General features: G+C 37.7%; 6 protein-coding genes and 1 long non-coding RNA gene across 9 annotated transcripts; 3 read left to right on the top strand and 4 right to left on the bottom strand.

Moving 5' to 3' along the window:
* Positions 1-12,421: 12,421 nt before the first annotated feature.
* On the bottom strand, positions 12,422-13,706 carry LOC137957037 (probable carboxylesterase 17). The gene has a single exon (XM_068804737.1). It carries the CDS (start codon positions 13,638-13,640, stop codon positions 12,621-12,623), a length of 1,020 nt encoding a protein of 339 aa, XP_068660838.1. The 5' UTR covers positions 13,641-13,706; the 3' UTR covers positions 12,422-12,620.
* Positions 13,707-16,490: 2,784 nt separating this feature from the next.
* On the top strand, positions 16,491-18,742 carry LOC137955058 (pentatricopeptide repeat-containing protein At4g19220, mitochondrial-like). Its single transcript, XM_068801931.1, has 4 exons — positions 16,491-16,648; positions 17,409-17,829; positions 18,103-18,184; positions 18,294-18,742. Exons 1-4 carry the CDS (start codon positions 16,491-16,493, stop codon positions 18,740-18,742), a joined length of 1,110 nt encoding a protein of 369 aa, XP_068658032.1.
* A 1,576-nt stretch (positions 18,743-20,318) lies between these two features.
* On the bottom strand, positions 20,319-29,086 carry LOC137955704 (dihydrolipoyllysine-residue acetyltransferase component 4 of pyruvate dehydrogenase complex, chloroplastic). The gene is made up of 6 exons (XM_068802782.1): positions 27,890-29,086; positions 27,419-27,610; positions 27,247-27,334; positions 27,087-27,157; positions 26,911-26,994; positions 20,319-20,685 (listed from the first exon to the last, which is right to left on the bottom strand). Exons 1-6 carry the CDS (start codon positions 28,811-28,813, stop codon positions 20,581-20,583), a joined length of 1,464 nt encoding a protein of 487 aa, XP_068658883.1. The 5' UTR covers positions 28,814-29,086; the 3' UTR covers positions 20,319-20,580.
* An 8,712-nt stretch (positions 29,087-37,798) lies between these two features.
* Positions 37,799-44,104, top strand: LOC137957245 (uncharacterized). Of its 2 annotated transcripts, XR_011113325.1 has the most exons (4): positions 37,799-37,977; positions 38,456-38,603; positions 39,778-39,906; positions 44,008-44,104. It is a non-coding gene; the product is annotated as an uncharacterized lncRNA (long non-coding RNA). The 2 variants fall into 2 exon arrangements; XR_011113324.1 differs by lacking the exon at positions 44,008-44,104 and having other exon boundaries at positions 39,778-40,208.
* LOC137956132 (pentatricopeptide repeat-containing protein At4g19220, mitochondrial-like) lies at positions 41,329-43,929 on the bottom strand. The gene has a single exon (XM_068803483.1). The coding sequence runs from the start codon at positions 43,927-43,929 to the stop codon at positions 41,329-41,331; it is 2,601 nt and encodes an 866-aa protein (XP_068659584.1).
* A 2,541-nt stretch (positions 44,105-46,645) lies between the features above and the next one.
* On the top strand, positions 46,646-47,885 carry LOC137957195 (probable carboxylesterase 17). The gene is given in 2 exon segments (XM_068804931.1): positions 46,646-46,973; positions 46,975-47,885. Coding segments are annotated over 2 exon segments (1,026 nt in total). The 5' UTR covers positions 46,646-46,716; the 3' UTR covers positions 47,744-47,885.
* Positions 47,886-59,890: 12,005 nt separating this feature from the next.
* On the bottom strand, positions 59,891-65,060 carry LOC137956477 (pentatricopeptide repeat-containing protein At1g09820). 2 transcript variants are annotated; one of them, XM_068803998.1, is made up of 2 exons: positions 63,003-65,060; positions 59,891-60,170 (listed from the first exon to the last, which is right to left on the bottom strand). In XM_068803998.1, exon 1 carries the CDS (start codon positions 65,007-65,009, stop codon positions 63,162-63,164), a length of 1,848 nt encoding a protein of 615 aa, XP_068660099.1. In that variant the 5' UTR covers positions 65,010-65,060; the 3' UTR covers positions 59,891-60,170; positions 63,003-63,161. The 2 variants fall into 2 exon arrangements, with proteins under 2 accessions (XP_068660099.1, XP_068660098.1); XM_068803997.1 differs by lacking the exon at positions 59,891-60,170 and adding an exon at positions 62,408-62,487.
* Positions 65,061-71,712: the final 6,652 nt, after the last annotated feature.

The following is a 71,712-nucleotide window of genomic DNA, read 5'->3' as shown; positions in this document are numbered from 1 at the left end:
GGGATGTTGAAGATCTTCAAGAATTATTCATCAAAGTTATCTTTACTAGACGATTTCATGTATTATGAGGAAAACCAGAAGATTAGCCAAGATGAGAAGTTGCGGCTGCTTAAGGGCTATGAGTCATCTTTTTTTCTTCCCTCTTTTGTGCCTCTACCCAATGTGACCAATTGTCAGCCCTTGAAAGCAAATGAAAACCTTCTTAATCAGAAGGAGAACTGCTTGGAAACGTTGGTAGTAGGTAGTGATCAAGCTATACCAAAGACAAAATGTGTAGGATTCTTCGTTAAATAGTAAAGGCATGGTAAAAAAGGTGGTTGAAGAGAATAAGGATACAACTTAAGTCACACAAAAAAAAGAGTTTGCTCTCCCTTGATTCATCTGAAGGGAGTCTTACCATATGTGGGCTTGTCTCAATGGGACCTATTGTTGATGTTGTTGCCATCAGATCAAGACCTGCTAGAGTGAATGGGTTCAATAACAACACTATTTTGGCAATATGGACTATACTTTTTGATCTCAGATCTGCCAGGCTTGAAAAGTAGATCTTCTTGACAAATGAGTTACTCTTTGTCGAGTTCATAAAAATTCTGGTGACGTTACCTTTTTTGGCATAAAATGTATTGGAAGCTTTCATGTGGTTCCTATGGTTGTGATGTTACTGATGGTGTAATGACAAATTGTGGCTGTTAAGCTTCTTATGCTTTGTAGATCTGATAGTTCATGGCTATGGAAATTGTTAGTGACAAGAGTTTACTGGGGAGAAAAGAGACCTGGACTAGTAATCGAGATATGTATACGTTCTGAATAGTTTCTGTTTTTGTTTCAAATATGTGCTTCTTACTCTTGCGTTTGCCTCTGGGTCAACATTAAGCGCCTTTGCCAACACCACCATATTCCTATACTTTCTCTCCCACAGGCTGGGGAGCAAAAGTATTCAAAGCCCCAACTTGGATGAAAGAAGAAAACACATGCATTTCTCTCCAAATAATAAACCACTTTCAAACCAGATAGATAAGAGGTAAGTGAAGACAATGACTCTCAAAAAACCCTGCTTGTAGAGTAGACGCTAAAAAGAAGGATGGGTGATAGATAAAATCAAATCCAATGCTAGGACTTCTAAAAATAACTTGAATAGGCTGGGGTGCCACTTGCAGCATCCTAAACACCTTTGAAGTAAGAAAAGCTTACCCATATCAAAGGGTAGTAAACAAGTCATGAGGATATAATAAAGTCACCCATATAAAATGAGAATATCAACTTAAGGAACTCAACTAAAAGGGATAGGCACACTCAACTCCAGAACATGAGACAATTTCTCAAGATTTTTTTTTGAAAGAAGATGTATAAAATTTTGAACTATAGATGAATACTAAGCCAGTCGAACAAAAGGAGTTCCATAAAAAAAAAGAGTTTGATTTTTGGCAAATAAAGGAGAGTAAACTTCACAATATGAGATGTCATGAGAGATAAACAAAACATATAATCAAATATTAGAAAACTTATGGTAAGGCAAAGAGCTTTACAAGAACCATTAACACATACCAGGAATAAATCACTGAAAGTTGACCAAGATCTTGGAAATAAGGACTTGAAAGGACTATGATGTGCTGCAAACGAAAAACTGACAATTGCTTCTGATTTTCAATCTTCAATTCTTCCCCTTGGATACTTTTGACCACAATATGTTGATTCCTTCATGATAGGTTTTGTCACCTACCTCATGCTTATTACTTCTCCTTTTATTCTCCCCGTCAAGCTTGGAGGTAGCAGAAGTTATCCTAGCTTGAACATAAAAGAACAATAGCAATCATCTCCTCTATCATCTCAAGGTGTCCCAAGAATAAGTAGTAAAGCGGACCAAACTCTTGGTAAATAGTAGAAAATATGGGTGATAAATAAAGAAAAGTATTTGAAACCAATGCAATAGATTTCAAACTCAAAAGTTAATGCCCGCCACTCAAAGGACGATGGTAGTAGTAGAAAACCCACTTAAGGGCAGTATTTAAAAGGTCAAAAAGGACTAAAATATCACCCGTATATAGCAAAAAAATAGGAACCAACCTAAGAAGCTCAACAAGGGATTGGTCTGAAAAGTTAAGAGAGAGTCCAAAGTAAAAAGAGATAGTAGGAGAAAGGTAGACAAAATAATAAATTTATTGGGATGAAAGGCAGATATAACTACAAAGTAATAGAATTAGAAGAAGACCAATAAAAAACAAAGGTTATAAAGGGTGATCGATCAAACCCTTTTAAAGAATGATCGATCAGACGAAGGGCAACAAAAACAATTTATATGTATCATTAGGGTTGGCTTTGAACCGAGCCGGCTCGGTTCGGCTCGGTACCTACTCGGTTCGATTCGTTATCTATCGAGCTCGAGCACCGAAATCGGCTCGTTTACCTTAACGAGTCGAGCTTGACCGAAGCTAGGTTCGGTTCGTCGGCTCGCAAGCCGGCTCGAAGTGAGTCGGATCGATAACGGGATTGCGAGCGAGCGGGGGAGCGGGAGCGGGAACGAGAGCGAGGGGGGGGAAATTTTTTCCTCCCCCCTCGTCACCGCCGACCCCTCCCATCTGTTGTTGTCGTCGCCTCTACTGCCGTCGCAGCTGCTCGTCGGCCGCCTCTGTGGCCGTCCGTTCGATTTCTTCCTCTCCTCGTCATCACCTCTGTTTTCGTCGCCGCCGCTTCCGTCACCGCCACTTCAGTCGCCGACGCCTCCGTCGTGGCCGTCATCCCCGATGATAGGTCCTCCCCGGCGCCGTAGCCCCCTTCCCTCCGTGTCGTCTCGGCGGAAAACCAGAACAGGGGAGAAATAATCTCCCCCCTCCCTCGCGAGAAGATGATCTCGCACGTGTGAGATCATAAAATAAAAAAATAAAAAAAACTTTTTCCTCTAGAAAAAATTTAAAATAAATTTTATAGAAATAATTTTCTATAAACTATTAGTGTCTCATATTTTTTTAAACATTTTTATAATAGAAATTTTTTATTAAAAATCATATAATTTTCTAAGTAAGATTTTTCGTACCAAGATGGTGTAGAAAACTGTATAGAAAATTTTTGAATAAGTATTTAACAGTTGATGCTGTAATACTTTTAGCATGAAGCAATTTTCATTGCAATTTTGTGTTTGATATTTTATTTAATTAAAATTTTATCGATAAGTATAATAATATATTAGATTGATTATTAATTTTTATTTATTTCCCTAGAAGAGACAATAAAAGGTCCATTTAACTTTCCTAAGAAAATTTAAAAATATTTCCTGTAATTTTCTAATAAGTCACTAATAGTAATAAGATTTTATTTAAAGGTTTTTTTGGGAATATGTATCATAGGAAAAATATTTTTAGTTTTTCCTAGAATATAAATTTTTATCTAGGGGAACTAAGAAGGCCATAATAAATTATGGCCAGATTAAAAAATTACAAAACAAGCTAGACAACAATTGGAGTAAAAAAGATTAATATTGGTGCATTTTAATCCATTATTGAAATTCAATCCTGAACCTCCCCTATCATTATATTTTTTAAAAATGTATGTATAATTTTATATATAATTTATTCAAAGCCACCGCTAGAGATCATAAACAAGGGAAAAAAAAACTTTTTGTCCCTTCCTCATGGCTCTTAAATAAATTGAAAAGATATTTTAGTAGAAATACGTTTCTAGAGACTATTAGTGGTTTTTTCAATAAATGTTGAAAAAACATTTTTAATAGAAACATAGGGACCATTAGTGCCTCATGTTTTTTCAAAATATTTTTCTAATTATAAATTCTTTTTAAAAAATCATATAATTTTCTACGTAAGATTTTCTTGCCAAGATGGATTAGAAAACCATATAGAAAAAATTTGAATAAGTATTTGACAGTTGATGATATAATACTTTGAGCATGAGGCAATTTTCATAGCAATTTTGTGTTTGACATTTGATGTGATTAAAAATTTATCGATAAGTATAATAATATATTATATTAATTATTAATTTTTATTTATTTCCTTAGATAAGGCAATAAGAGGTCCATTTAACTTTCCTAAGAAAAATTTAAAATATTTCTTGTAATTTTCTAGTAAGTCTATAATAGTAATAGGATTTTATTTAAAGGATTTATAGTTGTTATTTGGGTGATTGTAAATTGATAGTGATATTTTATTTAATTTTGTTGTGTTTGATTATTGTTGGTTGTCCAAGTCAATTCACAAAAATTACTCTAATACCATACTGAATTTATAAAGAAGAAATTAATTCATTGATTGTTGTATATTGAGTTCACTGGGTTATATTTAGAATAAAAAGAATTCATAGAATCAAAGTTGAATTAAACTACTATTGTCCCAGTTATACAACCAATATAACTCTTAAAGATAAATCTTAGAATAATTAAACAACTCTTAACAAAGTAGAAATATGAAAGTAATAAACTCTTTTCTATGAGAGTTATGTAAGACTTTTTCATATTTATTCTTCAACAGGGATGGGTACTGATAATAGCTTTGAACTTTTAAGTCTTGTAATCTTTAGAATATTACGTTTCGATTGTTTACTATATGGACTTCAAAATGGCCTTCAGAGGCCTTGTAAGTCTTTAGTTTGTTCCTATGTTTGTAAAGATACTTAGTGAACATATTCTAGTGCATGGTTATTGAGTAAACGGGTAGATTAAATGATGTTTATTTAAGCTTTCTTCAGATTAAGTTGATATTTTCTTTCTTACTCTTGCTTTGCAGCACAAAGGAGTGACTTAAATTACAAAATACTCTATTTATTAGAGTAATGGATAGAGTATAAAGTAACATTTTGTCCATATTTGTTCTATCTAATATATTATTTAACCCTTATTTCATGTTCCTATTTAAACGGATGGGTTGGATAATAGAATGCTTAATTGGGTAAAATTACTAGCTATAGCGTTTGCTAGATTTCATAAGCTCAAACTGAACATTTTGCATATCTATCGGTAGCCATTGTTAAGAAAATGCTTCTATTTTGGAACATTGAGCTTTCTTCTTATTTCAGCAATGTTTGTCTCATTTCAAATAAGAAGGATTGTTACAGGCACAAACAACTTCCCCAAAGGTGTCTCACACTTTCAAATCATTAAATCACAATTCAAAGCTCATTCTCACTGCTTAAATTTCAAATTTCTGATTGTCTTAGCTCTAAATCTTGTTGCACTTGATTCTTAAATAATCTTGCATTGTCCAATAATAAATCCTTGTAGCCATTAACCTGTAAGTGTGGTAACACAAATCTGTATTTGTGGATTAACAGTTTGAGTTCAAGCTTGTTATGTCTCACAAGGACAAACCTGTTGATATCATTAATTCATTTTTATGGTTTTGATGAAGTAAACTACTTAAAAACTAATATATGTCTTGGGGAATTTTTTAATATAAAAAAATTATATTATTTTTTTTTTTAAAATATTTCATTGACTTAATGTAATTTGAATACGTTGAAACTCTATTTATAATAAAGGAAACAAGTAGATTCTAATTATAATTAAATTATCCTTATCTCAGTTACATCCATAGTTAAACACTAAAAGATAAGTCTTATAACATTTGAACAATTGGACATAAATAGAAGACTAACATAACTAAAACATTTTTAACTAAGGTTTTTTGTGAGATAATTTCATAAAATATTCAACCATATTAGTTTCGACTTTGTGAGACCTTTTACCGTGAGAATAAATTATTTTTTTAATAACATAAGATATATTTTAACATTAAACTCACTAATTTAATATAGTAATAAATAAATAAATATACTAATTTATCAATAACATAATATATATTTTTATGTATTATTAATTAATAATATATTACCACAAAATGTAAACCCATTGGTTTAATTAATTATACCAATGGGATCATTAAATAAATTAATGATTACAATTTATTATAAACTAATATACTAATTATGTGTGACTAGAATAAATTATAAATTTTTTTTTTAAAAATTAAAAAATACTAGAAGCAAATATAATATTGAATATAATAAATATATTATTTTATTAATAAACTGGGATAAAATATTAATAACACACACACACGCACACACACACACACAATTTACAACATAAAAGCTAACGTTTATGCCCTGGAATATAACAACGACTTCGTGCATTTAATATTTAATATTAGTTTAGTACATACGAACGATAACATACATGTTAAAAAGCAATAAGATACAACCATCAATGATTATTCTACATACTAGTCGCTATGACATTTCAAAATTGTATGACTCTTGTGGATTCTAATGCACGTCGCCTCCGCAAGTTTATTGATAGGTTGTCTTCATCCACAAGATCATTGCTATTATTGCTATCCTCATTTATACCTGCTAATTGGACCTCATCACCTCCTCCACCAAGCTCATCAGCCGAATTATCATCTTCCAATTCAAACACATTATTGTAATCCTCTCTACATATATAATTATGTAATATGCAACAAGTTATTATAATTTTTATCTGGATCTTATAAGAAAACGAAGGAGCGCCTTTCAACATTTGAAATCAAGCGTTTAAAGCACCAAAAGTTCGTTCAATAGAATTCCTCAAAGATGAGTGCCTTCAGTTGAATAACTATTTATCATTTCTAGGAAGGTTGTCTCCAAATTCTTGCAGATGATAATAAGTTCCTCGATATGGAGCCAAAAATCCTTGCATATTTGCATAACCAACATCGACTAGATAATATTTACTTATAATACAAAATATATTCAACCTAAAATAATTGAAGATAATAATAGTTAAAAAGAGATTGAATAAAAAATATTATTTACCTTCAAGTACAAAAAGTCTATCTTCCTGAGTCAATGCGTTCTTCAGTACACGGGAATCAGCTGCTGATCCCTCCCATCCAGCAATTACATAAGTGAATTGCATGTTAAATGTACATACTACCATCACGTTTTGTGATAGATAACCCTTTTTGTTCCAGAACCTTTGTTGTTCTTCAAGTGGGGTGTTTACTTTGATATGAGTTCCATCAATAGCCCAATACAATCCTAATTATAAAATTTCAATTAATACAAAGTAACTTTGTATATTAATCTAAAATTGTTCATTAGAGGCCAAATGATGTTACCTTAAAATACGAATAAAACATTGGATTGTTTAAAACTTTCGAGTGAGTGCGTTCTGAAGACCGTTTGATGTAATTAGATTGAAGTTTGACAATAGTATTCAACACCTTATTGAAATACCTACTTATGGTCTAGTTTGATCTATCAAACATCTCTACTATAACACTATACGATTGTTGTTGATCAACGGTTAGGGGAAATATGTAATTTGTTCTTCCACTGATGGTCTTTGTGGGTGATATAAATCCTTTACTATAAAGTATCTTTGCTAATTTATGAAACACAATTTGATTCATCCTGTAAACTTTTCAAAATTTAACAAGTGATTTCTCTGATGCCTTTTGCAAAAATCGGACCACCAATCCCACGAGGACGTAGTGCACGTCTATTCCTGTGGCTGAGATAGTATCTTCCCATGATGTACAACATACATGTGAATGCTATCATACTTACAATCCTTTCTTTGTCTTTCTTAATATCCACGAAAACCTGCAAATACAATCACCACAAGCACAATGACGACTACAAAAATAATTCATGTTCCTTCCTAAAAGTCATAAACACAAAAACATACCTTTATCTTCAATCATAACCTATCTTCAATCACACCTTTACACAACCATTTCCAATCACACATCCACAATATTCATCCACACAATAAGAACACAACAATCATGAAAACCCAAACCATAACCATAATAACATTCATAATCTATCAATGATAAGTCCTACAATGTCATAATTAAAAAAACATCAATAAAAAGTAAAACACTCATCTCAAAATAGATAGTGTACTTAAAACTCATTACTACATTTCTTCATTAAAAAAATCTTGAAGTCACTCGAGCCGCTCTTCCACTGTTCGCTTAGTAAACATGTCCCTTTTAATTTTCGTATCCAACCATCAAGGAGCGTGAAACTTCAAATTTTTTGACAAGTCCGGGATTTCCTTGAGGGCTTCAAACCAATTATCTCCGACTTTACCATCTTTAGTTTTGATAGCATCACGCAATACCGCAAAAAATTCCTTCATTGTATCAAGGAACATGAAAGTGTCATCAGTGGACATTTTTGGTCTCTTTCTACGACGACTTAAAGTTGACGATTTACCACTTCGAGACTAATCAGGTGCTGACTCTTTCCCGCTAAATAATGGTGATGGAGTATCTCTATCGACATCCTCGAGCCTGTCCAAGGGTGAATTTTCTTCTCATGCTGGACATCATTGCACACGTCTACGCTAGTTTGACTTAGTGTCCCCATCGCTATTGAGTTTCCCACTACCAAAGCCAATTTGTCATAAAGGGGGTAGCCTTGTTGTCTATATTTTTCAGCATCTTTATGCTCCTACAAGAATAAAACATCATTTAGATGACTGGGAATAGGGTTCTAGTAATGTGGATAACATACAAAATATTTTACAGTACATCATAATTTACTGACCTTGATATTGTCTTGCCATATAAAATAACATGTAATAACTTGGTGTGTGGTTGCATCCCAGCCAAACCCACTAGTGTTGAGACAATTCGTTACTGTTTGGTAACTTTTCTTCCATGATCTTGTTCGATTCTTGAGCTGCTCAACAATTTTTTTATTAGCTGCGTCTTTATTGAACCTATCGACACAATCCAAATACACCTCATGCTTCGTGTTCCCCATATTGACCTGTTCAACCAAGAGATCAAGCATTTTGCTGTCATCCTCGAAGGTCCAAATGTCATATGATCGAGGAGTTTGTTGTTTTCTTCCAACCATTTATAATCTAAATCCGACATGGACTTCATGCACAATTTTTTTATCAGCCAACCATTACCCGTCATAATAACTAGGGACACACATAAACACAAAAAAAAAAAAAAAAATACCATGTGTTGGATATTTATAACACCCAAATCTCCTCACCACATGGCAAGATCATTCCATAGCACTTCAAAAATATTCAACAACATTCTAAAATATTTCAAAATTAATCAAACTAATTCCGTTGCAAATGACTTGAACCATGCAAAAACACACCCATCAAGTCCAAATTCACCGAATACCCCTGGTAGAGCCCCATATGACTTCGCAGTCACTACGAACCGTACATCGTCAGTGATGGGGGTCGGGTTTCGTTGGCTAATAGACGTCCATGTAGGCGACTCAACCTTTTTTGAACTGGACTAAACACCCAAACCCTAAACCCTATCACCCCAAACTCTAAACCCTAATTGAGAACCCTAACAAATTAAAAAGAACCAAAAACCCTAAACCCTATCACCCTTAAATCGAGAACCCTATTTTTTTAAAAAACCTTAAACCCTAATTCAGACCTGAAGGCTAAACCGTAGACCTTAAAAACCCTAAACCCTAAACCCTATTACCCCAAAAACTGAAAACCCAATTTCATTTAAAAAAAAAAACCCTCTTGGACAACTTTTTTTTTAACTAACCATTACCCGTCATAGTAACTAGGGACACACATAAACACACACACACAAAAAAAAACCATGTGGTGGATATTTATAACACCCAAATCTCCTCACCACATGTCAAGATCATTCCATAACACTTCAAAAATATTCAACAACATTATAAAACATTTCAAAATTAATCAAACTAATTGCATTGCAGCTAACTAGAACAATGCAAAAACACACTCATCAAGTCCAAATTCACCGAATACCCTTGGTAGAGCCCCATATTACTTCACAGTCACTACGAACCATGCATCGTCGGTGATGGGGGTCAGGTTTCGTTGGCTAATGGATGCCCGTGTAGGCGACTTAGCCTTGTTTGAACTGGTCTAAACACCCCAAACCATAAACCCTAACTGAAAACCCTAAAAAATTAAAATAAACCCTAAACCCTAGACCTTAAACCCCCTAAAAACTCCAAACCCTAAACACTAAACCCTTAAAAGCCTATCACCCAAAAAATTGAGAACCCTAATTTTTTTGAAAAAAACCCTAAACCCTAATTCCAGACCTAAAGGCTAAACCCTAGACCTTAAAAACCCTAAAAGCCCCAAACCCTAACTCTAATCCCGAAATTAAACCCTATCAAGATGAAATTGAACTCTGAAAGCCCAAAACCCTAACTCTAATCCCGAAATTAATCCCTATCAAGACGAAATTGAACCCTAAATCCCATAATTAGGCCACAATCAATACAAATTACGCACATAAATTAAAATTAAATAAAATATAACACTAAATCATTTGAAATTAGGGTTTCGGCTTACCTTCTAAGAAGGGAGAGGGAGGCCGAGAGTGAGAAGAGAGGGAGGCCGAGATAGAGAAGAGAAAGGGAGACGAGAGAGGGAGAAGGAAGAGGGAGGCCGAGAGAGACAGGGAGAGGAGATGCGTAGACGAGAAGAAAGGAGAGGGGAGAGGAGATGCGAAGGGAGTGCGAAGACGAGAGGAAGAAGAGGGCGAAGACGAGAGGAAGAAATGAGGGGGCGAAAAAATTCGTCGGGAGAGGAAGGCCGAGGGAGAGGGAGAATGGAAGGGAAATGAGGGAATTCATTAAGATGACTCGCAAAATAGGTATGAAACTTAATTTTCCCATTTTTGCCTGAGAACATTACCTGACATGGTTCAAATGAAGTGGAAATCATTCAAAACTAACAGCCTAATCTAATGAACGGAGCAATGCGGGAGTAATTCAAGTACACTTCATTTTGGACTAACCCCCCCTTACCTAGACCAACAAAAGGGATTTTCATCTTCCAATCAGTTTATCCAAGCTAATAGATCGAATTTACATTGCAAAAATTGCTTGCTTTACAAGTATAGTTCAAGTTTGCCTCCTTAATAGCCTGATATTGCAAGAACAGCAATGAAATTGATTAGATCTAGTCTTAGGCAATTCTACCAAGATAAACAAGAAGAACAGTCGAAATGTTTTTGGACTTAAAAGCCATTAGTGGACCAATAGAAGGCATTAGTCAGCTAACAACAATCCAGAACTGAGTTAATTGAAACTTAGAATTGTGAGTAGTCGACCAACAAGGGCTTCTTTGGTTAACTCCGTGAAACTGCAACTGAAATCTCTGGGTCCTCAACTAAAAAATCATTTGACGATTAGTCCAAAGTTACACTACCATATCAAGGCCTGGAGGAAGCTCAATGAGTGGAGGAGAAAAGAAGGCTCACGCCTGAACTCCTCTCCACCAATCAAACATGGTTTTATTGGTTTAATCGATGGCATTTGTCACAGCACATGAAACAGTTCGACAGAGTCTAAAAACTCGGCCCTACCTGTCCTCCCCTCTTGGTCTAATTCAACTCCAAGGACCTCTTTTCTCTGCTTCTATAATTTTGTCCGTGAAGACGGCTCCTCCCTGTTTTAGGCCTAGAATTATTTGATGTTGCTGGAGTTCCCTAGACCAATTCTGTATTCCCCATTGCAAACATGGGGGGTCTCTACGTGCCCCTTCCGATGCATCAGAATGCACGGACCTTTATCAAGTAAGAAACTGTTGTGGGAGCATTTCTTCAAACAGTTGGCTATAAGTGGGCAGCTGGGCTTCAGTATCTTCGTTTTCTACTCTCAGATGAACCCTTTGAAGATGGAGTGCAGGATTTTTAGTGCTCGACATCACAAGCTTGGCAGCAGAAAAAAGATGAACTGGTGAAGCTTTCCACTATCTGTAAAGGACGGGAGTATTATTTGCGAGTTTGAATATAATTTGGTGCCCCTGAGTCCATCACCGTGACTGATGAACCTTGCCGATCACGTTAATGGATTCTCTCAAGCATACCCATAAATTAAAGAAAAAGAAATCTTTATTTCTGTTTCCAAAGCCCTCCAAACAAGTTTTGTGACTCTCCAGATTCAAACTCAAATCCATGCAGACTTATTCATGATATATGTGCTCCTCTAATTATAAATCAGAAAGAAAGTTGGATTCGATATTGAAAAACATCTCCCATTACCTTTGACATTTGAGGAACCTATATATTGGAGCATTTTTTTTTTTTTTGGAAATAGGGACCACCTTGAATAATGCACTTTTCCCTATCTCAATCACTTACAGCTTCACATGGGTTCTTCTTGTCACTTCTTGACTTGTTCTCAAGGCTCCTTACCAAGGTCTGCATAGACGGCTACTAGTGGATTATGACCTACTTGCATTATAGAGGAGACGGATTGAAAAGTGAAGACACTTGTCTGGCTTTAATTACCTATAACTCATGCTTCCATAGATGTATTAGTAAATGTATTCTAATTGGTGTCTATGTCAATGAATATACCAGACATGAGCTATTCTGGATTCCTCTTGTTCTTGCCATTCCACTGCTTTTTAAACCAAGTAAAATTACCCTTGATGTTGTATGAAAAACCTCATAGAAAGGAAATTAAACAAGAACGAGTTACAGATCACAGAAGGACTGAATTTGGGTATCTTCTAATGAATTCACCAAATCTGCAGAATAATGTAAGAAAATGGTGATATCTTACATTTTAGTGACATGACATGTTTTTTCAAAGAGATCACCTAAAAAGAGGAGGAATCGTTTAAAGATTTATCAGCTGATGAAGGCCTTGATATGTGCTATCATTTCATGAGTACGAGTTTGGGAGTTGGGACAGTTATGGAGAATCTGGAAGGCGTGACCTACTCCTGTGTAAACGATCTGTTCCACGCTCTTCCCTGCGCTCTTCATGGCAGCACAAAACTCCAAGTTCCGGTCCTTCAATATGTCAAGATCCGAGATGCAGACCATCGTGGGCGGCAGACTCAGATTTTCCAGGTTAGGGGCTCCTTTGGACAGAGGGTTGCACCAGGAGTGATCCCGATTTGCCCCTGGGGGGAGGGCCAACCTCCAGTAGGCGTCCGATGCTCGGAGGCTGAGGGCGGAGCTCGCAGGCTGCACCATGTTCCTCTCAGACGCGGTTCGAGCCTCCCCAGCAAAGAATGGCTGTATAAGAACAACCCCTTTTACGCTCACCGGTTCGAGTGCTGTCGACAATCGGAGGCGAGTGGCCACATTGTACGCTAAACAAGCGCCGGCGCTGTCGCCACCAACAAACACCTTCGAAAAGTTGCACCGGGCGGACCACCAGCTCTGCTCTTCGCTGTTGCTGACAGCTTGCTGGCGCACCCATTTGACCGCAGATATGCCATCCTCAAACGCGGCCGGAAGGCAGTGTTCCGGTGCTAGGCGGTACTTCACGGACATGATCATACACACGGCTGCAGAAGCTAACTTGGCGAGGAACTCGTGGTAGCTTCTCCATGCAGCGGAGCCGACACAAAATCCTCCTCCATGGAAGTAAACAAGCAAGGGTAGCTTGGTTTGGCATTTGGGGACATAAAACCTCGCCCATACGCCATTGAAATCGTCCACGGTAACGTCCTTGCAGGTCACATCCGGCACGGTGGAAAAGGTTGCGGACACATTCTGGACGATGGGTGATCGTTCTACATGCCCATCTTTATAAACTCTAATGAGCCCTTCAATCTCCTCGACCACCGGGCCATGCTGACCATGGCCGTTCCCAACATAGGAACTAAACCTTGAGTCTCTCAGAGAAATGGCACCCATTCTTCTCCTTCTCAAATAACGGCTAAGACTAGGACTCCACCCTAAAGGCTATTAGAGAGATATAAACTATTCTTTAGAATTGGTTGTGCCAATGGCTCGGAGATAGGTCTCCTTATATAGCACAAATGAGGATAAGGCCTGGCCGAAAGTTCAAGAGGAAGAAGAAGTGTCCCTTCAATTTCTAAAAAAGTGGGCAAGAGGAACTGAACCGCAGGCCCAAATGTATAGGGATGCCAGTGGCGGGTCCTCCATCTCTATTTGACTTTTCTCCACTTCCTAATTCACGTCACCCGGCCTTAATGTGAGCTGTATCATCTCTCATGAGTGGGTTGGTTGTGGTTTTTCCACAAATGGATGCAAGCCTTTTCTTCACTCTCTTTCTCTTTCTCTTTCCCTCTGGTAGAAGCGAAGGTGAACCGCCGATGTCACCTCCTACTTTTTCTGAGCCGATTAATTAAATGGAGATATAACAATGGCGGGATATAGATAATGCTTCAGTGTGTCAAAGTCAGCAAATTATTTAATCAGAAGACCCTTTCGTAGTTGCTACTGGAACCAGCAATTTTTTGTCATTTGTTGAACAGAGGAACCAGTAAAGATATCATTGCATTTGAGAAATTTCCAAGCTGCTACTGGAAGCAAAGACGCAGTGGAGGGGGACAAAGAAGAAGTAGCTCGAACAGAAAGCAAGCGTGAATGCTTTTCAATAGATTAAGATAGAGCTTGATGATTTATCGGTTACACACCCATTTTCATTTTCAAGCTCTGAATTAATCTCCTTTGATTAGCTCCAGCATTGTCTCGACGGATCAAAAAACATCTTTTCCGGCTTCTGGAAAACTGTTTTTTACTGTTCCAGATTGTTTCTCTTTGAGGGAATTAAACGCTCTCAGATTCACAGTTCTGATGTTCAGATGGTACCGGACTTGGGGGACTTTCTGGTATTCTACTTTTCAATCCAATGTGCTCTTTTGCCTCACCTTTTTCTCCAGAATAAAGGCGGGTTGAGTAGTACACGAGCAGAATGTTTATAAACGCACACATCGTCTTCCCCCTCAAAAAAGTCTTCACAAGTACACATGGGTAGACATCTTTATTCCTGTAAAACATTCGCTCTTTTTATTCTCTCCTTTTTGACCAACCCTCTTGCTTGCAGCTTCTGAGACTATCTCAATTCGTCCGACCTGAAGATATTGGTTCATTTCTTTCTTTCTTTTGAAAGTAAATTGATCTCAATGTTTTACCTTCTTGTGAATCTTGTCTTTTGGCTTCTACCACTCAAGGAGGGACAATAACAAAGGTCAAAAGAATGGGGAAGCTTCAGTTTTCTTTGATGGTTTCAGGAATCCAAGAAATCTTTTTCTCCTCGACGAATAAGTAAAGAAGAACAAAATACAAATGATTCAACTGAAAATAGAAGAAACAATTCAGAAGATGTGATAAGATGGGGAAATGGTCAAGGAATGAAAGACTTGTGACTTGAGAGTGATCAATGGAAAAGCGTAAAGACGACGAAATCAAAGTCGATTGAGATGCGATATGATTTTCTGCAATCTTTGATAAAATTTCAGTCACTATCGATCAAATGCTAGGACGGTTGGGGCTTCCATAAATCGGAATCCAGAGGCACCACGACAAGCTCAATGTTCGTCAGGGGTCAGCTTCAATTTGCAGACTTGCAGTCTTGACTGAAGATGACCCGGTATCTTGACCCAGCTGCGAATATCTTCTCAAGATTGTATTCATGTGAGGCACAAGAATATTTTGCAAAATCTGAATTAGTCGGACGCAAAAATGCTCTTCCTTTCTGAGCTGAGATTCTTGTGGTAGAGAAGTCGACGAACAAGCACACTGAAAACCATATTCGGAGAATTTGTATCTGCTTTCGTCCTTTCTTTTTTCTTTTCCAAATCTTCTCGGAAACCTTTTCATCAAGTCCAGCCGACTTCAATCCATTAGATTTACCCATTTAATTTAATACTGTGGATTCATGAAGCCCAGAAGGGGGGTTTGTAGAATTGCCTTCAATAAACATCTGCTAGCAGAAATGGATATAAATATTTTCCTACGGGCTTTAAAATTCTCTTTCAATCCCTGGTTGGAAGTCCCGTGACATGGTTCTAATTTCAAACTTTGAACTAGAAAACCACTCAAAAAACCTGACAAACGCCACCAACTCAGACACAGAAAACCTGACTCAAGTTCACTTCTGGCTAAAAAATAAAGAGACGCATCAGCTGACCTTAGCCTTATTTACTGAAGAAAGTTATCAGGAGTAGGCAAATTTTTCAGCGTCCAGCGACCAGCCCTTCCACCTGAGGGATCTGCCAGGAACAAGAAATGCACTCACAGCCGGTGGGATTTTCTGCTCCTGCTTTGTCAATTACAGGATCAATTAACATTTCCAGACTGAAATTGCTGAGCCCTTAACTGAAAGCCTTAACATCTTCAACCTGCAACCTGGTCTTTCAGAAAAACACAATGAGAGAAACAATTTAGTCAAACCAAAAACCAAGCACATACAGGATACTCGACAAAATGCTGCAAAGGGATCTATCATCTCTCCTAAAGTACCTAGGGAGTGCCCTTAATTACCACAAAGAATACTGCACAAAACTTGACTTAAACTTTGTTGGCTCCTTTCATTGTTTAGCCTTGAAAACCGGAGATCTTGCCAATGTCTCAACATCTACCTCTTTTGTCACCTTGTATGCCAGAAGAGGTTATTTGGATTCTTCATGATCTCTCTTTCATGGCATCTCTAACAAAGATGTCATAGCATGAAATGCAATGATGAGTGCATGCCTTCATAATAAATGCTTCATTAGTGCATTAAGATTATTTGGATACATGCTGACAGATATGGACTTCGATTCTACCACTCTACTCATTGTTATATCTGCACTGTCTAATTTGAAAAAGTTACAGCAAGGCAGGGTTTTGCATGGAATAACCTTAAAATGGGAGCTGAACTCAAATCGTTTCCTTGGTAATGCACTATTAGACATGTAGGCAAGGTGTGGAGAGTTGAATTGTGCTGAGCTTATGTTTGCAAAGATGGAATTTAGAGACTCGACTTCTTGGAATTCAATGATTGGTGGGTATCCTGAGAAATCATTAAGTTGTTTTACCAAGATGCACTTCTTGGGTATCCATCCTGATAGCACTAGTCTTTGTAGTGCCATCTCTGCATGTTCTTGTCTAGGAGAACTGTCTTGGTGCATCTATTCATGGGCTAGGGATAAAGCTAGGGTATGATGAAACAAGCAATCTTTCAGTCACCACCGCCCTGATTTCGTTCTACTCAAAATGTGACTTCATGGATGCAGCAGAAAAGCTATTTACAGGGCTCACACACAGTGATGTGATTTCATGGAACTCAATGATTGATGGGCTAGCAGAGCAAGGAATAGCCACAGAAGCCTTCGATTTTTTTGCATAAAATGCAATTAAACTGGACTCAGCCAGATTCAGTTACAGTGCTAGCCTTACTACAACTATGCACAAAGTATGGTTTGTTACGTGAAGGAAAAACCGTTCATGGATTTGCAGTACGTAGAGAGTTACGGTTCGATTTGCCAGTAACTAACAGCCTTTTGGACATGTACATGAATTGTTATGGTTTAAGATTTGCTTACCATCTGTTTACATCCATGGACCACAGAGATTTTATCTCATGGAATACAATGATTGGCGGATACTCGTATAATGGGGAGTCAAAAGAAGCTAAAATGTTGTTTCAAGAATTGCTTCAGGTCCACAATGCAGGTTGTCTACTGTTTTAGTCATTCTCCCTTCATGCAACTCTGAAAAAGACGTCCAGTTTGGAGAATCTACTCATTGTTGGATTGTCAAATCTGGATTTCTCGAAGATTTTTTGGCTGTTAATGCACTGATGCTGATGTATCTTAACTGTAGAGACGTGAGATCTTCTATCTCATTGTTGGAGACCAACAAGGATATAGCTGATATTGTTTCCTGGAACACGATTATAGTGGGTTCTGTGCAAAATGGTTGTTACATTGAGTCACTGAAAGCTTTCAACAAAATGCAGTCTGATACAGACATCGGTCCAGATTCTATAACACTGGTGAGTGTTATCTCAGCCTCAGGAAATCTTGAACTCAAGTACTATGGAGCCTTTATTCATGGACTTGCTCAGAAAACACTGAGCGAAAATGATATTCAGGTGAAAAATGCATTAATAACTATGTATTGTCGGTGTAGAGACATTAGAATTATTGTTTTATAAGAGTCCCTACAAGAACGTTTGCTCATGGAATTGTATGTTATCTGGTCTGGCACTGAACAAGGATGGTAAACAGGCCATAGAACTCTTCCATCATCTTGAATTTAAACCAAATGAGTTTACGCTCGTTAGTATACTAACTGCTTGCACTAAATTGGGAGCTCTAAGAATGGTCGTGAAATTGATGGTTATGTGGTTCGATATGGTTTTCAGGGGAATAGTTTTATATATTCAGCACTTGTGGATATGTACAGTAAGTGTGGAAGGTTGGAAGCAGCTGTTAAAATATTCAGAAGTTCATTGGACAAATCAGTTGCATCAAATGATTTCTGCATATGGATTTCATGGGTATGGTACAAAAGCAATCAAACTATCTAACTAGATGTGTGATTTAGGAATTGTAGTTACTTCAAGCACCTTCATCGCCCTAATATCAGCTTGTACCCACTCTGGGTTCGTTGATGAAGGTTGGAAACATTATAACTGCTTGGTGAGGAAATTTGGAATTAAGCCCACCATAAAGCACCATGTTTGTATGGTGCACATGCTTGGTCGAGCTGGAAGGCTAGATGAGGCTTATGAGTGTATTAAGAGGATCGCAAATCCACCAGAATCAGGTGTTTGGGGGGCTCTTCTGAGTGCTTGCAAGGATCATGGAGATCTTGAAATGGAAAAATCTGTTGCTGAACATCTAATTGCCTTAGAACCTGAGAATACTGGCTATTATATTTTGCTGGCAAATATGTACTCTGCAGCAGGAAGGTGGAATGATGTAATAGAAGTTAGGAAAGAAATTCAAGATAAGCAGTTGAGGAAGCCACCAGGTTGGAGTTCTATTGACCTTTTGCCCTGAGAATACTGGCTATTACATTTTGCTGGCAAATATGTACTCTCCAGCGGGTCGGGCCAACTCGGACCGAGCCAACCCGGTTCGGTCAACCTGACTCGGCCCACTTATTTTCTGCCTCGGTTATACGTCCTGGTCCCGAGTTCTATACCTATTTCTTCGGCAGTAGGTTTGAATTTCTAGATTCATAATTTTTTCTTTTTCCACCTTTAGTTTTAGTGTGAATCTAGTGTTGAATTTGTAACATAATCATTGGAGGTGTAAGTAAAACAGATTCAAAGGATGGTAGTAGTTGAAGTTGAGCCGATAGATTAGATGGTCTTTGTACTGAGAATGGAAGACACTATGAACTCAGGATGCATCCATGAAGAAATACAACAACCAGAACAAATTAGAAATCAGTCTCCCAGATAGGAAGAGCATTGGTAACTCAGTTCTAATTACCTTAAAAAGAGTTGCCAGATCTTTCATATTCAAGCATGATATGGGCAGCCTTACAACAACTCTGAGAGACCATAGGCTTGGGTTCCTTTTAAAAAATCACATCTTGTTTAATATCTTGCAAATTCATATCTAGTAACTCATATCTTGTTTGACATCAGTATGATTGGATTACATGGACAGAAATGATGGTTTGAGTTACTTTAATTACTTAATTTTATGTTTAATATATTTTTATTGCACTGGAGTCGAGGAAAGATACCACCCACTCTAAACAAGGGCAGTCTTTAGGGCAAGAGGGATGACAAGATGGAGAAGGTGGTTTCATCTGATGCGGAGGTGTGGTCATATGCTGAAAAACTGGGTGCCAGAAGAGATTCTAGAGATGCCCTGAGCGTATCTGGTGTTATATATACATTTGTTTTATTTGCAGTGTTAGCAGCAGTAACCATGAATTTGATCTTGTATAAAAATGAAGTTAATACAGTTTCAAGTGCTGTTCACATCAGCTTTAATGTAGCAGTTTTTACTCTTAGCCTAGTTCTATGTTCATAAAATGTTTCAGATTATCTGTATCCTCCATGAGTTGTATTTTACCTCATTTTGGAAAGAAAAGGCTCCATAGGAATCAAGGATAACTCTGTGTAGCATAGCTTATATACTTGTTCAGTGGTATTCCAGCATTCCTGTTTATCTGTTGCTTCCTTTGGACCTCCATGGTCAAATTAGTCTTATTAGTCCAGATTAAGATTGTTAAAATCAATCTAGTTTTCTTTGTTGGTTTTTCAAGGTGAGTCCAACGCAGCAAAGGCATGTGAAGAAGGATTTTCTGGTCTTGGGGCATGAAAGACTTACTTGAGATTCATCTGGGAGTTGTTCTACCTGAATTTGGGGGTGAGTGTTTGTAACTAGTAAAGCTTGGCTATTTAGGAGCAGCCTTCTCATTTTTGTGACCTTAGTTCATTTGAGAAGAAAGATAGAACTAGGGTAGGTCTAGGGATTATAGAAGGGAAGGCAAGAGCGTTACTTTCAGTAGTAAACTCACCCAACTAGCAAGGCCCCATAAGACCCCAACCCATCATAATTTGGTTTAGGTCAATTCAGTTTAAATGACCCATTGCGGAACAAAATTCATATTACATAACTGGAATGAGCAATATTATAAAATCCATATGGATGATTTACTATTCTGACAAGGTTTACACTACTTTAATTCTAGCCTGAATATGATATAGAGTTGGTTGTTCACGTAATCAAATTCTTGTTACATAAGACCTGAATTATTTGATTCTCAAGGCAGTTTAATTCCTCTGCTGTTGGTACAAAACTTCAAGAATCTAATCCACCAACAAGCTAGCTGGGGCAAAAACAAAACAACACAAAAAATCATACCCAGAGAGCATCTACAATGTCAGATTGTCTGGATTCTCAATTATCTTTGCAAACGTCTGAAGGAAGGCTGCCAAATCAGCACCATAGATAATCCGATGATCGCCGGTAACATTTACCTGATAAAATTGAAGAACACTCAGAAATCAGTGTGAGGCCATCAACTCCAATGGTCTATAACGAGAAAAATAAAAGAAGAAAACAGAAATTCAAGGAATTGATACTAGAAGAAATAACTGGTAGAAACCCATAACCCATCTTGCTCTAAGAAGGATCTACTAAATTCATCAAGTTGCTCCAAAGGATCAAAACTGTGAAAATAACCAACCCTCGCTAAAGATGGAAGGTATAGTAATAGTATTAATGACACATTATCTAACACTGGTGACAATATCAGCAAAAGAACGTTTAGCATCACTTGCGTTTCGACTAGCATTCGGATTTATATGCACTGGAAGTCCCCTCATTTAACTTTGACTTACAATGCTTGAGGAGCTAACATAACATTGAACAAATAATTTTTTCGTCTTTTTCTTTGAAAATTTGGTAAGTAATGCATCAACAAGTAGCATTTAGTAAGTAGTTTACCGTCAACTAAATCTACTTCTGTTGAGTACGACAGTGTTCCAGTTGCGTTTCTCCTCAATATCCATTACAGATAAAAAATGTAGTTACCATTAGGCAGAACCTACCATTATGTGCTCAAAGTTTTCAAGGTCAGAACTCTCACATTTATGCTCCTTTACCTCTAAAACATGGACCCATCCATCGCTCAGAATAAAAAAAACAAAAAAAAATACCCCTGCTTCGCTAAAAAAAAAAATGACATTAAGGAAGCTACTTGGGCCCGCACAAAAGATCCCTTCAAAGGTTAATATATGCTAACATAATGTGGATAAGTTTACCTCAATATTACAAACAGAATCAAAGGTCACTCACTGTTTATGACAGAAGGGGGGGGGGGGGGGGGGGGGAGGCTCAAATTATGAGAGGAGTCTAAAAGAAAAAAGAGCTGACTTTCTGGTTATATCATGGGTGTGAACACTTTAAGATTTCAAAGATCTCTCAGGCAGTTTAATAAAAAGTAATTGGAGGCTTCTGGCCAGTCACTTGGCATACATGTATAAGGAAGGCATTGAATGGAATACCCCTCCAGGTTTTTACTGTGTAACTTGCAGGTGCTCATAAGGCAACCTGGGACCTGCTGGCATTGGAGTGGGGTGGGGGTGTTGCCACATCAACCAGTAATTGACTGATACAAGCTAAACCATCTAACAGATAATTGGACCAAAGAAACTTTGAATGCATTTTTTTGATTCCATATTAAGATGCTAGGCATCAATCAAAGATTGCATATCTTTACGTTATTCATCAATCTCTTGAATCAAGATAAGCATGAGATGCAGAAGCTATGCTTTGACAAAGACACTTCCTGTATGCTCACAAAGGTACAAAAAATATGCAATTGTAACAGGTACAAAAAATTGTCAAGACCAGTTGCTTGATCAGTAATCAGACACAAAATGAAAACTATCCGCTCCGAGACTGCAGTGCAATTTCTCACTTTATCCAATAGAGCTAGGAAGCATGATATAACATAACAGTAAATCCAAATATCGATACCATTTGAATTGGGCCTAGGCCTTTGGGCTCAACTGCAACATGGGGTTAACTGGTGTGAGGTCCTGGGATCAGGCCTACCGTGGTATGGGGTGTGGTATGCATGAGTGATCAACACTAAAGCAAAAAAAAAAAAAAAATCATGATGCCACAGTAACTAAGTCGCTTGTTTACAACATTAATTTCCCTAACTTTATGTTCAGGGTGGCTTCCTCTAGTTTATTAAGTATGACAATACCAATCATATTTGAATTCCAACTATGAGAGATCATCAGCAACCCTCTATATCAAGGAGTGAAAGCGGCAGTGGGAAAGACATTTAAGCATAAGCCAAGGCATGACAGAATCATGCGCTCAAAGCCAAGGTAAATATCAAACACTAACAGGTATTGCCATATCAAGGGACCTCTGGCAACCAGCCAAATTTTCCCAAAAAGAATAGCAAAGGTTTCTAACTTATTAGTTTTCAGATGGTTTAACAAGTGTCTCATTAGCACCTAGCACCTTGTTTAAAGACAATTTTTTTTAAAATTTATTTATGATAATGAGAACAGAGAATTTGTTAGGAAGGAAACTCCTGAGGGAGGAAGTACAAGCAAAGAAACAAAAGCTATGAAAAAGGGAAAGTTTAGATGGGAGGGAGGTGCAAACAATGAGGTGTTACTGGGTGACTCCTCCCCTAGCTAAAGTGTCTGTCATGCTGCTGGTACACCTTAAAGTGTGCTGCCAAGAGATGGCTGCCCATTACGATGTCCGCAATTTCATCAAACACACTAAAAAGTGCTCTAAAGGGCTTTTGGCCCCAGCAACCCACAATTCATAACAGTGACAGAGTCTCCCTCAACAATGAGGAGGCTGGTGATTCTATCCACAATGAATCAAAGGCCTTGAAAGAGGGCTATTAACTCCATCACCGTTGCATCCCACCAGCCAAAAGGAGCAGGGAAAATAAGAAAAACATTACCAGTAAAACCTTTGACCAAACCTCCACCATCAATAGGGCCCAGATAGCCCCTTGAGCTGTCATCAAAATTTAGCTTTATAGATCCGTCAGAAGGGAACGCCCAAATAACAAGAGAGGGGACGTGAGGGTCAACATGATTGATCACAGCTCTCCTGTTTCTAAAAATAATGGAGCTAGGGATATGCAATGCGCCATAGAATTTACTCACCCATAAGATTACACAGTTGATAGCTGCTTTTGACTGCCCACGATTTTTTGCCAACCTTCAAATGTTCTTTTATTTCTTTCTTTTAAATGTTCCAAGTTACGGCAGCAACAACATCCTGAAAGCTTTCTCGATTTTGCCCCATGGAATGAAAATTGGTTGTTCAAGTTGCGCTTGGTTGGATTCCAGGAGGCAAAGTTGAAGAACAAACATGAGAGCAAACGTGTTCCAAAGCTGTCTGGAGAAGGGGCAATGGAGGAGGTGATGGTTTTTGCTTTCAAAAACTCTGTCACAAAGTTTACAGGTCGTTTTTATTGTATAAGAAAGTTTACAAGTTTGGTATCGTTTGCCCTTTTGCACAAATGATTCATCGTCCCTTGAAGCACACCATAGAAAGCGCTTGTCTTTGGGGGAGATCTAAAGTTTTCCATGAGATAGCATTGCTTGAGGTCATAACCACAAATATGTGCATATTGGGAGGCAATTGTGTATGCTCCAAAAGCCTCATGCCTCTAAATCCATCCTAACCAAAACCTCTAACATGTGTATTCTCTAGGAGGGACAAGAAGTTGTTTGCTTCTGATGTTCCATGGTCCCTAAGCACTCTTCTTAAGTTTAGGCTTCAAATAAGAGACTTACTGGCCCCAGTGAACAAATCTTTAACCGATATGCTACTGCCTGTAGCAACTCTAAAGATTCTCGGCTAAGAATCAGACTGATGCCACTCCTAATCCAAGTGTCGAGCCAAAAAGAGGTACAATCACGACTTCTGACATGGATAGATAAGCCATCTTCCATGTGATGCCCTCAATCTACAAATATGCTTCCAAATGCTTGATGCTTAGGCCGGAGGCCATGGAAAGGGCAGCCAAAGACAAATCGCATATTGGTACTTCCTCACTACTATCTTTCTCCACATGCTCTATTTATTGTCGCCAAACTTCCAAAGCTATTTAGTCAAAAGTTTCAATCTACTTATGACTGGACCAGACTGGCAAATATCTTCAAGAAGTAGGTGGGGAAAATTCACTCAGAAACTACCCAAACTGACCTAGAGAAATAGGCAAAGACACACTAGACATTTCCCGTCACAGTTTTCCTGTACTCTAATATCCTAGAATGTACTTTGAGCCCCTAATGGACTGCACAACCAACAGCATTAATCAAAATTAAGTAAAAAACACTCCAGCAAAGAGAAGTCATCAGCTTTTATGACACATGGAAAAGACCATCATCATTGTAAGAGCTGTATCTCAACTAGATTGTGGTTAGCAACTTCATTGAAGTACCTAAATTATCTATGATATAAATAATGGACTAAATTACCCTTAGACATACATACTTTCTCAATTTTCTGACTTCAACTACTTCTTGCCAATCAACCATCAACAAAGGTTTTTCTCCATTGAACACTGCCTACATGATCTACAGCCACAACTCTTGGCATCCTAATAAGTGAAATCCAGATCTGTCTTTCCGTGTTTTGCATGTATCTAAAAATTCTCACATCTGTCACCTTGATCTTTGTAGATGCTACTTCTTCACTTCCATACATCCCATTCTGAAAAACTTGGCTGGTCTAACAACTATTTTACAGAATTTTACACCACCTTTTCAATGTTACTTACCTTAGGCACCATATGAGTAGGACAGGGAAAACCCTTGCATGGCTTGTTATATATGTTCTTAATAAAAAAAATTGAAGTCAAGCCATCCATCATATAGAGATGGTATCTTTCCTTATACTTCCTTACTTCTCAGCACATCTGCGTAATTGGGTATGGAATGGCTTTAAGCAGGACATGGAGGGGGTTTCTAGTTTGAGGCTTTTGTGTCCATGTCTCACCAAAGGCTTGGAGTGTAGCATGCTTGAGTAATCAATGTTTACGAACAAAAGAAATAAAGTGCACAGCAGATGGATAGGTCACCATAACAAAGCCTGACATGGATAAGGATTTTTTCTCCATATCTCTATTTAATAACACAAGTAGTAGAACAGTGTAATTAGCTAGTGTTGCCAACCCTACATTTCTAAAATATAGGAACCAAAAATGAGTAGTTCCTTAATACTGCCAGCAGTTTAGCTTTCATTCCCAATACTTACGTGCCATATTTTCAAATAAGACCAGATTCTGAATAGGACCAGTAGAAATTAGTGAGAATTTGCCAATTTGAAAGGTAATTTTTTTCACTGATTTGTTTGATTAAATTTTTTTCCTCCAAGAAAAAGGTGGTTTCCTGACTCTCTCCCCTTATCTCCCAGTGCTTAAGGAGAGAAAGGGTGAATAAATGAAATTACCTGCAAGAATACAGGACTAACAAGTATGCTACCTTGGTGAACTTTTTTCTTTCTCTAGCAATCTTTGAGGATGAAGTACCCTACTTCACTACACAAAAGGTTCTGAATCCAGACTCCAGAACAAAACAAGATCAGTCTTGAAAGAGTTTCTTTTGCCAGTCCCAATTGTCTATAGACATAGAAGCATCATCTAATTCTACAACCCACCTAATACCCTCTGGCCAAAAACAAAAATACCAGAGGTGAAGACCATGCAGTTCTTGAGAAGGACAGGAAGGGAACCAAAGTAATCCAATCTGGAAGCACCATATCTGTGGATGTGCATACCGTGGTTCTGATAATCAAACACTTCTAGATAAGAGAAGATGAAGGCATTGCCATATATAGGGTAAACCAGAGGAAAGAAAAGGCAGGTTATTGACAGGTAAACCAGGGTTATCCATCTCGACGAGTTGACTCACATGTCAGGCAAATCATCTCGGATTTGACCAGTTCTGCAACAAATCAAAAGGTCTAAGCCTAGGCAAAGAGACATCTCAAGTTTTGGGTACACTGATATAGACAAGAGGGGTAAGCTTGGGGTAAACTGACAGTTAGTTTTTGCAAAATAGGAGAACCAGTAAAAGAGGAGGGGACAGCTGCAAACTCTCTACTCTATTTAATATGTCAAACCATGAAAGCAGGCCCATCAAGACCCTTTTATTGTACATCTTACATGGTTTAACAGACAAAAGGTATTACTTTAAGAGAACAAAAGTATTCCATAGAGCAACTTTCTATAGAAATGAAAACTCCAAAACATTTCAAGATTTTCCAACCAAACAGGAAAACTAAAATTTAAAAGTTATAAGAAAAGACTTAAGTTCACACTACAATACATTACTCAACCAACCACAAAGAGAGAATGCCACAATTAATAGCTAAAATTGTCATAAGAATTGAAGTGAAAGAAGAAGAATACTAACTGTTTCTTTTTTTTTTTTTTTTTGAAAACAAGAAGAATAATACAAGACCGCGAACTGTTAATGTGCCCCTCAACATTTGAATGGAATAAAAGAACATTCACCAAGATTTTCAGCCTCTTTTGCACCATGAAATTTGCACCCAGTCACATTTATACATGTCACCATCAAGACTCATAATAGGAGTTGTTTTCTATTTTGGATGGTGAATTCATTAATGAAAGGCTCCTACTAGGACTTGTTATACTCTTTTATAAATTTGAAAAAACAAAAGAAGAAACATACTAAATTTACCTGCATTTTACTCTTAACGCTGAAAAAACCATCTGCATCTGCCACAACTGTTGGTTTTGATGCTCCCACAGCCATAATAGCCCCCTGCAAAAAAATCAACCACGAGTAGCTTAACATGTTTCATGTTAACTTCACAAGAAATCCACTAAACCAAGAAAGCCATCCAAGCAACTGACCTGGCCTGGAGGAAGGATTGCATCAAATCTGTCAACTCCAAACATACCCAGATTGGACAGAGTAAAGGTGCCTATAAAAAAAATTGAAGAGTTCATGGCATTGACCTCATACCTCAAAATGCAGAAGAAAGTAGAAAATATCAAAACTAAAGTTAGAAACCTGAATTGTACTCTTGAGGCTGAAGTTGCTTTGCTCGAGCTTTATTTACCAATTCTTTCCATTTTTTAGAGAGCAAGTAAAGGTCCAACTGCAGAGATGAGTGGAAGATTTAAAACTTGTAAACTTATATTAGAAACAAAGACCACATAATTTTAAGGTTTCCAGTATAGACCTTATCTGCATCCTGAAGAACAGGAGTGATAAGGCCACCATCGATCGCAACTGCTACAGAAATATTAATGTTGCTACTGTATGTGAAACTCTTCCCATCTTTGCAACTCGCGTTCACAATCGGATGTTGAACCAGGGCCATAGCTGCTGCTTTCGACAATATTGCCGTCATTGTTACCCCCTTAGGTTTCACCTGAATTCGAACAGGAAAAAAAATAATCATTTTCAAATAAATGGCAAAAAAAAAACGAAATCCTCCTTAAACCACAGGAAAGAAATGGTGGAATGTAATAGTGAAAATTAAGAGTCAATAGATGTAACCCACCAGAATCAATAAGGACCAGCAAAAAGGAAAAATACAGTAAATGGAGCACTTCACGAGAATTTAAAGAAGAAATTTCAAGTTTCCTCAAAGTTCAAGTGATTAAAGGACGGAGAGAGACAGAGACAGAGAGAGGTAGAGAGAGAGAACCTTTTCATAAAGAGCGTCCAGTGCATCTGTTGCAATCGGATAGCCAACACGGAATGTAGGCACAGAGAGACTTTCAACCATGTTTTTGGAAACAGCGGCTTGCATGGTGGTAAAAGGGACAACTGACGCCCCTGGAATTTCAGGAAGAGGAATGGTTTTAGAAGGCGGGGTTGGCGCAGATACAGAGGTGGGAGCAGTAGCAGAATCCAGAGTTTTTCCCACGCTCACATTCTCCTTGGGCTTAATTCCCGCGGCAGCCTCAATATCAGCTGGGGTAATTCTCCCATATGATCCACTCCCCACAATCGAATTGATATCGATCTTATGCTGCTTTGCGAGCTTTTTGGCGTAAGGCGTTGCAACAATCTTCCTCGGCCCTTCCGGAGGTGCGGCTGAGGGAGCTGCCGGGAAAGGAGGAGCAACCTTGGCCGGAGGAGGAGGAGGAGGAGGAGGAGGAGAAGGCGAAGGGGAAGGGGCAGCAGAAGCCGCGGAACCGCTGTTAGCGGCTTTGGCTTTGGCCTCAGCAATCTCCTCCTCAGTCTCCGCGAGAATCCCAATGGGAGCTCCAACAGGAGCAGTCTCACCATCCCCGACAACAATAGCAGCGAGAATGCCATCATAGAAGGTCTCAACGTCCATGTCAGCCTTGTCAGATTCGACAACAACGACACTCTCACCCTTGGAGAGAACGTCACCCTCGGATTTGATCCACGACACGATTTTCCCTTCGGTCATGGTAGAGCTGAGAGCGGGCATGAAGATCTCCCGGATCTTGGCACGCACGGTGAGGCCTCTGCTACGCAGGTGGCGTCGGTTGCCCCGGCACGAGAAAGGGGCCGTAGGGGAGAGGGAGGAAGAGAAGGAAATGGACGGGGATGAGGACGAGAATTTGGCGAGCAGCGCAGATGACCCAGCGGCAGCCATGATGGATTCAAATCACAGCTCTTGAGTCTGCAGTCTTCACAGAGCTGCTGAGGGAGAAAACCGGAGACGGATCTCAGAGCTCAAAATCACTGCTTGGGATGCGAACGTGGAAATAGGACTACAGAATGAGCATTTGAGGAGTAAGGAAAAAACAAGAAGAGAGACGGAGGCGGAGAAGTCGAGGAGAGAGTTGGATGGTGTTCGTTGGGGAAGATACAGCGCGATTCAGTGGTAACATCGCTCTGGGCGTCCCTTCTCTCCTCTCTCTCTCTCTTCGAGTCTATCGGGCCTAGTGAAATTTATTTCGGTGTCCATTTATTTCATTAAATTAGTAATAAAAATTAATATTAAATAAAAGTATAGGTTAATACTTAGTTATAATATGTTACGAATTGGAATTACAGCCAAATATAATTTATTAATTAAATTGAATATTATAAATATTTATTATTTTTATTTATAAATCAAACTTATTAATAATATACATTACTAAGTATTTAATATAAATATTAATGTGACCCGAAATTGAATTAATATAACTAACTTAATTTAATTTGAACTTATATCCATATTTATTAGTTATGGTTGGTATTTAATGTTGATCACTCATCCATAATATTTAATATTATAATAATAATTATTATTATTTAATATAATATTTTAGATTATATTAGAAATTTGATATTAGTATTAGTGTGTTAAATTAAAGATTAATACTTTTTAGAATTTTTTAAAAGAAAAATATGGGAGAGATTCGGGTTTACAGACTCCTCTCCCGTATTTATAACTTAAAAAATACTAAAAATTATATTTACATTCTTGATCTCTCTTAAACCCGAGGAAATGACTTTCCTAAAAAACAAAGTAAATAATTAGATATACCTTATAACAATCTCCCTCGAGCTAGAGCATAGAGCTTCACTTTGTTATAAAATATGTCTCTCGATTCCCATTTCAACCATAAAAATAAAATAAAAAATTTGGTCTTCAACAAAACGTTTATTTCAAAAATTATGTCAATGTGATTTCACTCTTTAAAATTTTAAAATCTTGTGATTTTTGGGTCTTCGGCTTTTGAGCTTGCACTTACCATAAGTATTCTTCTTTTTATCCCCCTCAAGTTGAAGAGTATAAGGCAATGATACTATCTTGAATATAAAAAATATATAAAGAGACAATAACAATCATCTTCCACCATCTCCATCTAAATAATAGACCATCTTGAAGTGTTTTAAATACTATAGCACACATGGACTCTCACAACTCTAACTAGAAGGCAAAACATAGAAGGTTTTTCGGATGTAGATTGGGTTGGATCATCTGATAACAGGACGTCCACTTCTGGGTATTGTACCTTAGTTTGAGGTAACCTGGTTACATGAATAAGCAAAAAACATAATGTTTTTGTGAGATCTAGTGCAGAAGCCACCACTGAAGCTGAATACATTGTATGTGGAAGTTGTAGTGTTCAACTTTTTTGGAAAAAACAACAACTAGATAACTATAGCTTAGAGCAAAAGGAAATTTCACTCTATTGTGACAACATGAGTGCCATAAGTCTAAGTAAGAACCCGGTTCACCATTCTCGATTAAAACACAGAGAGATTAAACATCACTTTATCATAGAGTTGGTTCAAACCAAAGTTATTAGAATTGAGTTTGTTCCCATTGGAAATCAATTAGCAGATATATTTACAAAGCCATTAGGACTTGACCGTTTCTCTAAGGTTCGAGGAGAACTAGGCATCAGCAATCCACCTTGACTCACTTAGGGTGAAAATTATGAGCTTAATGAACAAATTCCACCTTAATAGTGCCAAAAGAGTGAGGTGAAAATAAAAAAAAATGCATTTTTATCACTCTATATAGGTCATTGATCGATCAATGCCTATTGGTTGATCAATCAACTTGAATGATTTATCGAACAATCAACACAGAATGATTGATCATTCATGGCAAAAAATGAAAAGTTGAACAGACAAACAATTGTTAACCTAATCTCTTCACTCCAAATCATTCCAAAACCCTATTCCAACATTTCTCAAGAGCCCTAGAGCCCTATTGCCTCATTTCTCTTTTAGGTTTTGAGTGCTTCCCACTCACATCCGAGGTTAAAACTTCTTTTCCCTCAAAAACATAAACTCTCCATATGGTACGCACCAAGGTCACGACAAAGAAGAAAACCCAGACCAAGGAACCAAAAATCTTCAAAGATATGCCCAACTAGATAGATTACTTTCTGACAAGGTAACAATGGGGTAGGTACTTCTCCAACTTTGTGAATAAAAGCATAATGGAACCATGCAAAGTTGACATGAGTTCTTGCACGAGATAAATTGATAGATTTGAGAGGATGTTCTCCTCTTACAAGGGATTCCTTGAACTGGATGAGCGAGTCTATCCCCTCCTCGTGAAGGTATTTTATTCAAACATTGCAATCAAGGAAGTTGGACCAAATAATTTGAAATTTTTTTCCTATGCGAAGAAGACCTCAATTTCAATTCACTTTATGGATTTGAATGACCTTCTCGGAACCACATTCATGGGGATGACCAGTTACGTGAAGGAAAACTGGCCTATTGACCTTCACCCTGACTACCCCCAAAACATTCAAGATGGAATTATGCTTGTTTTCGGGCAACAAGCCGAAAGCTCTTACGATGTCAAAATTAAGGACTTCACAATGGCTCACCGAGTAATCATGAAAGTTACTACTCACATTCTCAATCCAAGGAAGGGACGTACTCAAGATTGGTGATTGTTGACATTTCTTGGATGTGGGGAATCACTCAAGGAGTGCAACTCAATTTTGGCTAGTTCATGGCCAGTCGGATGACCGACATTGTAGCTAGTTCTAGAGCATACAAATTACCCTTTGTTCAAGCCATCACAACCATCCTTGGATGTTGTGAAGTTGTTTTTCGGATGAGGAGTCGATGTACATCACAAGAAGATATCCATTGGAGAGATGAAAGTTGAAAATTTTAGATCTGCCAATTAGTGAGGTCAATGGGTTCAAAATGATACAATTAAGAAAGATGTCGCCCCTCACCGAGTTGGATATGGAGATGAGCTCAATTTGGAACCTCAAGTGGATCAATTTGAATTCGTAAATTGGAGACGCATCGAAGAAGGCACATCTTCATCCATGAACCATATCTAAGCACTTGAAGACACTTTGGATGACATTAGGATGACACAGGTAGTCGTTCTTGCTACCCAAGAATAGTTGAAGGTTGGGCAAATCGAACTTCACCAAAATGAGCGGAGGATTGAGAGTCTACTAGAGACTATCCTTAGCCGCCTCCCACCTCCAACCTAGCTATCTCTCTTTCTAATCCTTAGGACCGCCATTTTTTTACTATGGATGCTTATGTTCCTGTATCTCTAGACATTTTGTAAAGAATTGCATATATCTATATATCTATCTATCTATCTATCTATCTATATATATATATATAATGGCCTTGAGCCATTTTTATTTTATTTTTGTGCCTACTCTTGAGCATTCTTTAGCTATCTTTTTGAGTATGACAAAAAAAAGGGGAGAAAAAGTTGAAAATTTTGGACCTGAAATCCTTAGGCACACAAAAATTACAAATTGACACTTAAAAGGACTTAAACACACTATGCAAAGATTAAGGGGGAACATATGTCAAACTTGCAAAATTAACTTATCTCCAAATCTTAGGGAATGTGCATAGTTTTATTTTTTTTCCAAGTTACGTTTTGTCAAAATAAAAAGGGGGAGATTGTTGACCTTATGTTGACTCCCTTATTGATTTTGATCATAACAAAACTTAATAGAGCTGGCATTTTACAAACTAAGTATTTCATATACTTTAACTTTAAGAGTCAATGCATCTCAAGGTCTAAAGTTTCAAAATGATCAAACCTATTCAAGACCTCAAGCAATATTGAAGGGCATATCTTAAAGAAACACCCATGAAGAAGAAGACAACGAGAAGACGAGAAGACTAGAGTCTAAGTGTTAATTAAATATGTCATGTTGATTTTCAGGACTCTATGGATTTAGCTCATGGAGAAAAGAAGAGAGACACCCATTTGCAAAAAATAGGAATAAAAAGAGGTTATGGACTTATTGTCCTAACCCCCTCCCTAAGTTCAATTTATAGATTAACCAAACTTCAATATTATAACTATGCCCCTGAAACTTAACCTAATTACATCAATACCATCTCTATGGGATGACTCTTTATTTACCATCCTGCCATCATTGTATGGGCATGTGGGCCTTCTCCTTGGTCTATGTGCCTTGAGCCCATCTTTCACATCTCTTAGATGTGTGGGCCTTCCTTGATCTTATGGGTTTGGGCCCATCTTCTAACACAATTGGAAGTGTGGGTCTTCCTTAGTCATGTGGGCTTAGGCCCATCTTCCAACACTCACCGTCAAGCTAGGGTGAGAGAACATCAAAACTCCTAACTTGCTACAAATGGTGTATAGGATATTCTCGCATAAAATGGCAATCCTCCATATCATCCAACACTCCTCCTCACGTTGGTGGTATCTTCCATGAGGCTTAATTGGCATCAGATAAGTGAGATTAAAATCATTCCAAGCCGTATGACATCACTCCATACTCCAGTCATCACTAATGCTGGATGTAGGGCACATTCATATCTTTTGTAGGTAGTGGGTCTATACGCAGTGCTCAGAAGTATAATAAAACTCCTCCATTATCGTGTCCCTCCTCAGGACACCGACTCTCAAATGGTAAGAGTAATAAATACCCGGAAGATAATATTATGGGGCCACCTTGGCTTTCTTCATCATCAGAATAGCCAATGTTGATAAAAATCAGCAATTGAGAAGTCCTTTAATAACAATGTCTCATCCAAAGAGACACAATAACAACAACTAAAATGGGCATGTGCCCATTAACACGTACCAAATAATAAAAATTCTTATAAAAGGACCCATTAAATAATTCAATGCGAGTATTTGCACCTAATAATATGTTGACTAAGGAATATGCTGCCAATACTTCAAAATAATAATCCAGCCAAAGACAAAGAACCGAGTTGCGTCGAGTCAAATAATAGACCAATATAGTCGAACTGCGGAAGAAATACATATAGAACTCGGGACCCAGACACATATAACAGAGGCAAAAAATAAGTGGGCCGAGTTAGGTTGACCAAACCAAGTTGACCAGATCAGTTTCACTCGATCCGAGTTGGCTTGATCCTCTGGGTTAACCCTAGCGGAACAAAATGAGTTTGGCGCCCGCCCGTTGGGTTAACTGAGCCTAGTCCAAATTGGGCAGAACAGGCCCAGCCCGGCACTGGATCAAATAAGTTTCCTAACTTAGGAAACATGTAATTTGGCAACAGTGTCTTCTTCCTCCCCTCGCCAAACAGCTCGAGACAACAACACTAAACCGAAGATCCCGCAGTAGCAGCTGGAAAAAGGAAACTCTAGCGAACAATTTCGGATGACTAGCAAAAACATCAGCAAGTTTCGGGAAGATGCCAGCAGACCACTAGAGTCTACTTCTTCCCCATGATGCTGGTGATTTCGAAGACTCCAGAAACAACAACTTCCTAGTTATTCACGGCAGAGAGTTTCCGAAAAAAATGGCAGAAATGATCCAGTAGACTGGATAGTGTCTTCGTCCTCTCGAAGCGGCTCCTGGTGATTGCCGAACAGTGCGAGATGAGTGACAGAGATAGCTCTGTGATTTCTGCAAAAATAACAGCAGAATGATTCAACTGAAGGATCAGTAGATAGCAAAAAAGACACGACCAAAGGAGTTTTCGGAAAAAATAGCAGTAACTTTTGAGATTGAAAATCACGTAGAAATCTATTATGGAAAGTCTCACACATACTTAGTGAGTACAAAGACCTTGCATTTATTAGTTGGCAAAAGAGGTTTTCTAAGGTGGTTAGTCATTTTGAGATAGGCCTTGGACCCAATTTAATATGGTATCAGACCAAAGTTGTCATATGTGGGCATCTACCCAAATTATCCACGTGCTTACACATGAGGGCCTCTACCCAAATTATCTATGTGCCTACACATAAGGGGGAGTGTTATGGATAATCTCATATTGAGTACAAAGATCTTCCATTTATTAGTTGGCAAAAGAGGTTTCCTAAGGTGGCTAGTCATTTTGGGATAAACCTTGGACACAATTTAATGAAACCTTCATTCCTTTTTTCTACAGTGGAGCACTAGCAAAAGAGATGTGATATAATTTCTCCATGCTTGACAATCTTTCCAAAATAAACCAGCTTGTAGGCTGGATCAAGTAGAGGAATATGAAAGGCAATGAAGATTGTCCAGAAAAATCGGCAACGATCCAGGCAACAGAAATATGATCTTATGAAAGTAGCAACGTCCTAAAAAACAGTGATGGTAATTGGCACGAAAGACAACAGAGAAACAATAGCAAGATCATCGTCGTAGACAGTGGGCAACAACGGAATTGCTTGCGCCGCCTGTCGATGGTTGTTGGAGTGCATTTAGGCCAACCAGAGCAGTGCGGTTTTCGGGATGATCATACAGTGTAGTAGTAGAAATATTTTCATTCTGCTCACACCAACCATTAGCAAAAAACATAATTCTCCTCACCTTTCTCTTTTCTGCTACTTCTTTGTATTTGGACAGTAGATGTGTGCGTTGATGATCAACTTGTCGATATACAAAATATATGATGATCGAAAGGTAGAAAAACAACATTGTGTAATGTTGGGCAGCAGGAAAAATGAGCAAAAAAATAAACAAAAATAAGTTCCAAAAATTATGAAAAAAAAAAGAAAAAATGAATCTTGAAAAACCATAGTCGGAATCCTGAAAAATCAATGCTCTAATACCATGTTGATTTTCAGGACTCCGTGGATTTAGCTCATGGAGAAAAAAAAGGGACTTATTGGGAGAAAATAGGAGTAAGAAGAGGTTATGTCTCCCCCTAAGCACAATCTATAGATTAATCAAACTTTAATATTACAATTATGCCCTTAGAACTTAACATAATTACATCAATGACATCTCTATGAGATGACTCTTTATTTACCATTATGCCATAATTGTATGGGCATGTGGGCCTTCTCCTTTGTCTATAGGCCTTGATCCCATCTTCCACATCTCTTGGATGTGTGGGCCTTCCTTGGTCTTATGGGATTGGGCCCATTTTCCATTACACTTGGATATGTGGGCCTTCCTTGGTCGTGTGGGTTGGGGCCCATCCTCCAACATGTCAAAACTTAGTCAAAAATATAAGAGACCTATCCTAACTCCTTTCTTTGAAGTACAATGGTATGCGTGGAGCTTTAGACATATAATACATATAAACATGTTTAAGAACATCATACACATCTTCTAGAACATGTCAGAGCACTTAGAGTAATTCACTCTATTTCTTTAAAAGTCAATTTTGTTAAACTGACACGGGAATGATTGATCATCCAAAAGTGTGCAAGCATGATCGATTAACCTTAGTCGATTGATTGATCATCCAAGACATAGCTATTATCATGTTATAATACATGATCGATCATCCTATTTGGATTGTTCGATCAATGTTGTCCAAACAAGCAAAAATTATATGGAATGACCAATCATCCTACCTGATTGATCAATTAGACAAAATTTTGCCAGTCAAAGACATAAAGCATGATCGATCAAAGGAAGTTTAATGATCAATCATATTTGCAGTGCACAACCATGTGTGAATTTTGATCTTTGATCATCCCCAATGATCAATCAAAGCATCGATCAATAAGTCACATCATGACACAAAAAGAGTTGTTATGATCCATTGATCGATCAATCACTGGATCGATCAATCAACGGTCTGATTTTTACAAATGGGCAAAAAACGGCTAGTTTGGCTTGGAAAAGTTATAAATACCCCATTAAACCACACAGAGAGAGAAATTAATAAGCATTTATTGTCAAATCTTTGAAGTCTTTATTCTCAATCTTACTATACTTTTCACAAGTGCTCTTTGAGTGAAAAAGCGATTCCCAATTACTTTTTAAAGCCTCTTTCTTCCACCTATTCTTTGCATATCATCATAGACAAGCTCCCAAACACCTTACAATGTGCTCAAAAGAAGTGAAAACTTGGATCTCTCAAAGAGAAGGTACTCTCAAAATTTTTGGTATAAGGTTTCCTTTCTTTATTTTCATTTGAGAAAGGTTCATCTAGAACCGATTTAATCTAGAAATAAAGGGTCGGTTAGAGCTAGAATTTACCCAATCTCTTGGGGAGATTGTGTGTAAAAAACATGTATTGAGCTACACATAGACTAAAGAGAGATGATTTTTTTTTTTTTTTTTGTTGTAAATTCCAACTATTAGAGATATTAAGAATAGTGAAATTTTCCAAACAAGGGTTCTTGGGTAATGAATACCAATAGGGGAACATTGATAATAAAAATTGCATATTTACTTTACCTTGAAACTACTTTGATGCATAATTTTTTGTTACACACACTACTTAGTTTTAATTTAAAATTCTCAATTCACCCCCTATTGAGAAGCCACCTAGGCCAACAACGACTTGCTTTAGACTCCAAAAAATCAACTTCTTTTAACGCAAAATTTGACGAATAACTAGCACATGTGGACATTTTATCTGTCTTGAATTCTAGGTTGTAAAGTACAATATTATCAATTTTACATGTTATTTTTGCTTGGTGGCATTAGAACTCAGAATTTTACAAACTTGCATAAGAACTTCACCATTTTTTTTTTTTAATGATTATACCTATTTTCTATTGCTTAGGCAAGTCAAAGTGACTTGAATTCAAACATGTTTTATTACATTATTTGAGTACAACAAGTTGAAATAATTTATCTTTAAGAAACATGAACCTTTACTAAGTACTTCTCCATGTGGTTCAACAAAAGCTATTGGGAAATATTTATAGGAGCAAAGCATTTTTTTTAAAGCAAACATTTCCTTAATTTTGAAGCTCTTGATGTGTAGACCACCAATGCGTCCTTGCCCTGCTTCTTCTTTCTTATAAAGAGAATATCAAAGATCAGGTTCTAGAGTCCCCGCTGAACGCTCGAGTAATCACACAGGCTTACTCAGTTCGGTTTCCTGTGCTTCTGCTGCTCCTATTTACACCACCAATGGGTTACGTCCAAGAAGCTAGAGAAAATCATGTAAAGAAGAAAGAGGAAGAAGGTCCCCAAAATCCTCGCCTTTTGCTTCATTTTCTGTGCAGTCCACCTACACGTTTTATCTTTGTTTTGTTTATGGTAGTTGTCAATAGCATCATATGACAGAGCTGGTTATTTCATTATGGCTTCAATCTGTTTAATTTCTTGGAAAGCACAAATCCTGTATTTTTTTTTTTATCTAGCTTTGGCTCTTGGTGGAATCTGACACTAAATTATATTGACGGAAAAATTTCGTATGTTACGGTTGGTTTAGTTTATGCATTTAAGCGATCGGTTAGACTGCTTTATTCAATCAAATTTAGAGTAATCAGTGCATCCATATGTTTCGCGTTCCTATGAGGAGATTAATAGAACTAATGTAACATCTGAGAGTTCCGGATAAAGATATGCTTTGGTTGCTTGTTATTGATTGCTTATCCGCGTGTTCATTCCCGTTTTCGAGTCTTTTGGTTGGGATGAATACTAAATCATGATGTTTTCAGCTCTACGCAGCATGATGAAGCAAAGGGCGCTTAAAGAGTGCAGCCACTATGCCTCCAAGTACGCTGAATGTGCTACCGGAAGAACCATATCCGTTGTTTGGGAATGTCGGAAACAAGCAAGAGAACTTAATGACTGTCTTCACCAGTAGTGAGTTTTTACTTCCATGCGACATCTTTTCTTATCATTATAGAGCGTAGATATTGTGCAGTGGCACACATTGCATTGGTCTTGTGCACTCATGACTCTTTTGTATCTATTCAAGCATGTGTTTGGAAGGTTTTTATTCACATTAGTTCCTATTTAATGACTTAAATGCAAAACTACTTTCATTTCTTCAGTTGCTAAAGTGAAATAGGCCATTGCATACTGCAATGTTGTATGTTCCACAGCTATCACGCTTCTGACTAAGGCTAGATAACACCAACTTAAAATTAATTTTGCAAGTTTACCCTTTTATTCATGACATTCTTATTCACTTGGTCAAGGACTTGCATCTTATTCACTTTCTTCAGGTTTGCAAATTAAACACATTCACTTTTAGTTTTTATTTTATGATAAAAGTGAGAATTTTTTTAGATGAAGATATACAAGAAATAAAAAAGGCCTAAACAAAGAAGGGCCCCAAATCAAACCCAGTCAATGGGGAATGAATTACTCTAAACAGGGTGATGAAGAGTGACTCCAGACCGAGCTAAAGAATCAATCACAAAATTTGGACTGTGAACAACATGAGACCAAATAACAAAGAATTAAACATGTTCATGTTATTTTTAATTTGATCGATTACTGAAATTGAGGTACTCCCATCTCTTTTCTCTGCCTTGCACTGTTTTTTTTTTTTTTTTTCTTTTTCCAATAACTATGAAGCAGTTAGGAGAACCGTGAAAGAAAATTAATAATTCTGATTTTGAAGTCTTAAACTCAACACAGATTAGACAGTGTCTCATCACTTGGCATCATCAATTTGCATGTCACCTGCAGCTGGATACCAAAATTTTTATCCCTTACATATTGTCTTCTTTCCACATTTCATAACCCTCTTGTGAACCTATTTCTCCTAGCCACTTTTCCTTTCATATCACAGTGAATGGCTTAATTCTATCTATTTTTCAGTACTCAAGATTTTTGGGTTCTGTTAATGGGGTTTTTGAAGTTGTGAGATCTTCACAATTGTGCATAATCTAGTGGGTATCTTAATGTTTGATGCGGCCATATTGCCTGCTTGAATTGAACATACTCTGATGGGAGCCTTTTGAAAATCACGATAAGCTTCTGAACTTTTACTGGTTGAGAATCTTATTCCTCTGTTCGCTCTTGGCAGCACCAATGATTCTGTATTAGAAGAAATGAAGAAAAACTACATGCTTGTGCAAGAAAGTAAAGGAGCTCATAAGATTGGCACGGATTATACCTCATCAAGAGTCCAAGTAAACTAGGAGTGCCAATGAAGGTACACAAATTGATTTCAGAAACTGTTTTGTGTAATGTCAAGTGAAACATTACTGGCATAAATGTGAAGATTTCTATTTATCTTTCCATGTTCTTGGTTAGTTACGTTAAATGCATCAGAGAGGTTAACATCTGAATTTGTCACGAGTGTTTTCTCATTGATCAACATGAGCAGCGAAACAAGAGAACCTCTACTATGAGGTTCTTAAGTTTTGGGTAGCAAACACATCTATTTGCATGAGCTGGCATTGTTTGTGTAATCCACTGAATTAGCTGCTCATTGAGCTGAAATTCTGTTTACTCTTGTACATCAAATAATAATATTTTTTTTCTGATCAAACTATCAAAGCCATTTATGCGGTAACATTATCTTCTAGAACAATCATGTTGTGCAGTCCCTCTCACAGTTTATTTTGTTCCATTCCGAAGTGATCCTTCTGGGATGGAATCCTCATGAATGTGCTCCTTCTTTGTCAGCTCCCAGCAGATAATTTAAGAATTAGGATCATAACCAATAAAACTACTACTGGAGCCTTCTTTAATCACATATTTCAAACTTCATTCCAACACCAAAATAAATTATACCGTATCTCTACTTCCCGATACATGTTTTCTTGTGGATGGCAGTAGCCAATATTCACAGGTTTTGAATAAAATGAAAGTTCAGCAGCAGAGTTTACCATTTCAAGGTGTCCATAATCTGTGCAGCACTGAGGACTGCTCACCAGACATTAATACAGTTGTAAAGAATCTTACATAAAAATTTGTAATCCTGGTCTAGTAGCAGATCTACCATTCAAATGTGGTTCTTGGAGATCATAATGCTTCCAACCTGATCAACCGGCCTATAGTTTGCACATGCAGATACAAGGTATTGAAAGTGCTTCTGGTGATTTTCTGTGACGAATTTAACAGTTCATTTACTTACTGCACTGCCGAGGAACCTTTGTGAGGAAATGGCTACAATCAAGTGCAACAGATTTGTCCTCCGAAGCTTTTCAATATATGCACAACATATCTGATCTCCTATAAGCACTTCACATATCGACAATTTTGTGAGGATATCAGACCATTCACCTGACTGGGGATCTGATCACTGGACCTCTAATTTCTGCCGTCTCTAATTGCTCCTAATATGGTTGAAAAGAGAGAATATAATAGTCTTGCCATATGCGGTTCTATGCATAGTTTCTATATGTGTAGACTCAGACTCGTCCAGATTTCTTGATGGATGTCATTATAACCTGCAACTTCCTATCATCTGAAAGGTGAAAGTGAGAACTAGGGCAGAAGATCAATAGAACTCCAACCTGGTGGCTTCCTCAATTGCTTATCTTGAATTTCTTTCCTAACTTCTATTACATCATTCCACCTTCCTGCTGCAGAGTATATATTTGCCAGCAAAATGTAATAGCCAGCATTCTCAGGGCAAAAGATCAATAGAACTCCAACCCGGTGGTTTCCTCAACTGCTTTTCTTGAATTACTTTCCTAACTTCTATGACATCATTCCACCTTCCTGCTGCAGAGTACATATTTGCCATCAAAATATAATAGCCAGTATTCTCAGGTTCTAAGGCAAATAGATGTTCAGCAACAGATTTTCCCATTTCAAGATCTCCATGATCCTTGCAAGCACTTAGAAGAGCCCCCCAAACACCTGATTCTGGTGGATTTGCAATCCTCTTAATAAACTCATAAGCCTCATCTAGCCTTCCAGCTCGACCAAGCATGTGCACCATACAAACATGATGCTTTATGGTGGGCTTAATTCCAAATTTCTCCACCATGCAGTTATAATGTTTCCAACCTTCATCAACCAACCCAGAGTGCGTACAAGCTGATAATAGGGCGATGAAGGTGCTTGAAGTAACTTCAATTCCTAAATCACACATCTCGTTAGATAGTTTAATTGCTTTTGTACCATACCCATGAAATCCATATGCAGAAATCATTGAATTCCATGATGCAACTGATTTGTCCAATGAACTTCTGAATATTTTAACAGCTGCTTCCAACCTTCCACACTTACTGTACATATCCACAAGTGCTGAATATATAAAACTATTCCCCTGAAAACCATATCGAACCACATAACCATTAATTTCACGACCATGTCTTAGTGCTCCCAATTGAGTGCAAGCAGTTAGTATACTAACGAGTGTAAACTCATTTGGTTTAAATTCAAGATGATGGAAGAGTTCTAAGGCCCGTTTACCATCCTTGTTCAGTGCCAGACCAGATAACATACAATTCCATGAGCAAAGGTTCTTGTAGGGACTCTTATAAAACAATAATTCTGCACTACTAATGTCTCTACACCGACAATACATAGTTATTAATGCATTTTTCACCTGAATATCATTTTCGCTCAGTGTTTTCTGAGCAAGTCCATGAATAAGTGCTCCATAGTACTTGAGTTCAAGATTTCCTGAGGCTGAGATAACACTCACCAGTGTTATTGAATCTGGACCGAAGTCTGTATCAGACCGCATTTTGTTGAAAGCTTTCAGTGGCTCAATGTAGCAACCATTCTGCACAGAACCCACTATAATTGTGTTCCAGGAAACAATATCAGCTATGTCCTTGTTAGTCTCCAACAATGAAATAGAAGCTCTCATGTCTCTACAGTTAAGATACATCAGCATCAGTGCATTAACAGCCAAAACATCTTCGAGAAATCCAGATTTGACCATCCAACAATGAGTAGATTCTCCAAACTGGACGTCTTTTTCAGAGTTGCATGAAGGAAGAATGACTAAAACAGTAGACAACCTGCATTGTGGGCCTGATCGAAGCAGTTCTCGAAACAACATTTTAGGTTCTTTTGACTCCCCATTATACGAGTATCCACCAATCATTGTATTCCATGAGATCAAATCTCTGTGGTCCATAGATGTAAACAGATGGTAAGCAAATCTTAAACCATAACAATTCATGTACATGTCCAAAAGGCTGTTAGTTACTGGCAAATCGAACTGTAACTCTCTACGTAATGCAAATCCATGAACTGTTTTACCTTCCCGTAACAAACCATACTTTGTGCAGAGTTGTAGTAAGGCTAGCACTGTAACTGAATCTGGTTGAGTCCTGTTTAATTGCATTTTCTGCAAAAGATCGAAGGCTTCTGTGACTCTTCCTTGCTCTGCTAGCCCATCAATCATTGAGTTCCATGAAATCACATCCCTGTGTGTTAGCCCTGTAAATAACTTCTCTGCTGCATCCATGAAGTCACATTTTGAGTAGAATGAAATCAGGGCATTGGTGACTGAAAGATTGCTCGTTTCATCATACCCTAACTTTATCCCTAGCCCATGAATAGATGCACCAAGACACAGTTCTCCTAGACAAGAACATGCTGAGATGGCACTAGAAAGACTAGTACTATCAGGATGGACACCCAAGAAGTGCATCTTGGTAAAACAACTTAATGATTTCTCAGGATACCCATTATGAAGATACCCACCAATCATTGAATTCCAAGAAGTCGAGTCTCTAAATTCCATCTTTGCAAACATAAGCTCAGCACAATTCAAATCTCCACACCTTGCATACATGTCTAATAGTGCATTACCAAGGAAACGATTTGAGTTCAGCTCCCATTTTAAGGTTATTCCATGCAAAACCCTGCCTTGCTGTAACTTTTTCAAATTAGACAGTGCAGATATAACAATGAGTAGAGTGGTAGAATCGAAGTCCATATCTGTCAGCATGTATCCAAATAATCTTAATGCACTAATGAAGCATTTATTATGAAGGCATGCACTCATCATTGCATTCCATGCTATGACATCTTTGTTAGAGATGCCATGAAAGAGAGACCATGAAGAATTCAAATAACCTCTTCTGGCATACAAGGTGACAAAAGAGGTAGATGTTGAGACATGGGCAAGATCTCCAGTTTTCAAGGCTAAACAATGAAAGGAGCCAATAAATTTTAAGTCAAGTTTTGTGCAGTATTCTTTGTGGTAATTAAGGACACTCCCTAGGTACTTTAGGAGAGATGATAGATCCCTTTGAAGCATTTTGTCGAGTATCCTGTATGTGCTTGGTTTTTGGTTTGACTAGATTGTTTCTCTTATTGTGTTTTTCTGAAAGACCAGGTAGCAGGGTGCCGATGTTAAGGCTTTCAGTTAAGGGCTCAGCAATTTCAGTCTCGAAATGTTACTTGATCCTGTAATTGACAAAGCAAGAGCAGAAAATCCCACTGGCTGTGAGTGCATTTCTCTCTTGTTCCTGGCCGATCCCTCTGCTGGACCCGTAAGGCTACACACCATTTACCTCTATCCTCACTTACCTTTAGAAAATAATCAGTTACAGGTCCATGATGAGTGACCGTTGTAATGGAGAAGTGCGACCCTCAGCTGGAAGGGCTGGTCGCTGGACGCTGGAAAATTTGCCAACTCCTGATAACTTGCTTCAGTAAATAAGGCTAAGGTCAGCTGATGCGTCTCTTTATTTTCTAGCCAGAAGTGAACTTGAGTCAGGTTTTCTGGGTCTGAGTTGGTGTCGTTTGACAGGTTTTTTGAATGATTTTCTAGTTCAAAGTTTGAAATTAGAACCATGTCACGGGACTTCCAACCAGGGATTGAAAGAGAATTTTAAAGCCATTCGGAAAATATTTATATCCATTTCTGCTAGCAGACGTTTATTGAAGGCAATTCTACAAACCCCCCTTCTGGGCTTTATGAATCCACAGTATTAAATTAAATCATGAGTAACTTGCACTCCCCCAAATGGGTAAATCTAATGGATTGAAGTCGGCAGGACTTGATGAAAAGGTTTCTGAGAAGATTTGGAAAAGAAAAAAGAAAGGACGAAAGCAGATACAAATTCTCCGAATATGGTTTTCAGTGTGCTTGTTCGTCGACTTCTCTACCACAAGAATCTCAGCTCAGGAAGGAAAACCATTTTTGCGTCGGACTAATTCGGATTTTGCAAAATATTCTTGTGCCTCACATGAATACAATCTTGAGAAGATATTGGCAGCTGGGTCAAGATACCGGGTCATCTTCAGTCAAGACTGCAAGTCTGCAAATTGAAACTGACCCCTGCCGAACATTGAGCTTGTCGTGGTGCCTCTGGATTCCGATTTATGGAAGCCCCAACCGTTCAAGCATTTGATCGATAGTGACTGAAATTGTATCAAAGATTGCAGAAAATCATATCGCATCTCAATCGACTTTGATTTCGTCGTCTTTATACTACTTCTCGCTTTTCCATCGATCACTCTCAAGTCACAAGTCTCTCATTCCTTGACCATTTCCCCAGCTTATCACATCTGCTGAATTGTTTCTTCTATTTTTTGCTGAATCATTTGTATTTTGTTCTTCTTCACTTATTCGTCGAGGAGAAAAAGATTTCTTGGATTCCTGAAACCATCAAAGAAAACTGAAGCTTCCCCATTCTTTTGACCTTTGTTATTGTCCCTCCTTGAGTGGTAGAAGCCAAAAGACAAAGATTCACAAGAAGGTAAAACATTGAGATCAATTTACTTTCAAAAGAAAGAAAGAAATGAACCAATATCTTCAGGTCGGACGAATTGAGATAGTCTCAGAAGCTGCAAGCAAGAGGGTTGGTCAAAAAGGAGAGAATAAAAAGAGCGAATATTTTACAGGAATAAAGATGTCTACCCATGTGTACTTGTGAAGACTCTTTTTTGGGGGAGAAGACGATGTGTGCGTTTATAAACATTTCCTAGTTCGAAATCGTTCATCTACAGAAATTGCAGGGATTCTACTTTCTTCTTCCTACGCGTTCTGCTCGTGCACTACTCAACCCGCCTTTATTCTGGAGAAAAAGGTGAGGCAAAAGAGCACATTGGATTGAAAAGTAGAATACCAGAAAGTTCACCCAAGTCCCTTGTGGTACCATCGGAACGTCAGAACTGTGAATCTGAGAGCGTTTAATTGTTTCAAAGAGAAACAATCTGGAACAGTAAAAAACAGTTTTCCAGAAGCAGGAAAAGCAGGAAAAGATGTTTTTTGATCCGTCGAGAAAATGCTGGTGCTAATCAAAGGAGATTAATTCAGAGCTTGGAAATGAAAATGGGTGTGTAACTGATAAATCATCAAGCTCTATCTTAATCTATTGAAAAGCATTCACGCTTGCTTTCTGTTCGAGCTACTTCTTCTTTGTCCCCCCTCCACTGCGTCTTTTCTTCCAGTAGCAGTTTGGAAATTTCTCAAATGCAATGATATCTTTACTTGTTTTCTGTTCAACAAATGTTCAACAAATGACAAAAAATTGAATACCCTGATTCAAGGAACTACGAAAGGGTCTTCTGATTAAATAATTTGCTGACTTTGACACACAGAAGCATTTTCTATGTCCCGCCATTGTTATATCTCCATTTAATTAATCAGCTCAGAAAAAGTGGGAGGTGACATCGGCGGCTCACCTTCGCTTCTACCAGAGAGGGAATGAGAAAGAGAAAGAGAGTGAAGAAAAGGCTTGCATCCATTTGTGGAAAAACCACAACCAACCCACTCATGAGAGATGAGTAAGCTCACATTACGGCCGGGTGATGTGAATTAGGAAGTGGAGAAAAGTCAATAGGGATGGAGGACCCGCCACTGGCATCCCTATACATTTGGGTCTGCAGTTCAGTTCCTCTTGCCCACTTGTTTGGAAATTGAAGGGACTCTTCTTCTTCCTCTTGAACTTTCGGCCAGGCCTTATCCTCATTTGTGCTATATAAGGAGACCTGTCTCCGAGCCCAAGGAGCAAAGGCCATTGGCACTACCAATTCTAAAGAATAGTTTATTTCTCTCTAATAGCCTTTGGGGTGGAGTCCTAGTCTTAGCCGTTATATGAGAAGGAGAAGAATGGGTGCCATTTCTCTGAGTGACTCAAGGTTTAGTTCCTGTGTTGGGAACGGCCATGGTCAGCATGGCCCGGTGGTCGAGGAGATTGAAGGGCTCATTAGAGTTTATAAAGATGGGCATGTAGAACGATCAGCCATCGTCCAGAATGTGTCCGCAGCCTTCTCCACCGAGCGTGATGTGACCTGCAGGGACGTTACCGTGGACGATTTCAATGGCGTATGGGCGCGATTTCAACGTCCAAACCAAACTACCCTTGCTTGTTTACTTCCATGGAGGAGGATTTTGTGTCGGCTCCGCTGCATGGAGAAGCTACCATGAGTTCCTCACCAAGTTAGCTTCTGCAGCCGGGTGTGTGATCATGTCCGTGAATTACCGCCTAGCGCCGGAACACCGCCTTCCGGCGGCGTTTGAGGATGGCATTTCTGCGGTCAAATGGGTGCGCCAGCAAGCTGTCAGAAGCAGCGAAGAGCAGAGCTGGTGGTCCGCCCGGTGCAACTTTTCGAAGGTGTTTGTTGGTGGCGACAGCGCCGGCGCTTGTTTAGCATACAATGTGGCCACTCGCCTCCGATTGTCGACAGCACTCAAGCCGGTGAGCGTAAAAGGGGTTGTTCTTATACAGCCATTCTTTGCTGGGGAGGCTCGAACCGCGTCGGAGAGGAACATGGTGCAGCCTGCGAGCTCCGCCCTCAGCCTCCGAGCATCGGACGCCTACTGGAGGTTGGCCCTCCCCCCAGGGGCAAATCGGGATCACTCCTGGTGCAACCCTCTGTCCAAAGGAGCCCCTAACCTGGAAAATCTGAATCTGCCGCCCACGATGGTCTGCATCTCGGATCTTGACATATTGAAGGACCGGAACTTGGAGTTTTGTGCAGCCATGAAGAGCGCAGGGAAGAGCGTGGAACAGATCGTTTACACAGGAGTAGGTCACGCCTTCCAGATTCTCCATAACTGTCCCATCTCCCAAACTCGTACTCATGAAATGATAGCTCATATCAAGGCCTTCATCAGCTGATAAATCTTTAAACGATTCCTCCTCTTTTTAGGTGATCTCTTTGAAAAAACATGTCATGTCACTACAATGTAAGATATCACCATTTTCTTACATTATTCTGCAGATTTGGTGGATTCATTAGAAGATACCCAAATGCAGTCCTTCTGTGATCATTAACTCGTTCTTGTTTAATTTCCTTTCTATGAGGTTTTTTATACAACAGCAAGGGTAATTTTACTTGGTTTAAGAGTAAGTTCAGAAGCTAAAGCAGTGGAATGGCTAGAACAAGAGGAATCCAGAATAGCTCATGTCTAGTATATTCATTGGCATAGACACCAATTAGAATACATTTACTAATACATCTATGGAAGCATGAGTTATAGGTAATTAAAGCCAGACAAGTGTCTTCACTTTTCAATCCTTCTCCTCTATAATGCAAGTAGGTCATCATCCACTAGTAGCCATCTATGCAGACCTTGGTAAGGAGCCTTGAGAACAAGTCAAGAAGTGACAAGAAGAACCCATAATGTGAAGAAGTGATTGAGATAGGGAGAAGTGCATTATTGAAGGTGGTCCTTATTGGTGCATCTCGAAACAAAAATGCTCCAATATATAGGTTCCTCAAATGTCAAAGGTAATGGGAGATGTTTTTCAATATCAATTCCAACTTTCTTTCTGATTCATAAATAAGTGTAGATTGCTGCATGGATTTGACTTTGAATCTGGAGAGTCATAAAACTTGAAAGCTCATATGTTTGGAAACAGAAATAAAGATTTCTTTTTCTTTAATTTATGGGTATGTTTGAGAGAATCCATTAACGTGATCGGCAAGGAGGCCTGAAGGTTGCACTAAAATAGTGCCAGACTGGGTGTTAAAAGAAAGAAACTCTTCTTGGTCCCACGTTCGTTCGTGGAAAGGTCTGTTCCTGGATATTGCTTCCAAGTTCCTGCTTCTTGAAGAAACGCCCACTTGGTACTGCCGAAACTACTTTTCGCTCGGAGTTAAAAGAGTCAAACAAGGACAATCATCAGTCACGGTGATGGACTCAGGGGCACCAAATCATATTCAAACTCACAAATAATACTGCCGACCCTTGCAGATGGTGGAAAGCATCACCAGTTCATCTTTTTTCTGCTTTTTTCTGCTGCCAACCTTGTGATGTCGAGCACTAAAAATCCTGCACTCCATCTTCAAAGGGTTCATCCGAGAGTAGAAAACGCAGACACTGAAGCCCAGCTGCCCACTTATAGCCAACAGTTTGAAGAAATGTTCCAACGACAGTTTCTTACTTGATAAAGGTCCGTGCATTCTGATGCATCGGAAGGGGCACGTAGACCCCCCATGTTTGCAATGGGGAAGGCAGAATTGTTATAGGGAACCCAGCAGCATCAAATAATTCTAGGCCTAAAGAAGGGAGGAACCGTCTTCACAGACAAAATGATAGAAGCAGAGAAAAGAGGTCCTTGGAGTTGCATTGGACCAAGAGGGGAGGACAGGTGGGGCCGAGATTTTAGACTCTGTCGAACTGTTTCATGTGCTGTGACAAATGCCATCGATTAAACCTATAAAACCATGTTTGATTGGTGGAGAGGAGTTCAGGCGTGAGCCTTCTTTTCTCCTCCACTCATTGTGCTTCCTCCAGGCCTTGATGGGGTGGCTTAACTTTCGATTAATCGTCAAATGCTTTTTTAGTTGAGGACCCAGAGACTTCACTTGCAGTTTCACGGAGTTAACAAAAAACGCCCTTGTTGGTCGACTAATCACAATTCTAAGTTTCAATGAACTCACTTCTGGATTGTTGTTTGCTGACTAACGCCTTCTATATGTCCACTAATGGCTTTTAAGTCTAAAAACATTTCGACTGATGTTCTTCTTGTTTATCTTGGTAGAATCGCCTAAGACTAGATCTAATCAATTTTATTGCTGTTCTTGTAATATCAGGCTATTAAGGAGGCAAACTTGAACTATACTTGTAAAGCAAGAAATATTTGCAATGTAAATTCGATCAATTAGCTTGGATAAACTGATTGGAAGATGAAAATCCCTTTTGTTGGTTGAGGTAAGTGCATCTAGTTTGTATTGACCGTAAGTCCCAATAGTGATGGATGTTTGTGATCCTTCGCTATAGATATCGTTGGGTTAAAGAACCTTTGAGGAGTAAAAAACTTTGGAGTTGATGTACATTCAATTTCTATATGCTCTGTCATTTTAGGAATTGTAGACAAGACATAGTCTCTTCTAATATTTGGAATAAGACTATTAATACTCGTTCCATTTAATGAATTGTGATCATAGGGGTAGTATATTGTATTACTAGATCCTTGATCTGTTAGAATGTTGATTTAGGTCAATAGTTGGGTTCCATCAACATTTTGAAGTTTTTTAGTTTCAACTATTTTTATTATAACAACTTGAATTTATTCTTTACTAGTTTTTTTTTAAAACCTTTGTTTTTAATTCTTTGATGGGTTCTAGAATCGGAGAATTTTAAATTGATTTTCTACATAGATTTGTAGATAATTTAAAATATTTACCATTGGTTTGGTAAAATTTTCTTTTAACTCTTCTAGATGAGTTATTAGTTATTCTTGAAGAAATTTTATTATATTTTTTATTTCGATTTCTAAGCTTTGGCATAAGAAACTAACATATTTTGGAGAATATTTTTCACTATAACTTTTCAAGAAAAACTATGGTGTATGTCTCCCACTAAATCAACGATATTATTTAATACTGGATTTTCTTCACTATGTCATCCAAGTGGATAGGACACACTTGAGTTTGTCTTGTTTTGAGCACAGTGCTGCTCGAAGGACCATTAAGTCCATTTTGACACACAAATTGTGATTTTTGATACATCTTGTTTCAAATGTTTGGGATTTGACCTAGACCAGGTTGTAACTTTTGGGAGTATGTTTTCTAATTAAACATTCTAATCCTAGGCTCTGATACCATTGGTCGTTAACATGTTTTACACTATACATTTATTAACTTCTGTTAATAGTATTATATGCTCACATTATATCATTGACCAATCTAATAACTTTTAACTACTAATAACATTTAACTAATAATATTTTTGACAACATTTCCCTTTTGAATGGGAAGTTAGTTACGTGGCATTGTTAAACCAATGATATTAGCCTTTTTAAAGCTCTTTTAGACCAGTAGGCATGCGATCTTGGGTTTCTATCCGATATAACCAACTTGATTTCTTACGAAATCATATTATCAGTGATATTACGTTCCTATCCTCACATTTACCTATATATGCCCAACACGTCTTCTGTTATCACCTAATAGTACTTGGGTTTTGACCCTATTATTGCAGGGCTTAACACTATGTTGGATAAATTGCATTTCTCAACCTCGCGGTTTTCAGAGGTCCATAAGCTGTACATGCTAACCGATGCAGCTCCATAGTTGCTTCAGTAAGGTAGAGCACAACTCAATTTCATTTTCTACCTCAGAGCGTAATTGACACTATTAAGTTCCTAACACCAACATAGTTTCACATATTTTATAACACTATTTAAATAGTATTACAAATTACAAATCACTATTCAAAAAATTACTATTCATAAATTACTATTTCAAAATTACTATTCATGATTACTATTCAAACAGGATAACACTGTTCATATATACTATTCATGAACACTGTTTATACATACTGAGAAAATAAAAATACAACAATGCATACAAAAACTACAACATTACTCCCTAAGGTTACAGACCGGTCACCAGTTGGTTCCCTGTTTTACTCTAGCCATAGAGGCTTAAGAGGCACATACTGTGCGGTGGTTGAAAATCTCCTTCTTCTTCACTCCGATTTCTTCTTCGGTTTTTTATTCGATGATCTGTTCTGAGTCGAAGCATCGAATTTATAGTTTTGGTTTCGAAAAACTTTTCGATTGTACCCTTAAAAGGAATGGTCTAGAGTAAAAGGTAGAGGATATTTCTGACCTTTTCTTTAATTCTATTTTTACCCTTGCATTATTGGTTTTCGACATCGAAAGTAGGGGTAATTTTATCTTTTCATTCTTTGACGTCACAATTGCTGACGTTGAAGAATCTTTCCTCCAATCACTTTGTTGATGCGGATTTTTCACGTTAACTAATGTCGTTTGCCGACGCCGTGCTATCATTGCATCAACAAGTCTTTTGCGAAAATCATTTTCTCGCATTATTTGCAGGAGTGGCGACTGCGAAAGGCTTCTTGAGCTATCTTGCAAAATTTCTCCTTGGTGCTTTTACTGCCTAGGAAATTTCCAAGACGAAATTTGAGTTCGACTTCTTCAAGGGCCTTTTGAACTGGAGCAACAATCTCCTTGAAGCTCTTCGACACTACTGTCACTGGTACTGATGTTTTGTAGACGAAATACTTCTTCTTCAATATTAGCTTCTACATGTATTGTACTATATTTCGGATGTCGTTGATGCGTTGATTCATCCACATAGCTTCCGGTTATACCTTTGCCTTGGGCTTTACTTTAGGTTTGAACTGAGGTAGTTCTCCATCGTTTACCAAGGGTTCGATGGTTATTACTGACATGCTTGGTAACAGCTTATCGGACCCAATTATTTTAGCAATGGCATATACGAATTTAATATCGTCTTGCTTTTTTATTACTGGGCAAAATGCCTTGCAAGCCTCAGTAATTTCTCTTGATAATTTCTTCAGTGGGTTAAATCTGTCACATGTAGGAGAATCTGACCAATTAATTCGTAGTCATACAACATCCAAATGTATTTTAAATCCATTTCTGGATAAATGATTGTCCTGTTCCAGCGTTTGTTAGAATCAATAGTCATAAAGGGAGTGTGAATCCCTACACCAATTTTTTCATTCCAATTCTGGAACTGAGTTTGGTGATTGATTGTCTCTTTGGAACTTTCACTGGTAGATTGTTGAGGTCTTAGCAATAGTTCTTTTGACATAATGTCAATGAGTCTGAGTGGTTGTATTTTTCGAAGAAAGTCAAACTCACTTTGGGCTTGACTTTCTTACCCAGGCTTTTCAACCTAGTGAACTCTGAAGGGGTTATTAACCGTGCTTTGAAAGATTTCTCTTTTGCTGGCACATCCTTTTCATTTAGTAAAGGATCCGTTATCACAACTTCCTTTCCATCTCGAGACTAGTAGGTAGAAGCCCCTAATTCCTCTACCTTTTGGGAAGACTGAGTTTTGATTTCCTTTTCATGTTGTGCATGACCGATAGAAATCCCGGTTTGACCTTTACTCAAATGAGTAGTACAACATGACCGATAGAAATCCCGGTTTGACCTTTACTCAAATGAGTAGTACAGCCAGCCATCTGCACAAGTGCAATCATTATGGCTTCTTTCTCTTGCTGAGGAGATCAGGAAGAACTTGGCATGACACACCATTTGTGGAGTTCTTGAAGATTGTTAGTTAATTGCTTAACTTTGAGTTGTAAGTCTCAGTATTAAACCCTAAGTGGGTGCAGTTCTCATTGATTTCTCCTCGTTCGGAAAGAACCAAGAGGTTGTCAAATAGAGATTGGAGTGTAGAGAGCAATACCGTGAGAGTCGTTATTGCTGCTATGAGATCGTTCAAGCAGTCGCTAAGAGGATCCATTTTCTTTTTTGCTGTTTATAGCACAAGCAAATTCTCGTGTCAAAGTATTAGGCAAGTAATTATTTTCTCCTTTAATATGTTCAACAGCAAAAGAGAATTGAAAAACCATTGTTGCCAGCGGAGTAATCAACCACGACAAAGTGAATCTTTGAGGTTTCGTTTCATAAAACCTGCAAAGTTTTTGCAGTCGGTACGAACTAAAAATTCCTTAGGTGCAAGATAAATAAAGAATTTTTTATACCATTTTTTACAGCTAAAATTTCTTTCTCATAAGAATGATAACTTATTTCTGCTAATCTAGAAGTGTATTTACATATCTTTTCTGAATCATTGTCTTCATATTTTAGTACAATTGCCCAAGTGGGATATGAAGCATCTATTTCTAAACTTAGGGAGATATCTGGATCGGGTAATGTTAAGGTTGGAAGTTTAGTTAATATTTTTTTTATCCTAAAAACCTTTGAAGTTGTTTTATATTCTCTATATCATTTGGAAATGATGATATTTTTTCGGGAATATGATTTTGGAGAATTATTTCTCCTGAGGAAATGTGTAAGCCTAAGAAGTCTATCTTAGTACTGAACATTTCTGTTTTCTTTTTGCTGAGGGTTATCCCCGTAGTTTTTAAGTCTTCTAAGACCTTGTTTAATGGTTTTGTATGTTGTTCCCTAGTTTCAGGAAAAAACTAAGATGCCATCAACATACACAAAGCATAATTTAAAGAATAGTTTGAGGATATCATCCATTCTTCTTTGGAAAATGTTTGGAGCTTGTTTTAACCCGAAGGGCATAACAAGCCATTCAGTGTTCAAATGGACAACTGAATGCAGTCATTGGTATGGCAGTTCCGCAAGATGAATTTGCCAAAATCCTGATTTGCAATCAAATTTGGAAAACCATAGTTTTCCTCTGATGGATGCTATTAACCGTTCATTTTTAAAGAGATAATAACCATCAATTTTGGTGGCTTCATTAACCTTTTTATAGTTAATGACCATCCTGACTTTTCTGTGTTTAATCTCTGCATGATTTCTTACCAGAAATACAAGAGATGCATGCGGAGAGTGACTTGATCAGATTAATCCATGGGAGAGCGGAGAGTGACTTGCTCAGATTAATCCATGGGAGAGCGGAGAGTGACTTGTTGAGAATTCCTCAACACCTAAAGGTGTATAAACTATTGGTTTTACTCGAGTTTCTTTATCTGGATCGATATGTTCGAGATTTGCAAATAGCTTTTGTTTGAACCACCATTTTTTAGAACAGGTTGATTTAAGAAGTGTTTGAACTTCTTTTTCGCAAGTTTCTGCGATGAGGAGGGATTATAAGGGTGAAATCTCATCACCATGCTTGCTGCATTTATTGAAGTGCTCATGGAGATTATGTGCATGTCTAGAAATTGTAGAAGCCTTGGAGGGTTTTATGGCATAAGGAAATACGACATCTCCATTTATTTCTCGTCTTGTTTGACTTTGAAGATGATAATATTTTGGTGTTTGTTCAACAGGTGTGTGGAACATTAACCATTCATTTCTTAGGACTAGATCGGGTCCTGCATTTATTGATGTTCCTAGACTGAGTAGTGAAGGAATTAAAAAACTTTCGCCTCCAATGTCGAGGTGAATTTTTCTTGCTTTACAGGGAAGCGTCAAGCTTTCTCCTAAACCAATCATGACTCGAGGTGGTTCGGGAAGAGGTTTCCATAGATTTCTGGAAGTAAAGCATGTCGGGCTAGACAAAATGTACTTCCTGTATCGACTAGAGCATGAATATGAAATGTGATATATCCTTGTAGTTTTAAAACGACCGTGATATAAGAAGTTCTAGAGGCTACATGCTCAACATTTATTCAGATACTCATTCGTCAGGTCCAGAAGAGTCCAACATATTTTCAGAATTGTCCATTTTAGATGATTTTGTGTTTAGATGAAGTTTGTAAACTTCATCTTCGGATTGTATGTCATCGTAATGACATGTTTCTAATCCTTCCATTTCGGCAAGTACCATATAGGTATTGTATTGCTGTTTTTTCTTGTCATTAGGACAATCTCTAGCAAAATGTCCTTCTTTTTGACAAATCCAGCATTTGCATTTGCCTAAAGGTTTCCCTTTTGGGCAATATGAATTAGGATTTGTTTTCTTTTTCAGAAATATCTCTTTTTTGGAAAATATTTATTTTGAAAACTTCTTCGAATTTTAAATTTCTTTTTTGAAAATTTCTTATGATGTTTTCTTTCTTTTGAACTATAGTACTTACAACCATAAGCTGTTACACTCTTGTTCTGTTCTGAATAACAAAGTGTTTGTTTATATGCACGACTGCTTTTCTTTTGAAGTTGTTGCGTTTCGCATAGATTAGCAAGCTTGTCTTGCATAAATCTGTCTTCTTCCTAGAGTATCTGCTCGTAAGAAGGCTTCCATGGAATTTTCTGGGAATTCCATGTTGACTTATTTTTTGGGAGTCAACTCACAGAACTTACTCTGATACTATGTTGAATTTATGGAAAGAAAAATACTTCATTGACTTATTTTAATTAGAGTACATGAACCTCTATTTATAATATATGAAGGTAGCAGAGTCCAATTACCATAGAACTACATTTGTCCCAATTACTCCCAAACTCTAACACTTAAAGATATGTTCTAGCATAATTAAATAACTCAATATAAATATAAGACAACATAACTCAAACTAGAACTCTTCTATGAGGACGTGACCATAAGATAAAGATGTAATCTCGTGGCTATCTTTGTGGATCCCACTTGATCTTCTAACTAGCTCATGGTTATATTTGTGAGTCCTTCTTTATCTTCCAACTAGCTTGTGGTTATCTTTGTGAGTCTCATAATTAAATTTATGTGAGAAGGATGCCAGCTCATGGTAATCATGGTAGGTTCTACTTTTTATGGGTTTGGGCCCATCTTACAATACTCTTATATATGTGGGTCTTCCTTGGTTGTGTGAGTTTTAAACCATCTTCCAACACTCCCCCTTAAGCTGGGGGTGAGAGAACATCATGAACTCCCTGCTTGTTGCAACTAATGTATATGATCTTTTTATATAAAATAGTAGTCATCGATATCTTCCAACACTCCCCCTCACGATGGTGGCTCTCCCATGAGGCCCAACTGGCAAAAATCACTCCAAGCCGTATGCTATGTCTCCATACTCTAGTAGGTTGGAGCACACTACTATGGACAATGACTCTCAAGTGGTAGGAGTAATAAATACCAATTAAGGGGGGGGGGGGGGTGGGAGTATAACATAGATGTAGTAATAAACTCTTCCACCACGGTGATGTAACATAGATGTAGTAATAAACTCGTTCATCACGGTGTCCCAACCCGAACTCCAACTCTCACAGGTAGAAATTAACGGGTAGTAGATGTAGTAATAAGGTCCTCTGTCACGGTGTCCCAACCGAAGCAACATTCATAAGGTTACAATAAGGGTTGACCCAAAGATATTTGTGAGAGTCAAATAAAGAACGTATGAGAAAGGATATTAAAGCTACCTCTTCTTTAATAATAATGTCTCATCCAAAGAGACATAATAGTTGCGACTAAAATGGGCTTGGGCCCATATAACACGAACCAAAATAATAAACATTGTAAAAGGACTTATGAAATAATCTGATGCAAAAATTTATTCTTAGATGCAAAAGCTTCATCTTTTGTGCTCTCCCTTTCTTGAATATTTTAGTCACATAAAACTTATCCACAATATATGGAATAAAATACCTCTTTCTTGTACTTCTTCTACTTCTCCCCCTCAAGTTGGGAGGTAATGGCAGTGATCCCAGTTTGAACCAAATATCATAGATGTAGTAATAAACCCTCAAACCAGGGAGAAGAGAGATATTTTCCTGATATAATAACTCAAAAAGTGACGCAAAACTATCAACTTAAATTAGGATTTTTCAATGCAACAGGATACCAGTATGACCTTTGATTCTTCCAATGTGAATATATCTTTAAATATATATCAGATTGATATTAAATTTTCTCCTTCTAAAACTAGACTTAAATACCTTTCATTACAGTATAACTTCTCTTCATAAATTATACTTCTTTTGAGATAAATAATTTGATAGGTTTCAGTCACTATAATCTGGTCGAACTATGTATTTTTCTCTCCTTTTGCCAGCATGACCATTAACTCTTCTAAGATCAATATCTCCTTATAAAAAACTCAAATCGAGAATTGGTTGAATAGGTAAGAAAATAGACTTAAAAAAATTTCTTTTTATATATAATTCTCCATATAAAGTCTCGTTCTTGATAGCATAAAGTACCTTGAAAGTTGAAGCTTTTAGCTACTACACGAACCTCTTTTGCAATATGACCTTCGATGTTTCAAATATTGATTTCTGTTTGTAGACAACTCAGATCTAGAATTGGTTGAATAGGTAAGAAAATAGACTTACAAATATTTATTTTGATATATAATTCTCCATATAAAGTCTCATTCTTGATAGCATAAAATACCTCAAAAATTGAAGCTTTCTATTGCAGCTAGAACCTTTTTTTGCAATCTGACATTCACTGCTTCAAATATCGATTTCTCTTTGTAAATAGCTCCGATTGGAAAAAAATCATTTTTCTTTGGAAAGTAGACTTGAATATCTTTCCGTCAATATATAATTTGTAATATTAAAAGCTCAATATAGAGGTGAAAATATCACATTAACTCTGTGGGTTGTCGGAGTCAAGTCACAGAACCTGTTCTGATACCGTGTTGAATTTATGGAAAATAGAAATACTTCATTGACTTATTTTAATTAGAATACATGAACATCTATTTATAATATATGAAGGTAGCAAAGTCCAATTACAATTAAACTACATTTGTCCAATTACACCCAAACTCTAACATTTAAAGAATAAATTCTAGCATAATTAAATAACTCAATATAAATAGAAGACAACATAACTCAAATTAGAACTCTTCTATGAGGATGTGACCATAAGATTAAGATGCCAACTTGAGGCTATCTTTATAGGTCCCACTTGATCTGCTATCCAGCTCATGGTTATCTTTGTGAGTCCTTGATCTTCTAAACAACTCGTGGTTATCTTTGTGAGTCCTTCTTGATCTTCCAACCAGCTTATGGTTATCTTTGTGAGTCTCACTTGATCTTCTAACTTATGTGATAAGGACGCCAACTCGTGGTAATCATGGTGGGTCATACTTCTTATGAACTTGAGTTCATCTTACAATACGCTTAGATATGTGGGCCTTCCTTGGTCGTGTAGGTTTGAGCCCATCTTCCAATAAAGCCATCCTGTTATGCTAGGAAGACCTAAAGGTAGTGGAGTCTCTAAGTCTGTTAGATAGAAAAACTTATTCATTTTATGGAGCCCAAGGGGTAAAAGGATTTGTATACCTTGAGTTTGTTATTCTAGAACCTAATTGTTCTTTTAAAACTAAAATTTCTTCTAAGATATCTTGTATTTTATCTTTGTATAGATTTTCTAAACTTTGTCCAAGTTCTATTAATTCTCTAAAGAAAACAGGACTCGTTTCTTCATTGACCTTTTCTAGAATTGATTATAGAATATTTTGGCAATTTAAAACTTCTTTATGTCTAAATTCATTATACATGAAGTTTATTTTGGTGTAAAGGTTGTCTATTTTTGTTAGGGTCTTGCAACAAGATTCTAACGTTTGTTGGGAATAAATGACTATTTTTTGTAAGTCACTATTTTGTAAAGGAGCTAGAGCTCTTGTAAACTGATTATGTTCCATCCTCTATATGAAGTGGAACATAGGCATTTGGCTTGGGACTATTCCTTCGAATTTGGAACTAGTAGACTCTCTACTGGTAGAGGGTCTATCTAGTTCGAGGGAAAAGTTGTTTCTAGTGTTGGTGATTACCAGTTTTCCTTCTATCTCCTTTATGGCTTTTCGAGATACAAGCATATATGTCTTGGTGCCATTGGACTACCCATTCTATTGGCCAAGTTAATTCTCTTGGGTTGAGTTCTTCGACCGTTATGCTTTCTGAATATCCAATATTTTTGGATAATTCTGTAAATTTCTTTGAATCTTTAGCTAAAACCTTTCCAGTGTTGATTCCTCTAGCTACTATGCATACCAGTATGCACATAACTCTTCTTCCTGGTTGAATTCTGTTTTTCGACCAGTTGTCTGTGTAAATTTTTAATGACAAAGTATCATGGATATATTTGTTATTTAGATCTATCTGAAGGTTGGGCCAAGTCATAAAGGATACTAGGCTTAATCCTAAGTTTGCTCTTATTCCTCTTAGAAGAGTTTTTCCAAAAAAAAATTTTTACCGAGTTATCAACGATTGCTGCGATAAAAGTATGAGATTTCTTGGAATTTGAATTGCTTGAGCTCTTGGAGGGTGTAACTACTTCACCAATGTCAACCATTGAGAAATTCTCAACAAACTTTAGTAACACACGGTCGAATACAATATCAAAGATACCAGTATCAAAAAAATTCACAAAAAAATCCATGTATTAGCCTGCGTAGTTAAGGTGGCACCCAAACTGCAATTGATACAATTGCACTAATACAATCCAATAATCCAAGGAAAACAACATCAAAAGAAGATAATTAGGCTGACATCAGCCCTAATGCTGATGATGAAGGCAAGCTCAGAGTCTATATGACTGGGTAAGCACTAAATAGGGATCAGAGATCCAAAACAACCCTCTAGGGGCACAAAATCACATCTAACTGTTCAATCAACAACATAAGTCATCAAACCTAGGGCAACCTAAGGTTATGGCACAAAGAAACAAAAAAATATCTAATCTTGAACTTCTATAACTGCAATTCTGGAGAATCCCTTTTTCTGGAGAGTTTACAATTTCCTGGAGAAGAAAAAACTTGTTAAAAACCCACAACAATTAGATCGAGATACCATTAAAACTAAGAAAAAAGGAAGAATTTAAGAGGAAGTGGAAGAGAAGAAGAAGAGAGGGAAGAGAATGATTGCGTTGAGAAAGCGGTCTTGTTAGGGTGTCTAGTCAGCCCCTAACTCTTTTTATAAAACAACTTAAGTGATTGCAAGAAAAAAAAGACCATATTTCCCCTATGACACTTATCTCACTTACGGACAAAAATTACATTGTTGAACATATCTAATTAACATCTTTCCAACTAAACTTTAGGACACAATACACTAGTTAAATAATCAAAATACCCCTAAACTTTAATAAGAATCTTTGGCTAGAATTTGAAACATTGTGACACAAATATCATCAAAGGAAGGTAGGGCAGTAGATCTGAGAATCTGTTTTGGCTAGGTATAACTTCAAGTTTGCAAGACATATATAGCAGCACTCTTATACAATTTAACACGTCTTCCAAATCATTTTTGTGGTCTTTAAGTGCACTACATTACTTGCCACATATTCTTCTATACTGTTAATCAACCAGCTGATTACAAGTGCATCCTCTTTTAACTATTTTTTATATGATGCATCATCTTCATCAATCACAAGAGGAGACTTAGTTAAGTGATCAGATAAGTTTCTGGTAATCAAGAAACATTTAACGGACTGTAACCAGCTCAAGTCTTTTGACAATCCCTTAAAGAGGAATTATTGTGATTTTCAAAAGTTCATTTTTTCCAAGTAGGTGAGTTAGGCCCTCTTCAACCATGACCCCAGGTAGAAGACTTATGTCTAAGTGTGAAATAACATAGACTTTCAGAGGTTAGAAAATGAATAAATATGCTGCAAAGACCTCAATGTAAGTGAAACTTTTCATGCAAGCTTCCATGCCAAGTCCAGCATGCACTAGGAAGCTTCGTAAACTGGTTGTATTCTACCAGAGCAAGACTTCTTCAAGTATCAGAAAACAACTACACAGCAACTTAATTGGAATCAGGAGTTTTCAAAAACTCCTTAGGTTGCCAACAATCAGGGTTTGAGGGAAAAAAGGACCCACGAACAGCTGCTCTACTCGTCCAACCAGTTTATCACACATTATAAAAAAACAACCTTTCTCAATTCCAGCAATCCAACGACAAGCAAGGAAAGGAAAAAACAACTCAGAGGACAAGCATGGAGGATTTCTGAGTCAAAAACATGAGCTTATGTGCCAGAAAACACAACCTTTCAAATACTATGATTAGGTAATGAAGGAGAAAAACAGTCAAACTCGATTATTCGAGTAGTGTTGTTATCGTGCATGAAAACAAGAGCTCAACGAGCAGAGGCATGGGAATCCAGAATAACCTCTGGTAATATAAAAAGATATACATTTTCCTTATTCTCATACAAGGAAAAAAGGAAAGAGAAAATTTGAAAATTTATCTGAATTCTGGAAGAAGAAGCTCATTGAATAGGCAGCAAACTGCTGTCTTAATAGTGCATGAGCAGTGAAAGATAATCGGATCCTAGAACCCCTACTCTGGTACTATATTAAATTCTACTATCCATGATTTAATCTTTGTGAACTCTCTTAACTGTACATTTAGTGAAAAAGAGAAGAGAAGAGAGAGAGAGATTGAGAAGGAACTGGTGAGAAGTGAGCAGGAAGAGGTGCTTGAACGAGGGAAGAGAGTGTGGGAAGAAGAAGAGCTTAGGCTTTTTCCTTGCCTAGCTCGTCCCCTTAGCATTCTATTTATAATGTTCACTAAATAAGATATTACAACAATACACCTTTACATGAGCTGGACTAGGAGGGGTAAACATAAGCAGAAAACATAAATTAATTACAACTTAGCCCTCTTATCTGTAACTTTCCAACACTTTGTTTTCGAATAATGTTAATAAGGTGAATCTTGGTTTGCTGATAAAACTTCCAATTATGTGAAACAGAGATAAGCAGTGGGTCACATTTAGCACACGTAATCAAGAAAATGCATGCTAGGTTCCAAGATGAAGTATGTTCAGAGAACATCTAAAAGTCACCAAAAAAAGATGATAAAAGAAAAAAAGTAGCGAAATGCAGCAAATATATTGATGTATTTTATTACTGCAAGTTGAGGTCAACAGCAAAAACACTTCACCAAATCAACTCGTACAGAGAAAGTACAACTTGTAGCTCAGAATGATGTGTTAAGATCTAATTGGATACTGTATCCACAATCATCTGCTCTACTTTTATTTTTTCTCCACTGTTTTCCATCCCTAATACCATTTAACACCTTTTACTCATGCTTCTGCAAATACACCAATTCTGTAAAAGTTCAGTCAGTTCAAGTGGAGTTGGCAATACAAACAAATAAGATACAAAAGAATGGAAAAATGTCAATCCATGTCTCCTCACTGAAAAGAAAGTACCTTCAAATTCTAAAAGACAGTTCTTTTATTCAGAGTGTAGTGTATAAAACATAAGTTGCTTCACCTAAATACAACATCTTTTCTTGTTTCTATCCATTCTTCAAAAACACTTTACTCGTCAAACATACACAATTTTTTTTAAAAAAAAAGCAAATATGCAATGTTTCCATAATTAATGTTTTTTTGCCCCTTCCTTAAATAAGAAAAAGAAGAATTCAATTAAATCCCAAATCTAGTAATATACGTTGCATTCACAAAAAGTATCCCAATTCCTACTTTCTAGTGATTGTAAATACATAATTTGAGGGGAAGAAGTAACTAATAAGATAAGATGATAAAGATCACTGATGTTCCATGAGGATACATTACAGAAAATCATCACTAGTTTAGAAAAAGCGTAAAAGCAGATACCTTTTTCTGCATTTGTGGTTTGCTAACAAGCCCTGATTCCAGAAACCCAGGTCCCTCATTCCATCCCTAATTTCATGATGCCGATCACATGTCCTCAAATCTTTAGATTATAACAACATGAGGAGGGCAAGCCAAGTTATTTGATATTTGTAATTGTCTTCAAGAAGGACTAGTGCAGAGATGTCCATCAATATCAGGAATAAACCCTTTCTCCATCATTTCATCCCTAATAATATCATACGTGAATCTGTTAGGGACCAAACCTTTCTCCAACATCTCATTCAGAAGCATGTTTGCTTCTTGAAGCTTACCTTTCTGACAATGTCCCTTAATCATAACATTGTATGTGACAACATTTGCCCGCTTCCCCATCTTCTCCATTCTCTTCCTCAAATTCACCGCTGCCTTTAGATTACCTTCCTTGCAGAATACATCAATCAAAGTATTATAAGTGACATGGCTTGGGTCCAAACCCATGCCAAACATCTCATCCAAGAGCCTAAGTGCCTTATTTGAATGACCTTTCCCATAAAATGTACCAATCAGTATGTTACAAGTCACCAGATCAGCTCTGAGACCCTTTTTCTCCATTTCTTCCAAAAGTTGACTAGCCCTCTTCTTATCTCCTTTCTGGCAAAAGCCTATCAACAAGCAATTATAAGTTGATACACTGAGGGGTACTCCTCTCTCTAACATCAAATCATGCAATTCAATTGCATCGGCCAAATGTCCAGCTTTACAATATCCATCAATTAGCGTATTGTATGTAATATCATTTGGAACCAAATCTTTCGCCACACTATCATCAAATAGCTTCCTAGCTTCATTCAACATCCCTTTCTTACAGAACCCATTAATAATGATATTATAGGTCACGACATTTGGGTTGACACCTGAATTTTCCATCTCATCATGCAATTTGAGAGCCTCATCGATCTTTCCTTCATTACAGAACCCATTTATTAGAGAATGATATGTGAACACGTTTGGTGTTAAATTTTGGTGCATCATCTCTTTGAATAACCTCATGGCAGCATCTGAACTTTCATCTTTGCAGTACCCATCAATCAGAACATTAAAAGTTACCACAGTCGGAGAGATATTCCTTGCAACCATTTCCTTAAGAATGGCATCTGCTTTATATAATTTTCCGGGTCCACCTCTCTTACAGTGACCATCAATTAGTGTATTGTAAGTGATCACTGAGGGCGAACAACCCCAAGATTTCATGTCTTCGATCAAATCTTCAGCTCTTTGCATTTTACCTGCCTTACAGAGGCCATTGATCACAGTATTAAATGTAATTACATTAGGCGTTATTCGCCTCCTAATCATATCCTTATACACAGCCTCAACAAGTTCAATTTTATTCTCTTTAACTAAACCACTCAACAAGGGATTACAGGAAATAATCGACAACCGGAACCTGTAATCACCTGCTCGCTGAAAGGCTTCTACGGCCAGCTCAGTCTTGCAATTTTTTGCATAGGCCAAAACCAGCATGTCTGCCACAACCGAATTGGAACAGAACTGACCAGAAGACATCGAGAGCGTATGAAAAAATGTAGAGACTGAGAAGCGGTCAATCTGCACAGCCCCATGAAGCAGCGCCCTAATTTCTGAGTATTTCTTCTCATGTGCTAGCAAATGTAAGAGCCGGCAGTAAGCGTCAAGACCATACAAAACCCGATTTTCCTTCTCAGACCATTTGAAATACCTAAGAACCGTTTGGCCGCGAAGCTCGGATTCAAACAAGCACTTCAGGAATTGATGAGGATCCGATTGGTCAATTATCTTTTTAAGATGAGTCCAGTGTTGTTTGCTTATGAGTTCGGAAGCTACGGATTTGTCAAAAATGATAGAGTGTGAAGAGGACAAGGATCTAATCATAGCATAGGGAGTTGAGGAGCAGAGAGGAACTGTAATCGAATCACGGGTTAAAGCACTTTTAGTTTTCTCAGAAAGACAACGCGTTCCAGAGAGGAGAAGTTTAGAAGAAACGTACATGTGAAGAGGGAGAAACTCGGGGATATCTGCAGTGCCTCTCGGTGGAGAAAAAACGGGCGATTCAGCAAATATGACAAATTGGCAAGAACGGTCCAAAAGCTAGTGCATATGAGCGTACACCATCCAGCTTCCTTCCTGAAGTTGTTCCAAAATGTGATAGGCTCCGTGATCGGGTTAATCTGCAGCCAAGCCACCCACTTCTATAATTCGATCAATCTATAGATTACTTAAGACTGAATAAAATGAAATTTTTTAGTTGACTAAAATTTTCTAGGTACTTTTGTTTACATAAAAAAAAAAAAAAACTTAATTTTTCTTCTTAAAAAATAGAAAAAATAAGTTTTATATTTCTCCAATAAGAATCTATAAGGAAAATACACCAAGAAGTAGTAGAATAGTTCTTGATCACTTAAATCTACTTCAATCTTATTTTTATTATTTATTAAAAATATTTTATTGCTAGTATAAAAAAAAAATTATAACTAATTTTCTCGACGGCTCCACACAATAACTCGAGGCTTTTCACCTAATACAGCTTGATGATTTTGAATTTACGTGTGGAAAAATTTAATTGCATGGATTGTAAAATCCTCTGGCAGAAATTCTCCTCTATCTGATCCATATAGAAGAGGGAGTTTGATCTTTAATTAAATGAGGAAGTGTGTTGCTAATCTTGGGAGTTTTCGTCTAACTTAGTAACTCGAAGATTGGTAGTGTTATGGTTTTCAATAGTATGGATTAAGGTATTCCTTGCGAAACTCCTATCTCTGTGGTTCTTACTAAGAGGGACTTTATTTATGGTTTGGTGAAGTTAGATGATACTAATTTGAGATCTTTTGTGTATATTATATTAGTCGATGTTGATGATTTCTATTGCATGAGTTATAGGTTGAATCATGGATTCTTTCTATCAAGCTTTGTTATATGCCATTTATTAGAGGGAGTAAATTCTGATCTAGTGGAGCTAATGATATTAAAATTGAGGTCTTTTGTTTATAACAACAAATTATATTAGTTGATGGATTCTTTCTCTATTAAGCTTTGTTATAGGTCATTTATTAGAGAGAGTGAATTCTTATTGGTGAAGCTAATGATACTAAAATTGAGGTCTTTTGTTTATCATAATAAATTATATTAGTTGATGTTGTTGAATTCAATTGCATGGGTTATAGATGGTATTGTGAATTCTACTCGATTAAGCCTTATTGTAGGCTATTTACCTAGAGGGATTGAATTATGATTCAGTGAAGTTGATGACGTTTAAGTTTAGTTATATTATTTTGAAATGATAAAATATATTATTGAATTTATGGAAAAGATAAAAACTTCACTAACTTATTGTAATCTGAGTACATGAACTCCTATTTATAATAGAGGAAAGTTGTAGAGTTCAATTACAAATAAACTACCCTTGTCCTAATTATACCCAAAATCTAACACTTAAAAGATAAGTCATAAAATAATTAAATAATTTAACATAAATAGAATACTAACATAACAAAAACATATTTTATTGCAACTCTTTTATGAAACCTCCTTCCAAAATAATTTTGGCTCTATAAGACTTCTTATTGTGAGAGCTAATGTAAGACTCTTCCATATCTACTCTTCAACATAAACTAGCTTGATGTTACTAAGTTTTACTGCGGAAGTTATGGATGTTCTTCTTGTGAGGATTCGTATCCCTATTGAGCTTTGATGTAGGCCATTTCTTTAGAGGGATTAAATTTTATTTTTGATAGAACTATGGGTATTGAATTTGAAGCATTTATGCTTGTAATGGCATGATGAATTAGTTATTATCATAAAGTTGAATTGCATGAGTTGGAGATTTTTCTTACCTATCATGATCGGTGGATTGAAGGGTGCTCCTGTGAAATCTTCCTTGAGTTATAGACTGCTTTTAGGGTTTAGGGTTACGTATATGCCTTAAGTAGACCATGTTACCATATTTTTGAATTTATATTAATGTTAGTTGTTTAGATATTTACATGTATATAGGTTAACAAGTTATATGGGTTAGATTGTAATTAAGCCCATGGGTTGTATTGTATAACCTAAACCTAATCCTATGTTTAAATAGAAAAGAGAAAGAAAAGAAAAGGGACACTCTCTCATTTTTAAGACTCTCTCTCGTTCTTGGTTGTTCCGTCAGCCTTCGTTGATGATCGTTGCTGCTCTCTCCTGCAATTTGTTTAACATGGTATATCAAAGCCAGTGTATTCTTCTCTCAGAATCTTCCTTCCACTGTCGTGAGGGTGAGTTTTTTTTTTTTTTGGTTCTACCGTGGACAACTGTTTTCCACCAAGAGTTCTTCAGCGCCATGGAAAAGAGGACGTTGACATCTCGAATTGTTTAGCGTCATTTCCAGGGAGGAAGGAGACATTTTCTGAGTCGTTTGACGTCGTTGCTGGGGAAGAAGGAGACTTTGCTATCTTCTGAGTTGTTCGGCGCGAAGAGGACGACGGATTCCGAGTTGTTTAGAGTTGTTGTCGGGGAAGAAGGAGACATTTTTCAAGTCGTTTAGTGTCCTTGTCGGGGAAGAAGGAGACTTTGTTGTCTTTCGTCGTTGCCGGGGACGAAGGAGTTTCGGCACTATTGAAAAATTAGATTTTCCTAAGTTAGGAAAATCTAATCAAGCGTCGGCTCGCCCGCACTTGTTCAACCTGGACCGACCATCACCAATATTAAAAAAAAAAAACTCAGGGTTGGAGTTCTGATTTTGGACTTTGAGTTGGCGTTTTCAGCAAAGGGGTTCATTTTCTTTTCAGAAAGTTTCCTGCCTCAAGGCTTGTATTTCAACAAGGTTTGCCCTCGGATTGTTGTGTCTCTACGTGGCTTGCTGTATTTCATCATGTCGTCTGACAAGTTAGATGTTTTACCTATTCATTTCACGGGTAAGAACAACTCTACATGGGCATTTCAATTCCGTTTATTTGTTATGGGAAAAAAACTATGGGGTCATATAGATGGAAGTAATACGACACCTTGAGAGGCCGTAGCTTTGTCAAAGTGGATAACCATGGATGCTTGGGTAATGACTTGGATAATTGGCTCTATTGAGCCACATTTTTTTCTTAATTTGCGGCCCTATAGAAAGCAGCAGATATGTGGAATTACCTCCACAAGATTTACATCCAAAATAGCACAAGTCGGCGGTTTCAATTGGAGTATGAGATGGCTAATTTCACACAAGGTAGCCAATCTATTAAAGAATACTATTATGGGTTTCTAAACCTTTGAGCCGATTATGTTGAGATTGTTTATGAGAATGTTCTAGTTGCTGCTCTCTTTGTTGTTTAGGTCGTGCATGAGACAAAAAAGAGAGACCAATTCTTGATGAAGCTCCATTCAGAGTTTGACGTTGCCCATTCCAATTTAATGAATCATCACCCTGTACAGTCTTTGGATACTTGTTTGAGTGAGTTTCTAAGGGAGGAACAACGTCTTACCACTCAGGCCCGCATGGAACATCGGGCTCATATTGATGCCCCTATTCCTTTTGCATATGCCGCACAAGGGAGAAATCAGGGTAGGGAGATGAAGTTTGTCCAGTGTTTCAACTGTAAAGAATTTGGTCATTTTGCTCTGGATTGCACGAAGAAGTTTTTTTGGTACTGTAAGCAAACAGATCATCTCCTCGCCGCTTGTCCTATTCGCCCAACAAGGAAGAAGGGCACTACTTATGATGCCCCCACAGGTTCTTCTAATTCTACTGTATTGCCTCTTGCCATGCCAGTTACTCCGAATACTATTTCTCAGTCTCCACAAGTCCGAGTACACTCACTTCTGAAATGGTACAACAGATGATCATTTATGCCCTTTCTACCTTTGGGCTTTTAGGTAAGAATAAAGTTTCTACTCGGCCATGGTATGTTGACTCCGGAGCTTCTAACCATATGACCAACATAGCTATTTCTCTTTGCAATGTCAGAAAGTATGATAGAAATTTGAAAATTAACACTGCTGATGGCAACTCTCTGCCTATCAGTGTCATTGGTGATCTTTCTCCTACCTTAGCTAATATTTTTGTGTCCTCTGATCTCTCCACAAATCTTATTTTTGTTGGTCAGTTGGTTGATGATAATTGTAATGTTTTGTTCTCTCGATTTGGTTGTGTTGTGTAGGATCAAGCGTTAGGGAAGATGATCGCAAAGGGGCCTAAAGTGGGATGACTCTTTCCTTTTCAAGTTTTTCTCTCTACCAGTATTCCTCGTGCTCCTTTAATTTCCTTGGCATGTAATGTTGTTAGTTTTGGAACTACGATGTGGCATAGACGTCTCGGCCACCCAAACTTTGATGTACTTCGTACCGTGTTTAATTCTGGTTTATTAACAAGTACAACATGTTCGCCTCTTGATCTTTCATTTGATTGTTCATCATGCAACCTTGGCGAAAGTAAAGTTCTCCCTTTTTCTCATCATGGATCTCATGCCACACAGTGTTTTGATATTATTCATAGTGATGTTTGGGGAATTACTCCTATTGTTACTCATGCGTATTATAAGTACTTTGTTACTTTTATCGATGACTTTAGCCGTTTTATTTGGGTCTACTTCCCACGGGCTAAGTCTGAAGTTTTTGTCGTATTTAAACACTTTCTTGTACTTATGGAGACTCAATTCTCTGTCAGCACCAAGGTATTGCGCTTTGATTCTGGTGGGGAATACATGTCTAATGAGTTTTAGGATTTTCTTCAAAGCAAAGGTATCATCTCTCAGCGTTCATGTCCTTCGACACCGCAACAAAATGGAGTTGCGAAGAGAAAAAAATCGTCATCTTCTTGATGTGGTACAAACTCTTTTACTTGATTCATCTGTTCTTCCTCTTTTTTTGTGTGAAATGTTGTCCACTTCGGTTCATTTAATCAACCGTTTGCCTTCTCCTACGTTGCATCATGTTTCTCCATTTTTTAAGTTATTTGGTCATTCTCCTACATATATGGATCTTCGAACATTCGGTTGTGTTTGTTTTGTGCATCTACCTGCTCATGAACGACATAAACTTACATCCCAATCCATTAAGTGTGTTTTTCTTGGTTATGCTATATCAAAAAAATGTTATATTTGCTATGATCCCCATGCTCATTGTATGTGTGTTTCTGGGAATGTGGTTTTCTTTGAAAATCAATATTTCTTTCCCTCTCATGATGCGCTACCATCTGCATCTTTATCTATTCTGCCTAGCTTTTATGAGCCCAATCCCACTTCATCTGTGCCCCCTCATGATCCTGACCTGGCGCCTGCTTCTGATCCTCCTCCTGCTCCTGCTTCCATCACTCTTCGTCGATCTACTCGCACTTCTCGCCCCCCTGATAGGTATGTTTGCTCCTCCACTGTCTCTCTTATGGCTACTTTATCATCTATTTCGATTCCCTCTTGCTACAAACAGCCAATGGCACATAAGTGTTGGCAAAAGGCAATGTAAATAGAACTTCAAGCTCTTGAGGAGAATCATACTTGGGATGTTGTTACTTGGCCCCGTACTATTAAGCCTCTTGGAAGTAAATGGTTTTTCTTTGTAAAGCTTCGATCGGATGGTTCTTTGGATCGATACAAAGCTAGCCTCGTAGCTCTGGGAAACACACAAGAATATGGGATTGATTATGAGGATACATTTGCTCCACTTTCCAAGATGACCACAATTCGCACTATTTTAGCTATTGCTACTTCACAATCCTGGCATCAGCATCAGATGGATGTGAAGAATGCATTTCTGCATGGTGATTTACAAGAAGATATTTACATGAAGCTTCCCTCTGGTATGACTACTTCTTCTCTGCAAGATGTCTGCAAGCTACAACGTCCTCTGTATGGGTTTAAGCAAGTTCCCCAGGCTTGGTTTGAGAAGTTACGGAGTACACTTCTTCTCCACTACTTTACACAAAGCCGGTATGACTCTTCTCTATTTTTTCACAAGTCGGCATCAGGCATAGTCCTTCCCTTGGTCTATGTGGATGATATTATCCTTACTGGCACTGATTTTGGCCTGATTACTAAGCTTCAACAGCTTCTGCATTCAACCTTCCATATGAAAGATCTAGGACAACTCACGTACTTCTTAGGACTAGAAGTACATCACTGGGACAAAGGTATTTTCCTAAATCAGCACAAGTATACCCAAAATATTATAACCTTAGCTGGTTTGGCGGACACTTCTTCTGTTGTTACTCCTATGGAGGTTAATGTGAAATACTGTAAAGATGAAGGGGACCTTCTTGATGATCCTACTCTCTATCGGGGTTTAGTTGGAAGTCTCATCTACTTGACTACGACTCGCCTGGATATCTCCTATGTCGTTCATCAGGTCAGTCAATTTATGTCTTCTCCTCGACATCTTCATCTTGTTGCAGTCCGACGCATTATTCGTTATCTTCGAGGTTCTCCTACTGGTGGGTTATTCTTTCATACCGGCCCGTCTCTTCAACTTGTTGCCTATAGTGATGTTGATTGGGCTGGGTGCCCTGATACCCATCGCTCTACTACATGTTGGCGTATATTTTTAGGGAATGCCTTGATTTCAAGATCGTGTGTCCAAGTCATCTACTGAGGCAAAGTATCGAGCCATGTCTACTGCGTGTTCTGAAATTATATGGCTCCGCAGTCTCCTTATAGAATTTGAGTTTCCTCAGACCACCTCGACTCCTCTTCATGCGGAAAACACTAGTACTATTCAGATTGCTACCAATCCTGTTTTCCATGAA

The sequence above is a fragment of the Aristolochia californica genome, unplaced genomic scaffold (genome assembly GCF_029961685.1).
Source record: "Aristolochia californica isolate CCGP_79_NKW_82.1479 unplaced genomic scaffold, dmAriCali1.0.hap1 SCAF_2, whole genome shotgun sequence".
In the NCBI taxonomy this organism is placed as follows: domain Eukaryota; kingdom Viridiplantae; phylum Streptophyta; class Magnoliopsida; order Piperales; family Aristolochiaceae; genus Aristolochia; species Aristolochia californica.
This window is presented reverse-complemented; position numbering and strand designations above follow the sequence as displayed.

Excerpts from the sequence above, each read along its gene's own strand:
- LOC137957037 (XM_068804737.1), bottom strand. The coding sequence starts at position 13,640 with ATGGGTGCCATTTCTCTGAGAGACTCAAGGTTTAGTTCCTATGTTGGG.
- LOC137955058 (XM_068801931.1), top strand. The coding sequence starts at position 16,491 with ATGCTGACAGATATGGACTTCGATTCTACCACTCTACTCATTGTTATA. Across the intron at positions 16,649-17,408 it reads GGTAATGCACTATTAGACAT|GTTGTCTACTGTTTTAGTCA; the intron begins GTAGGCAAGGTG and ends TCCACAATGCAG. Across the intron at positions 18,185-18,293 it reads AGCTGTTAAAATATTCAGAA|TTACTTCAAGCACCTTCATC; the intron begins GTTCATTGGACA and ends TAGGAATTGTAG.
- LOC137955704 (XM_068802782.1), bottom strand. The coding sequence starts at position 28,813 with ATGGCTGCCGCTGGGTCATCTGCGCTGCTCGCCAAATTCTCGTCCTCA. Across the intron at positions 27,335-27,418 it reads TTCTTCAGGATGCAGATAAG|TTGGACCTTTACTTGCTCTC; the intron begins GTCTATACTGGA and ends TCATCTCTGCAG. Across the intron at positions 27,158-27,246 it reads GCCTCAAGAGTACAATTCAG|GCACCTTTACTCTGTCCAAT; the intron begins GTTTCTAACTTT and ends TTTTTTTTATAG.
- LOC137956132 (XM_068803483.1), bottom strand. The coding sequence starts at position 43,929 with ATGCTTCAAAGGGATCTATCATCTCTCCTAAAGTACCTAGGGAGTGTC.
- LOC137956477 (XM_068803998.1), bottom strand. The coding sequence starts at position 65,009 with ATGTACGTTTCTTCTAAACTTCTCCTCTCTGGAACGCGTTGTCTTTCT.